Consider the following 72089-nt stretch of genomic DNA (forward strand, 5'->3'; position numbering starts at 1 on the left):
ATATTGATTTGTAACATGTTGGCACCACTGTAGTAATGGCTTACATCTACCACAAGATAATTGAGAGGCAGTTTATTCCTAAGTGAAAGTGAGATAAAGCTGCTCGACATTTACCAATGAGGCAGGATATGCCAATAAGCAATACCAGTGGAATAGCTAATAGTAAATCCACTCCCTCCTGTATGTGGTGTGCACACCTCTAAAGATCTTCCAAGATGTGTACAAAATCCTTGATGATCAGGACCTGTAAGAGTCTAACCTTTACTGAAAGCAAGTGACCATCTTCAATAGCCAGTTCTGTAGTGACACTGAGTGCATCAACTCATTCATAGCAGACACTCAATGTTTGCAATATGCTAATAATTTCTGCCTATGTTAGGCTTGAATTGTGAATTGCAAGCAAAATAATTTTCCTGGATTACTCTTTACTCTTTACTAGCTTACTTTGCTGTAAATAATGGTTTTCTGACATTGGATTTGCTTCTGTCCTTTTTGCCTTTCCACCTGTGGATATAGAATATATTTGGTGAGATCCAAAACCATTATTCATGGAAGCACTGAAAGGCTTTGTTTGTGGTGAGTAAAGCTAGAGATCTCACTTCAGGTGCCTGGGCACAGCAATCATGAGGTCTGGGCACTGATGTAATGACTGCAGAAACATCAGCAGCGTTGATGGCTTCTGATCAGACCTTCCAGGTTTGCACACATAGTAATGACCTCACCACCAACAATTTTGCTCTGTGTGGTAGAGAGAAACATCCCTCAGAAGCAGCGTTCATTCCTACTGCACCCATTACAGCCAACACCCACTCCCACAGTGGAGACATGAGCAGGTCCAGACCCTCCAGCTGCTGGACCAAGCCACAGCAACATGTGGGACTATTGGGAATAGCCAGGCTGTGGCTCCATAAGACGTCAGTGTTTTCCTGCCTGGAGGCACATTCAACGCAATGAGGACTAGCAAAGGAAATACAGGTTTGAGGCAGATGGCAGCCTCCCTGGGTTGTACTGATGACCTTGTAGGGTAACCTGATGAAGTCACCAGGCTGGTTGTACCTCTGTTATTTCTGTCCAGCCAAGAATATCCTCTTCAATGCAGATTAATAGAAGGATGCTGTAATCCAGTATAGATTAATTTCCTTTCACTAACTAGATTGTGCGCACTATCCATAAAGCTAACCATGTTCGAAGCTTCATAACATTTTACAAAAAGGAGCCATCAATTTGTTGTGTGCTTTCCATTTAAAAATAAAGAGCTGCCTATGAGAAAAACCCTGTGATCTTTATATGTAACAATCTTCATTTTTTCCAATAGTCTTCTCTTTCTCCTATAAGAAAGATACAATGCAGCACAGCTGTACGACCTTGTTATCCCAGTGGCAGATGGGATAAAGGGCTTAAAACCTGGTCCTATTTCTCACAGTGCTTCTTCCAAATAAAAGGCTTGAGGAAGGAGTGAAAACTACACCCTTCTTTGCTTTCCTGAATGAGCCAAAGAATAGAACCCATGTCAGTGTATCTTCTGATCTCTGGTTAAAGGGTGAACTTTCCATCTGTGCCCCTTGCCCCCACCCAGGGAAGGGAAGCCCTGTTTCCACTAAATGCTGAGGAGAGGTGATGAGCGTTTTGTTTCCCTGTGGGCTTTGTTGAAGGTCACTGCTGTGTGACGCTGCAGGAGCAGGAGCATCTCCCCTTCCCTGTGCTGCTGAGTGAGTAATTGACTTCACTAATTCCAGGCTTTTCACACTCTGGCAGATATCATACGTTTAGCTGTGAGCTTTACTAGTCTCAAGTGGCTCTTCTCACACAAAAGATCTGGAATTGCAGTACCTTTAAACTGCTACTTTCTTTTTCTACTCCTAGAGGAATGTGAGATGTAGCCAGATGCAGAGCTGCCTGGTGTTCCTTGGTAAGGGACCTGCCTTGACCATAGGCCCCACACTGGAGATGCAGAGCTGACCTCCGCAGACATCATCCTACAACATCACTTCCAAATTATACAGCATACAAAAGCCCCTCCAACCTGTCAGATTCACAGAAATCTTTGGAGTCCAAACTGCAAGCCAGCAGCACGATGAAAGGATCTGTGATGGCATCTCCCATTGCATCTGCTTGCTTCCAGTGCCTCTAGTACTTCATTGATGTACCACACAGGGCCTTACCTGCAAGCATTCGTGGCAAATCAAATGGAATTATCTCAGAGGCTGTATGGAAATATAGTGTTTCACAAGCCCCAAAGAATATGCCTGAAACACAGGAATATTCTTAATAAAATGGACAGATAGAAAAGTAATCACATCAGTACAATCCATTTACCCCTCCTCTGTATTTATTAAATGTCAGTCCCTCAAAGAAAACATCAAATGATTCTTATTACTCAGTACTGTTACTGCAGTAAATGGGCATTCCTAAAAACATCTAACACCCAATGCTCTATCTTAAAAAACACCACAACATCAGAATTCTTGGGCCTAAATTTGCCTCTTTGCCATGAATATAAGACAAAATAAACTGGACGACTGGGTATTTGTTCAGAAACAAATTTTTGAAAGAAACATAAACAAGTAAAATATTTTGCAAGCCTAGATGCCGTTGACTGATTAGATAGACAAGATTTCTACCTGGAAAAAAAAATGCAAAACAGCTTTGCCTTTCTATGCCAAATAAGAGCTGAAAAAAATCACCACATGACTACAGAAAGCTTTCATTTTCCAGAAATGGGGGGAAATGTTAAAGCAGCTAAATTATCCCAGTAGACTTTGAAAGATACCTATATTTACCCTGCTGGGAGCTAATCCCAGCTCTCTCAGCAGCTTCCCACCTCTGTTAATATAAAGCAGATATACAATCAGATCCAGTGTCACACACTACCCACAGATGCTTCTTCTCAGGTCCAACGTCTGAACCTCTATTAGGAAATCATTTTATGATATCAAGGCACTCATTCTCACCTATGCTGGGCATCGCACATCCCTGACAGAAAAGCAGCAAGGATTTTCAGGTGTATACTGCTGATGAGATCACGCCTATTAACAAGCAGGCAGCTCTCTAATGTGTGTTAGTAAGTAAAGTAACTCCACAACCCACTTTGTTAATGGGGTGGTAGAACAGGAGCAGGTTGCCCAGAGAGGTGGTAAATGCCCCATCCCTGGACACATTCCAGGCCAGGCTGGACGGAGCTCCAAGCAACCTGATCTAGTTGCAGATGTCCCTGCTCATTGCAGGGGGGGTAGACTAGATGACCTTTGAAGGTCCCTTTCAACCCAAACTATTCTATGATTCTGTGAAGAGAATGGAGAGCTCTTCTGCTTGAGGCAAAGATGGGTGAAAAGAGGCAAAGGCATCTCTGCTTGCAGATGTGGGAGCTGTGCCAAGGGCAGGGGGAAGCTGTCCTGTCCTGCCTGGGGCAGGAAATTAAAATAGGGAAGGATTGACAGTGCTGGAGCCATGGTGGAGCAACAGGCAGGCAGGGAAGCTGCTCTCCCACTGAGCTCTCCTCTGCGCCCCCATCCCTCTGCTGCCGAGCACAGCTTTCGCAGACAATTCCTATTACCACTTGGTGATTTATGGCCATCTCTCTCTCTCAGATGAACCAAAACACATGTCTCTTCTGATGGACGGTGTTCTGCAAAGCATGGGGTTTTACAATACAGCTGCTATGTATTATCCCCCACAAAGCAAATGTGGGAGTATTTATATGGTTTTTTAATGCAACAAATATATTTTCCCAGATGCTTTTGACTGAACATGTTGCTAATGGGAGTGTGTTCATCTTTCCGGAATAAAATGCCTTCAGAAAAGAGAGAAAATATTAAAAGCTCAAGAATCAAAGGTGATTTTTTTAAAGTAAAACAAGCTTTCAGCTTCATCTGTGATTTTTTCTTCTCACAACTGCTCTAAAATCTACATTACAATATTGCTTATTAGCTCCTTCTTAAACATGGCATTACCCAGAGGAAATGGGTTGTATTAGCTGTGGTAGAGTCAGCATAGTAATGGAAAACAAGCAAGGCCATACCATGTGACAAGGCATTTTGTATGCTAACAGTTGAATATGAGCCCTGCTGATGGTCTGAAAGTTAAATCAAATATTAAACAACACAAATTCTAACACTTGGGTATCTAATTAAAACTTTGCTGTATTTATTGCAAAGGTTATATGAGCATCCTCCTTAAATGTCCATAAGGCCATTACCATTTGTACAGCTTGTTTACTGAGAATTGTTAATAGATGCCAGGAAATCAGAGCATTTGTTCTAAAATGCATCTCCTTATAATGCTTTCTTAAATCAGAATTAAACAGATTATTAGGATCCATCCCTGGATATACAACCTGACGCTTGTTCCTATTGATTCTCAGTCTCCCTGAAATGAAGGAAGCATATTTCATTGTGAATAATAAGATATCTCAAAGAATTTTAGCATCACCAAGTATATCTTAACCACTTTGGAGTAAATGCTTTCTTGACAGTCCATTTTAGAAATGGGCCGCTTTCACTTTTCTATGTGATCTAACAATTACAGCTTGTCAATATTTTTGTGATCCTCAGTCACTTGAACCTTCCTACCACAATCACCAGGTTAGTTTTCTTGATTGAGAAACGCTCATGATACTATGTGCTAAAGAATAGCTTTAACACAGTTGGCAATTCCCATTATTAACACATCTTTACTGACTAAGAAGTTTTCTTTGCTTGTATTTTGTCATGTCTGTTATCAACATGCAGACTGCTTCTCCCATGATTCACAACTCTACATTTATCACAGAACTGAATCTAAAGGATGCTCACTCCTGCTCTTGCACTCAGCCAGGTAAATCCCGCTTCCACAATTTATTTTTCCTGGTGAAATGAGGCTACTCCTACACAACTTCTTTTGAGATCTGTAATACTTTCAAAGCTTAGAAATTACATCTAGAATAACAAAACCTACCTACTAAATATAAATCAGTAGCTTTCTTTGAAATGTATATATGCGCTAATAAGAAATTTTCTCAAGCATTTAGTAGAAAGTACAGTACATATGTATGTATGGTATTTTATGGTGGGTAACAAAAAATTTTAATTAGGAAAAAAGCTTGAAATTTCTCAAGTTTCAAGTTAATTTTCTTATGATTAACTTGTCTATTAGGCCATATTGCAATAAATTCTAGGCTCTACTGAAAACAACTAAATTCAGTAGAGAAATGTCCTGGTTTTGTTAAAAACAAGACCAGATTCTCTTTTAGTGAATTTTTCTTTCAGCTAAGTTCTTCTTAGTAACTGCACTTTTCTGAAGTTGGATACATGTTTTGGTAGACATAGCAATGGTATGCAAGGTCGCTGATAAGAATGCTCTTTGCATATTTGCAAGGAGGAGCGAACTGAACAGGTGACTAAAACTGAACAACTAAGTATTTCATCTCATCCACATGATAGTTCATATAAAAGTGGGAGATCACAAGGGTCTAGTTCCTCTTCAACTATGGACGGCATCTAGGGAGGACCCTGTGAGTTGTCCCTGCAATCTGAGGCCTAGTGACAGCTCCTGCATCCTTGAATCCAGTTCTGGTTTGCTGTAGAATCCAACCCAGGACTTCTAGGTGCCTGCCCTGCAGCTGCTGGAGCAGTGCTGAGCTACCAGGAAAATTCAAGATTGGTTTTGTATATTTTGTATTATTTTCTCTATTTTATTAGTAGCATTAGTAAAACATTTTAACTTCTTTCTAACTTGCATTTCTCTTTTCCTCCTATCGCCTCTCCTTAGTGGGAAGGGGAGGGGCTCAGAGGGAGAGGGGGTTAACAAAGCATCTGCCACAGTTTATAGTCACCCTGCAGTCAAACTTTGACAAGAAATTATATAAATCTTTCATTTTTAGCTGTATATAGTCAGATACATAAAATGAGGGGGAAAAAAAAAAAAAAAAAGAGAGAAAAAAAGGGGCAGGGCAGGAAAAATAATTAAAATTGTAAACCAACGCAAGTCATACAGGTATTCAATACAGCTGCAAAAGGACAAGCACCATTCTGACAACTGTTAAAACAAGATTACAGACTCTGAGATATTGAAGTAATCCACCTGACAGACCCAGCTCTGATGATAGTAACCTTACTGGAATACTGCATTTTCTGTGTAGGTGTGATGCTTAGGGACATGATTTAGTGATGGACTTGGCAGTGTTAGGTTAACAGTTGGATTTTAAGATCTTAAAAGTCTTTTCCAACCTAAACTATTCATGATTCTATGATTTTGCATCAGGCACAAAATTTTGCGGAGGATAAGAACTCATCGAAGACAGAAAAGCAGAGCATGACCAAAGGCTGTAAGACTTTACCTATGAGGAAAACAAGCATAACTTAAAATAATTATAAAAGAAGATTTCAATGACCACTTTACAGTAAATAAAAAGTTGTCTTAGGAAGGAAGAACCTCCTCTTCACTGGTGGGCAATAATGTGCTTAAATAATAATAAAAATTAAGATTATGGTTATACACTAGGGTGCAGATAACAGAGATAAGCCCTGGAATAAATTGTTTAGAGAGGTTGACAAATCACAGGTAGATCTTTGGGCAGATGTTGTCCAAATATTTTTTTCAGAGGAAAACTAGTTATAATTAACACTGCCTTCCAGTAGGGCATGGAATGCAAGGCCACATTTTTGCTATATGTTCTTGATTTAAAACATAAGCATAATATTTATTAGTTGCAATGGGTGTTTGGTTTGTACTAAGATGGTTTCCTGAACTGACCAAAACCTTGGAAGTGTAAATAAATTTTGAAATCTATGGATGCCAGGCATTCAATATCAAAAGGCATTTTTGAACTATGACTAATGAATGCAGTTTTCAAGTGGCACTAAAGGAATTAGGTGATCAGCTGCTACTAAATTTGACCAGATCCGTGTATTGAAACTCCTCTAAAAAAAAAATGACCTAAGAGGTACTCGAACCCATTTGAAAATTTTTTGTTAACATAAAATGCCCACCAATTCAGAAGCCAAAGGTTAAACCAGAATGGAAAACAGATTAAATGTCATCTTGAGGTGCCTTCTTGTAAATATACCTTTACAAATAGGAATACACTATAATCTTTGTATGGTTGCACCTACTGCAGGCTGCTTGCTCCTCATACCTTCATGTGATGCAGGAAAGTTCACATTTCCCAGGCTGTGTTCATATCTTTAACAGAGATAGGGCTTAGTCTCCAAGCTTTATTTTGGTATCTTCACCATCACTAAACTGTGTACAAAGAACACAAACTTCAGGTGATGTATGTTGACAGAGTACCATGAATGCCACAGAAACATGGTAATTCAGAGCAGTGGGAGATCTAGTCTAAAACTGTAATTAAATGAGGAAAAAGGGTTCTGCTCAGATTTGCAAATCTTGCATAGAGGAATAGGATTACTATTTTTGTTTACTGTTTTAGTAGTGTATAGACACGGATAAAAGTCCTTCTATGAGCAAATATATTTGATAAGAATAATCTCTTGATTAATGTCTCCCCTACAAATTTGTTTGCATCTCAAATTTTGATAATGGTGTGTACATAATAATTTGTGTTACTGCCAGAGCCTCTGTTCGCTCAATTGATCGTCTTGGTATTGTTTTTCTGTCTGCTCATCTATACAAGTGAAATTATCTTGCCCTTTCTCTTTTCTGCCTCTTTTATCAGATCATTTAACAATGAGCTATATTTTCCATGTAGCCCTTTCAAAAGAGACAAAAAGGAGAAAGCTATAGAGGAGGGGCAGAAAACTGGAAAGTCAGCATCAGATCCATATGAAGTAATTTCCTTGCTAACAGTGATTTCGTTTCCAAAAATCTTTTTTGTTTTTTCATAGTTACATGCATTTCATTGTTTCTATGGGGTCATACTTCAGTGATTCATTGCCACAATTTGGCTTTATTTCAGTATGGAAATGCTGAGATTGTATGTCTCTTTGTGATGAGGAGGGGGGTAGAAATCTGTGTTTTTATTGCAATTGCCATTAAAATGCAATGAAAATTGCAAAAAGAGATTAAAACATTCAACTCCCATTTCTCTGATCTTTTTCAAAAAATATTTATTACAGTAGTATTGCCACCTTATTCCTGAATAACCAAAACTGTATGTAGTAGACTGCAAGGAGGGTCTGCTTGAACTTTGCTACTGGGTCTGAGCTGGATTGTAGCCCAGACCACATGCCTGCTGAGTGGACATTCATAGTTCGGTGTCACCTCCATACACCTCAAGGTTGGGGTGCTGGGACCAGTAGTTGCTGATTACCCCTCCTACTGACCAAGAGAACAAGTAAAAGATTGGCATGTAACTCACACCAACTACCCAGGCCTGTTATTTCTGCTCTTAGTCTGGCCCAATAGCATTTGGAAGCAAAGCCAGAGCATAAGTGGAAGGGTGCCTGTTGTCTGAGGAAGGGTTCCTTCCTTTCACTGGGTCCCTCAGTGGCATCCGTGTCTCTGTCATGACCCAAGGCAGCTTGCATGCTCACAGTCTGAGACTTAAGTGAGTTCCACAGGCTTAAACAAATAAGTATTCATTTCCCTGAGTGGTAATGAGTTTGTCCATAAATTAGTTATGACACTAAATTGTAAAAGATAACTGAACAACACATTGTGCTATGGGTAGTATTTAGGAAAACCACAAATAAACAGCCAACCTCCCCCCCCCCTTTTTTTTTTAACACATCTGTATTTAGGAAAACTGTAAATAAACAACTGATTTATTTTTCTCAATACATCTGTCACCTATACAACAAACTGGTATAGAGCAGCATAATATCATTTTACTTCATCAAACCAGTTTTTAGTGTTGCCAGCCCTGGCACACAAAATAAGAATATTTCTGTGGTCTGTGACTCTTCCCTCTGTGTGTGTGGACTAGGAATAAATACAGTGAGGAACAAAGTGGAAGGGGAAATGGCCCCTCAGCATAGGCTGGCTATTGAAGAGTGGGATGCAGTCTAGACATAAAATAAGATTGTCACAGTTTCCCCTGAAGCAATGTAGAAGCGGGGAACCAAAATGTGGCCATTGCTTTTCCTTGATCTGCTGTTATTACAGCACAACTATACCAAATGAGATGAAATGACATCGTTAGAAGGAGAGGAGAGGAGAGGAGAGGAGAGGAGAGGAGAGGAGAGGAGAGAGAGGAGAGGAGAGGAGAGGAGAGGAGAGGAGAGGAGAGGAGAGGAGAGGAGAGGAGAGGAGAGGAGAGGAGAGGAGAGGAGAGGAGAGGAGAGGAGAGGAGAGGAGAGGAGAGGAGAGGAGAGGAGAGGAGAGGAGAGGAGAGGAGAGGAGAGGAGAGGAGAGGAGAGGAGAGGAGAGGAGAGGAGAGGAGAGGAGAGGAGAGGAGAGGAGAGGAGAGGAGAGGAGAGGAGAGGAGAGGAGAGGAGAGGAGAGGAGAGGAGAGGAGAGGAGAGGAGAGGAGAGGAGAGGAGAGGAGAGGAGAGGAGAGGAGAGGAGAGGAGAGGAGAGGAGAGGAGAGGAGAGGAGAGGAGAGGAGAGGGAGAGGGAGAGGGAGAGGGAGAGGGAGAGGCTGCTCCATGATCCCTGACATCTCTGTTGGGTCTAAATTGTGTGGTAAGAACTGTGAAGATCCTCTAGGTAAAAGACAAGAAATGCTACAGCAACTTCCTTATGATAAAGAGGTAATACTTTTCCAGTATTAAAAGTGGGGTTTATGTATAGATCAAGTAGAACAATGGGCTTCTTTCATTTGGAAAAAAAAAAAAACCAATCAACACTTTTCGTACTTTGGGTCATTATCAGATTCCCAGTTTTAAGCATATCATAGACATTAGGAAAACATCTAGCACTGTGGCACTATAAATGAGTGTTCCTGACTTTGGTAACCATGGCAAAATCTACTCATTGCAACACATGATTCAGTCCTTTCTACACAAAGTAATTTGTTTGTATTGGGTTTACATAGCAAGGTTTTGGTAGCACAGAGGAGCAATCAAAATCTGATGGCATCAGAAAAGTTTATGATTGCATCAGAGAAACTGCCCTCTTGTCAGAGGAGAAGCTGAAAGTTATGGCAATTGCATGGCCTCATTTCTGGCATATAAGTAGTTTAGTCAAAAGCTTTGAAATGTGGGATGAGAACCTCATCTTAATCTGCTGAGATAAATTCTCATTCGCTAATTTGGATGGAGAGGGGCAGAGAGGAGGGTGAAAAGGAATGCATACCATAGAACTTGTGTCAGTGAATGGAGATGCCTACAGAAAGAGTTAAATAATCTAAAATTTCCCAGAGTGTGAGACAGAGAGAGCTCAGTAGATGCTCTGGTCCATCTCTAGAGCAAAGTGTCTGTCTTCCTTGGCTGTATACATAGCCTAGGGAAAACACAACTTTTGTCTGAAGTAGCTCTATCAGATGCCTAAAATTGGGCAGCGTATTTTCAGCCTTCATCTACCATCTCTATCATTCATCCACTTCAATGGATGAGTTTAGAGCATCCTTCCGATTTCCTGAAGCAGAACTGTTGCTTCAGGCTGTCTGTAGAATCAAAAGGACAATACTGCATTAATTTTTTCTGCTTTTGATTTTCATTGGACTAAAAGGAAGAAGAGGTTTCATTCAAAGCAGATGCTGAATCCAAAAGAGGTAGTTTTAAATACTCTTCCTATAATCACCTCTATCCTGTAACTATTTTTTCTGTATTTTTCTGTATCAGTAGTACATACGTAAAAAAAAAAAAAAAAAAAAAAGTGGTTGAATTGAGGCATATTTTCCAGCTCTCAATGTCTTTTGATTAATTTCACTTATTTAGATAGAAATTTTAATGGGAAAGATGTCTAAAAATCAAATGAACTAGTGAAGTATAACCAGCATCCAAGACAGTGAGGTGAATGTAAAGCTAAATTAGTTATGGTCTCATATGTAATACTTTTGTCAGTGGCTTATATTTAAGGTATAAAATACATACAGAGGAAGTTTAATGTGCAGCTGCTTGTGGGCTTTTGCCATTAGGTTGTATTTCAATATGAGTGGAAGTATTTGAACAAGCCAGATACTATCTGTCATCTGATGGCACATCCTGCAGGCAAGTGTGAGGTTGTGTGGGGCTTCCCAGAAGCCTCCACACTCCCAGGTACTTACTTCTTCAAAAGACATCGGCACTTCTGGATTCTTGCCCAGTTGCTTGCATACTACTTGGTGTCAGTGTCGAGGGCATCCCTCTGGATAAAAACAACATCTGCAGCAGATGTGTCTACATCTGAAGCAGTTACCCCCATGTCCCTTTTGAAGCACTGGAAGGAGTCAGGGTGCAGTTTGTCTTGTCCTTAGCAAATGTCTTCAATTATTCAGGTGACCTGCACTGTTCACTTCAGATGATCATAATACTTCACTGACCATAGAGTCTGGAGTGACTTCATTTGAAGATGTCTGTGATATTGGTATCTGAAGTTAGAAAAGAAGGCTTCTTTTATTTTTAAGATTGTCACAGATGAGTCACAGACATTATCTTCTGCCACCACAGTACCTGGGTTTGATACAGGCTTTCAACTCATCTAATAGAAAGTTTAATTATTTCCCAAGTAATTCTTGGATTGGAATAATGGAATATTAATGCCATTGACAGGATTTTGGGTTGTTTTTAAATAAATGCAGTGTAACATACCACATATGCCTTGACATTTCAGTTGTGTGGTAGCCCAGCCAACCTCCCAGTGAAAATGTCCAGTGTTATTCTTCTCCACAGGAAGGGAGGAGGAGAACAAAATATTCTGTTAATTTGACTCATGTTATTGTCTGATGTTGCTCAGGAGACATTGCCATTCGGCTGCCTAGTAGCTATCTAGTCCATAATAATGTAATAGTTGTTAACTAACAAGTAGAGGGGTGCTGTGCTTTAACCCAAGCTAGCAATTTAAGTACGATAGCTGCTCACTCACTACCGCCCCCTCGCACCCCTAAATAGGGGAGAGAATTGAAAGGAGAGGGAGAAACTTGTGGATTCAGATAAACACATTTTAATAAAATAACAAAATAACACTAATATACTACCACTAATAATAATATATATAAAATGGAAATAGAATGTAGAATATAAGATACTCAGTGCAATTCCTCACAAATTCTGTCTGCATCAAGCAGCCAGTTCCAGGCAACAGGCAGCAGCACCTGGTCCTGAACAGCCAAATCCCAGAGAGATAGGACAGAAATAGGCAGAAAGACCCAGAGGCCTCTGCAAAACAGCAGGATGGCAAAAGGCCAAAATAAAGTAAGTCCCAAACAGAACTCACCTGGCTCCATCCAAACTACATGACTCGCCAGAAGATCCCAACTGTCCTTAAATATGAAGCATGATGCTAATGGGATGGAATATTCTTACTGATCAGTCTGGATATCAGTTAAGCTCTGCCTCATCTATGCCCCCCTTCCTCACTGCCTCACACCTGTGGGTAGAGCTCAGAGGCCTTGGTTCTTAGATAAGAGCAATTAAAAACATTTACTCTATCCCGGGGTGTTATCTTCTTGTTCTCAAACTAAATCCAAACAATGACCGTGTTATCTATGAAAAAGGAAGGTTTCTAACTGCATGGAGAAAATTGGCTTGTTTTCAGTCAAACAGGGGGACATAACTGTGGCAGAATGCAAACCCCACTCTCTCCCCCTCCCTTCTTCGATATGGAAGGAGTAGACATATCTCCCTCTCTCTCTGCTGTTTGAGGCTAACAGCTTCTTTTGTTTGGCCTCAGAGCACCCTGGCCAGGGCCATTAGGAGAAGGGAGTGCCGAGGCGCCAGGGAGCCGCTGGGCGCCCGCGGCCATCGTGGGGGTGCAGAGAGGCTTCCAGAATACCTGCGGTCAGATCTGATCAGGCTATAAATAAAAAATGGGACTCTCGTTGAGACTCAGCCCTCTTGTCGCAGATCTCTTGGAGCACGAGCTGCTGCCGAGAGCCCTCCCAGGATGGAGACTCCACTTGCCTTGCTGCCACATGTATTGCGAGTGTATTATAAATTTACCCTCGCAGAATCATGAGTGTACACTTTCCATACTCCCTACGAGTACGTGTATCCTTTTAAAATAATCCCACACCGTATTCAGGCAAGTGTGTACTCTTCCCAGACTCAGGGATGGCTCCAGCATTATTTTGGTGATGCCATGTGTATGCACACTATGGACCTCCTGAATTATTAGTTGCTGCCCCTTAATAATTTTCCTCAACTGATATCCGAACCTGTATTCAAGTCACGTTTGGAGTGCTAAAACCCTGTTATTAACCAGTTTAATAAAAGTTGTTTTGGACCCTGTTGTCCCTTAAACTAACCTCGGGGTGCCTCCGTGATAATAACTAATAGTACTTGCTCAGACCATTTATTTTCAAAGATGGCTCCCTATCACATTTTAAGAGTATCTGCAATATGCCAGACATTCTATAATAAGCAAAGGAAAATATAGTCCACCGTTCAAAGAGCTAACAGTGTCAAAATAGTTTATTCAGCTGGTAAAGCACAATTTACTCAATTTTCCACCACAGCCTGTATTCTGAGGTCTTAAAGCACAGCAGAACTTCACATAGTGTCATCTTTCTCTCCTCGCCCACAACACAGGGGTTATTGGGGTAACTGAAGCTGACCTGTGGTGCTGGAGATGGGCTCAGCTTCTGCCCAAGGTGCCGCCCCTCACCGCGGCCTCTGTCCATGGTGCTGATCACCTCGAGTGCCTACTGGGTCGTGCTGCATTACGGAGCGGCAACAGGCGGGGCGAGGTGGGGGGGAAGTAAAAAATATCGCTTTTCTGGAAAGTCAGTGAAATTTCGGGGTTTAACAATGTCTAAAATAAAAAATATATATATAAAATATAGTTATATTATAAATATAGAAATTAATAATTAATATGATAGCACAAATAATATCATAATTTCTTGTACCAGTTTGTATGACTTGGAATTACAGCACAAAATGCATTTACAAATTAGAAAAATAAGTTGTCAAGAAAATTCATAAACGAAGATGAATATGTGATTTCGGTATTCTTCCATATGCTAATGCTTTTGATTACGCTAAGCAGAGAGGGAAAGATTGCACATGGTGTGGATTTGGGGGATGTCATATCACAGAATCACAGAATGCTAGGGATTTGGAAGGGACCTCGAAAGATCATTTAGTCCGATCCCCCTGCTGGAGCAGGAACACCTAGATGAGGTTACACAGGAAAGCATCCAGGTGAGTTTTGAATGTCTCCAGAGAAGGAGACTTCACAACTCCCCTGGGCAGCCTGTTCCAGTGCTCTGACACCCTCATGGTGAAGAAGTTTCTTCTCATATTTAAGTGGAACCTCCTGTGTTCCAGTTTGCACCCATTGCCCCTTGTCCTATCGTTGGTTGTCACTGAGAAGAGCCTGGCTTCGTCCTCATGACATCCTCCTACTTACAAACTTATAGTCTCCTCCAAGACAAAGAGACCCAGCTCCCTCAGCCTTTCCTCATAAGGGACAGAGGGTGGACTCAGTCATCCTTGTGGGTCTCTTCCAACTCAGAACAAATATACACAAATGAATTTTAGAGGAGTATGTAACCATAAAGCATATTTATTGAAGGACTAAGATTCAGGAGGTAAGTGAGAAGGGCTACTGAGTTTCAGAAAACCTTCTGATTTGTTGAGATAAGTTTCAGGAATTTTGTACATAAAAGCCTTCTTTTTATATTGTTTTAAAGTTACTTCAGCTTTGCTATCTTCTACTAAAGCACACAAGGTCTTTTTTCTTGTTCTCATTACATATAACAACGACAGGATGGATAGCCTGTATACCACAGAGCATGTAATAAATAATTAATCTCTTTGAAACATTGCTTTCATGAAAAGTCACATACAAATATGATGTTTACTTGTAATTTGTTTAAGTTATAAAAACAGTAGCTGAAAGGGTGACTTTCCAATAAATCTGCTAGAGTACTGGGTAGTGGAGCTTAGCTTCTTTTCTTTTCTTATTATTTAATTTTTCACCTCAGCTTATTTATGAGCCCTTTCCAAAATCCTGCTCCAAAGCACATTTTTAGCAAATTCCCCAAGTGAAATGCATCTATGGAATTGTCACCAGGTTCATTTCAATTTTTAATATCACTTTTCCCAGCTTCAAGTTCGATGAACAACAAATCATAGAAAAATACCAGCTTTCATGCTATTTGCATTTGCCTCCCACATGTAAAAACACTAGTACCTTAAGGATTAGTTCGCAAATGTGAACTCAGTTCTTTATATTTTTTTCATAAATACAGCAATGAAGTAATTATTTTTATTTAAAACTGAATTAATCAAAACTACCAAAGAAAGTTGTTCTGACAGTGTCAGTTCCACCACTGCTTTAGTATTTTAAACTAAGTATTTAGTGCTTCTGACACATCTACAATCAAGATAACAATGCTATGCAAGCTTCCTTCTTTCTTGTTCTGCTATGCCACAGATCTGCAGGAACCACAGATTTTTAAAGGTCACCTGCGCCATTCCTTGAGTACATTAAGATTAGCAATAACAGCAATTATGACTATGAAGTGTGCTTTTTGGCACACAGAGAACCCAGAATGCCTTGCAAACAACACCAAAAGCCCAAAAAAGATAAGTAGCTGTAGGTACCAAGTTTTCTGGTCAACATTCGCCATTCCAATCCCAAAGTCTTCTTCCAAAACACTTCTTGCTGTGATCATATGTTCTTTTATCAACTATCCCTGTTTCACAAACTGGAATACTTTGTCATTTACACTCTACTTTGCAGATCAAGACTCCAGTAAAAAAATCTATAGAATTTTGAGACTCAATTTTATTTCTCTAATTCACCTTTTTTTTTTTTATGCGCTGATTCAATTTTCACTGGAGTCAGTTAGAGTAATTCTTCCAGGCACTAAAGCAGTCCCCTTGAATTGGGATTATGCACTTGTTGATACATGGAAGCTACATCAGGACATCATTCAGAATTTTATCAATACGGATTTGTGTGCTGAATGCTTTCTGACTGCATTTAAAGTAGTAACACTTAGATCAGAGAAATGCAGACATAAACAGTGCTTTTTGGATTAAAGCTTTCTCACAAGAAAGAGGACCTAAGACATTGTTGTCCACAGTTAAAAACTTTTCACTAAAGATGTTTTTTGGTTTTCACTTGTCAGTTTCAAGACACCTTTAGATAAGGAGGTTCTGATTAAAAGTAGTTTGTTAGCCTGGTAGTGGAGTCACTGAAATCTACAGGATTAGTCTAATTAGCAATGAATTATCCATAGGAAGACCTGAAATGCCGAAGGCACAGCCCAGTTACTAAATAGTGGCAATGGACACCAAAATACAGAAACAATGTTTATTTTATATAGATTTCATCATAGATATGGTAAACAAGATATTTGTATGTAAGCAGCAAGGGATGAAATAAATGACAGGTGAACAAACACAGAAGAAAAAGCTATGTTTTGTATCAAATATCTCTGTGTACAAAGGCCTACATGATGCCCAGGCAGTGTCTGAGTTTTACTGAAGCCCTGAAGAGAAGATAAATATTTTTATATCATATCTTTAAAAATGCCAAATTTGTTGTGTTAGTCCAGTAGTCTTCTCATTCTGTTCCAAACCATTTGAAATTACTGTATGATTTCAAAGAGAAGACTTTTCTTTTTAAGTCAGAGGTGCTTTTGTAATTCTATTCATTTAAATCAACTTGTTCTAAACCAAGCAGAAATACTGCAGTATAATAGTTTGACCAAGCATTATGATACTCTCTTAGACATCATTTATGAATGTGCATTAGTAAATTACACAGAATCACAGAATCACAGAATCGACTGGGTTGGAAAAGACCTCAGAGATCATCGAGTCCAACCTTTGGTCCAACTCTAGTCCGTTTATTAGATCATGGCACTAAGTGCCATGTCCAATCTCAGTTTAAAAACCTCCAGGGACGGCGAGTCCACCACCTCCCTGGGCAGGACATTCCAATGCCTGACCACTCTCTCTGTAAAGAATTTCTTTCTAATATCCAGCCTAAATTTCCCCTGGCAGAGTTTAAGCCCCTGCCCCCTTGTCCTATTGCTAACTGCCTGGGAGAAGAGACCAATCCCCACCTGGCTATAACTTCCCTTCAGGTAGTTATAGAGGGTGATGAGGTCACCTCTAAGCCTCCTCTTCTCTAGACTAAACAACCCCAGCTCCCTCAGCGTCTCCCCATAGGTCTTATGCTCAAGTCCCTTCACCAGTCTTGTTGCTCTTCTCTGGACCCGCTCCAGCACTTCAATGTCTTTCCTGAACTGAGGGGCCCAGAACTGAACACAATACTCCAGGTGTGGCCTCACCAATGCAGAGTACAGGGGAAGGATCACTTCCCTTGTCCTGCTGACCACGCTATTTTTGATACAGGACAGGATACCATTGGCCTTCTTGGCCACCTGGGCACACTGATGGCTCATGTTGAGCTTCCTGTCAATTAGTACCCCCAGGTCCCTTTCTGTCTGACTGCTCTCCAGCCACTCTGCGCCCAGCCTGTAGCGCTGCAGGGGGTTGTTGTGACCAAAGTGCAGCACCCGGCACTTGGCCTTATTGAACTTCATCCCATTGGAATCAGCCCATTTTTCCAGTCTGTCCAGATCCCTCTGCAGAGCCCTCCTGCCTTCCAGCAGGTTGACACTCCCTCCCAACTTGGTGTCATCAGCAAATTTGCTGATGAGGGTCTCAATCCCTTCATCTAAATCGTCAATAAAGATGTTAAATAGGACTGGACCCAACACCCACCCCTGGGGAACACCACTAGATGCAGCCCCATTCACCAGCACTCTCTGGGCCCGGCCCTCCAGCCAGTTCTTAACCCAGCGTAGAGTACACTTGTCCAAGCCATGGGCTACCAGCTTTTGCAGGAGTATATTATGGGAGACAGTGTCAAAGGCCTTGCTGAAGTCCAGATAGACCACATCCACGGCTTTCCCCTCATCCACCAGGTGAGTTACCTGATCATAAAAGGAGATCAGGTTGGTCAGACAGGACCTGCCTCTCCTAAACCCATGCTGGCTGGGTCTGATCCCTTGTCCATCCTGAAGGTGCTGTGTGATTCCATTCAGGATGATCTGCTCCATAACCCTGCCAGGCACTGAGGTCAGGCTGACAGGCCTGTAGTTGCCAGGGTCAGCTTTGCAGCCCTTTTTGTGGACTGGGGTAACATTGGCCAATTTCCAATCATATGGGACCTCCCCAGTGAGCCAGGACTGTTGGAAGATGATGGAGAGAGGCTTGGCAAGTTCTTCTGCTAGCTCCCTCATCACCCTAGGATGGATCCCATCTGGTCCCATTGACTTGTGAGGATCCAGATGGCTCAGTAAATCACCAACTATTAATGCAATACAAACCAATGTACTTCTCCTGTGAAGTCTGAGGTCACTCAGCAGTCATAAAACAATAACTTGTGACTAAAATGGACTGTCCTGTTGAAACTATATAGCGTTTCAGGCCAGAAGTATTGGTTTCATGAACCTTGTCATTAAATGTGCAAGTTTTCCAATGTGATGATTTTACATAAATTCAGGACACCTTTAGAGAGATTTAACTACTGTAGAGCTTGCAGTTAAACAGCATCTGTATAAACTCCTATATATATAACCCTCCACACTCATTTCCTTCACATTCCTCCAGAAATATATCTACTGTGATATTCTTTTCCCATAGCAATTGTGAACCCTGTTTACAAATTCCTGGTAGTAGTTGTGCTTAAAAAAATCATCTCCTCAGTTTACTTGATGAGAAGAATTACTTCAAAGGGGACAAAATCAGAATCTTTTTGCTTTCTGTTTTCATTTTGGTTGCAAATACTGCTTTAAATTATCTGGCTCAACAGTAGTGAAATGATACATTTTCCATTTTTTATTTAGACAGATGATTTAATTTGAAAAGACCAAATTATATTTCTCATAGATGACTTATAAATTAGATCACAGAATTCAGAAAACAGCTCTGAATTGTGCCCTGATGGCTGTAGGTAACTCGTTGTCTGCTGAGAACCTGACACTTTTTTTTTTTTAGTATAAGTGGCTTTTACAATAAGGATCACTATTTTGGTTCTCCTCTGTTCACCTATGCACTTTGTTTTGTGTATGCTTTTTAAGACATCAGTCAGTATATACTTTAATTTTCCTGAAAGAATGGAGCAGTGAAACAAGTGGACTGATATGGATGTTTGAAGATATTCTGGGTAACTTTAAAGATATAATAAACTTCAAACCTCTGGAGAAGAAAGGTCTCATGTTTACTCCAAAAGCTTTAGAAGTGTGAACAAATATGAAGATATCATGATATAATGGGTCGCTGCCTGTCAACGACTAACCATCTACATATGCCTCACCTTCATTATAAAACAAAACATGCTAGCTCAAATCACATTTTCTGTGTCTTTCACAACAAGCTAAGCAGGTATAGACTTTAACTGGATTTCTGTAACTAATATACAGGAGATCTGCAAATTGTGCTGGCAAGGGTTCCATTAAAAACTAATTTAAAGACGATACATGTTTTTTCTCTCTGAATATTTTGAAATTGCTGACACTATTTTCAACTTCTTCACTGCTACAGACCATGCACATAGCAACAGATTAAATCATTGCCCAGATAGGGTCATCTGACTTATGCTGTGCGGATATTTCAGCTACATTGCTCAAAAGCTACTGCTGTTTTTCCAGGGGCTGGGGGGTGTTGTTTCATTTTGTTCATTTATTTATTTATTTATTTATTTATTTATTTAAATAAATAAATAAATAAATAAATAAATAAATAAATAAATGTAATTCTAATCCGAAAATCATCACAGAATCCAGTCAACACTTCAATCAATATTTTCGGATTTTCCCTCAAGAAGTCATTGATTCTTTAGCCAAAATGTAAGGACATGAGTGAAGAGAAATTGAGTCCAAAAAGCCCCATGTTTTGATATATTAGTCTACTCAGTGCTACCAGTTAATGATAGAGATACCTGGAAGGCCAGTTTTTCGTATTGCCTTCATTAGATATTTCCAAGGAAAATCCCATGGTTAAATCTCACTGGGGTATTCTTCAATATTTTTGTCAGTTCCTACTTGGTCAAAATTATGCACTCAAAATGATCAGAAAGTTTATTTAAACATATCTATAGTAAGAACGTAAACACCTTACCTATTAGTAATAGTGGCATTGAAAGTTTATACAGTATCTTTGGATCATAGTTAACAGAATACAATTTCTGTGTGGTTTCATTTCTTAGGAGAAGCTGATATCCATGGATCTATATAAGGAATATTGCTCATGTGAAGTTCATAATGAGAAAGAATCAGTCATCAGATTTCCTCCAAAGACTGAAGTCCTATCACAGCAAAGATTGCAAGTACATGAAGCTGAGTTGTTGGGTTTTTTTTCAGTGAAGGTACAGAAGAACTTTTTTCTAAATTCTCCTAAACTGCATTTGTAAAGATTGCATCCATGCTATCACCAAAACAAAAACAAAACAAAACAAATAAACAAACAAAAAACCCAAACACAACATACACAAACACAAAACCTTCCTAAATTGAAATATGAAAAGTTCTTGAAAACCTTTTTCAATTCCCACTGTTTTGGTGGTTTTTTGTTTTTTTGTTTTTTTTCAAGACAGCAAGAGAAAATTGGCTAGTAAATAACGGACAATTTGAATTGAGACAGATTAATGTAAAGCCCTCATGACTGGCATTGCAGGACAAAGTAGCAGAATTTAAACAACTGGAGGTGTCTTAAATTCATCTGCTAGTCTTTTCATCTGAAATAATTTTTCTTCTTGTATCCCTTTCACTTCAAAGTCAAATTCAGGACTACATGCCATCTTCAGCATGGGTTAAGAATATTCATATAGGCAGTAACTAGCTCCAAAAGTGTTTCAGAAACCATCGTCTTTTTCTCTCTCTTTGCTCCAGGCTCTCTCTTTGCTGTGATATGGCACTTGATTGCCTCCAAGGTTTGCAAACAGATCTGTGGCCCACTTCTGCATCACTTCACACCACATAACTTTATGACTTTATTTGCTGGGGTAGAGCTTTGGTACCCTCCTTTCACCACACTCCTCTTTCCAGCTTTGAGTTACATTGGGATTTTTGTTTTCCAAGACAATGTGAGGTACTAATGTGGTTTCAAGATCATGATTCCCATGTAGGCATACTCCTTGCCTGCTTGGGTATGTGATTGGTCACTGACACACTATAAGTTGTCGTACAACACAAATTATAAATGGCAGAAGTGCTAGCCTAGCTGAGGGTGTTCCTACGCCAACTGTCCACCAGTTCAAAGGCCTTTTGCTGTAAGCTTGATAAATAGTAGGTCTCCAATCAGACAGATTTATTGCTCAGGGATAGATTTCTCCAGAAATCCAATAAGTATTTCAATCAGCTTGATCTTGTTTAGTTCAAGGCACACCAAAGAAAGGTGGATCCTTGGTTTGTCTTTTCTCCTCTCTTGGTCCTAACTTACCATCTTTTTCAAAAATCAAAAGCAGAATGATAAGCATTACTTCCAAGTACCTTGCCAAATGGCTATTTTTTATTATATCCTGTATTAAGAATCACTAATTTAAATTATAGTTTTATTTTGTTACCATACTTTTCTTTTGCTTACTCCTCCTGTTGTTCAGTGATGCTGACCAACAATGCACAAAAACGTAAAGGAAAGCATGCAGTTTCTGCATCAAGGTCTTCACTTTACAATATGTTTGTATAGCACTTGTTGCAATGGAGCATTGATATGACTGGCTTCTGGGAATGACTGGCAATATCAATATTAGATTATGATAATAATACACAAATTCTTCACTTGTTTCGTTTTAATCATATGATCAATACAGTTCAGATATACCAGTTCACCATAAGATCCAATTCACTCTTATGTACACCCAAGTAAAACAGGAATAGCACAATACAGCTGATGTAAGAGAATGAAAAAAGTAGACACATTCTATTTTCTCTTTCAGTCCCTTAATTTCAAATTTTTAATTAAAGCTTTCTTACAACAGTTGTTGAAAAACTAGTTCAGTTCAGGTTGCCTGGAATTTCGCACAGTAAAAGCCTTACTTTTAATTGCATACAACTTTGTCAGGCATCGGCCTACCAGCTGAAACTTTTCATGCCAGATGTCCAACTTAGATTGAATATTGATTTTATTTTCTTCAGCATTTCAACTAAAACAATATTAGTTGCTTCTGAGATTTGCATAAGCATTGAATAAAGCAGCAACAGAAATTTACTGGAGCTATATTTTAAACATACAAATCTGTAAAAAAAAAAAAAAAAAGTTACCCCTTCTCTTAGTGTGTTTGTGTTCTAAAGATAAAATTGTCTATATTTGTGAAGCACTGACACTCTACACTGCATAAACACCTGGAGAAAATCACCAGTTTTGTTTTCATTGCAAACTTTGAATGAAGTGTAATGTGTAAGGTCACATGATTAATGAGGAAGATAAATAGTAATAGTAAAGATTCACTCTTATTGAAAGAGATTAGCATCTCAGGAAAAAAAGTAGTATGCTAAAGTCCATCAGAAAAGGTACATGGACTGTATTAGGATTTCACATAGAGTTTTAACTCTGCTTTTCTTATGTTACTAAGTATTAAATTTTGCGGTCTTATAATTTTTTTGTGAGTGTATATATATTATAGGCTAACAGAAAATATGTCACACAATACTAAAAAAATATGTCATGCGTAGTATTTATCACAGTAGGAAAAGAGGGCTGTTTCTCTGACATTTCATCCAGTTTACTATCAAAAATTCACATCAGTGATCTACACTCTCTGGAGTCCTGAAAGCTCAAAACTGCAACTGTATCTGTATCTTCCCACAAGGTAACTGGCTAGTGTTAATATCTTTCAAATATATTTTCCAAAAGAGTTCTCATCCACGTTTTTTTCAGAGCTACCGAGCAAATGAAGGGATAATTTCTTCGGGGACTCCATAGTTAATAAACAAACTGCAGAGGGAATCTAAGTTGGATTCTGTCTCAAAAATCACAAGCTGACCAAGAGGCCCTTTTTTAGAATATTCTACCATAAAAATTTCTGTAGTATCTGTCTCAGGAAAGCTTTTATTACAGGCCTTAAACTAAGCTGTAGTAAAAGCTTTCTTACTAAGCAAATACTTGTCAAAACCTTGGCAGGGTTTGGTGTTGGGTTTTTTTGTTTGTTTTTTGTTGGTTGGTTGGTTGTTTTCAGTTTGGTTTGGTTTTTTGCTTGCATTTTTGCTTGGTTAGTTTCGTTTTGTGTTGTTTGGGGTGCTCTTTTTTTAAGAAGCTAGTGGGTTTTAAGTAACTTTGTAATCCAATCTTATAAAATGCATAACTGCACCACACAAAATTTAAACAGAAACCTACCGGCAAATAGAATCTTACCTCAAAGGTATATTTAGCCAGATAGATATTTATTCCTTAGAGAGACATTTTTTCCTTCTATCATGACTTAAAACTGTGGTTTCTTGAATACTGTGAATTCCAGTCCTTAACATAGATAGTCACTGGGGTTAGACTTCAGCTTCTGTCCCTTCACATTTCAGACTCCTCTGAAAGACCCACTAGCAGGAAGCATTAAGAAAAAGAAACTGAGTGACCTTTTTCCAAGCAAAGTCTCAGCGACAGACACAGGCTTAAAACACAAAAATCTTTACCATTACCAAGAGGGAGTTAAAACAGCTACATGTAGGCTCAACAAATCTTTGGAAATATGGTAACATGTTTGTTTAAAAAATGAGCTTTCTGGCATGGCTGTGGTTGATGGATGCTGTTGGGGTGCAGCTGGCAGAACGCACACAGGAATCTAGGATAGCAGGGTCCTTTCCCAAAACAACTACCAGAAAACTACCTGAAATAGTACTAGTGGATGAGCACAGATGGAATGGTAAATTATTAAATCAACTAATGTTTACACCTTACCAAATTTCTTGTCTCAGTCTTTCCCAGACACACACAGGTGAAGGCAGCTTCAAAATCCAAAGCATTACTAGGTTAAGGAACACATAGCTTAAATGAACACTGCAGGAGAGAATGTATGGTTTAGCTTATTTGTGGTTAGGTAACTACAGAAGTAGATACACGTGTAAGGTAACACTTGGCCAGCGCAGTTGATTGATTGGGTGGAAGGCTGCAAACCAAGCCTGAGTATCAAGGAACCACTACTAGTCAAACAAAGCTAAGCAAATTGAAGATAAAAAATTTTCAGGATTCATTGTAATAAATTTCATTAAAATATAATTAATTTACAATTAATTAATAAATTTTCAGAAGTGAAAAAGCTCCAGTTAAATAAACAGGTGGTAATTAGTGTCACTAAGGACAGCAGTAATTTGTTGTAGTCTTCAGTGAAGAATGAAGTTGAGATTTAATCTAGGAAAGGATTTTTTTTTCACTGGGTAGCATTTTCTAAATCTGCCTAAGACAGACTTTAGATAACACTTTTGCCCAGAATCTTCTGTATTTTGTGTTGTCATGACTTCTTTCTCTGCATTAAGCTGTAGAAAACCAGACTAAAATATAAATAAAACTTCCTGTGAATTTAGTTTTGCATTCATTTTATCATTCAAGCATTTTCTATCACATTTTAACTACTGTAACTTGTTTATTTGTTCCTGATTGAGATACCTTCAACATTGTTTCCAAGGTCTCTGACTTCTACCTATTATTTATACTGTGTTTACATATGACAGAATTTCTATCTAGAAGGTGCCTTGATACTCCATTCTGTCTAGAATTTGTCTCTGTTGCCTTTTACTAGGAGGAGGTTTTCACTGCAGACTCACAAAGCAAACCTTGCATCACTAACGTCACTCAACAACCCATAAGATTGGCTGACAAAAATAGCAACATTTATAACCTTCAGTTCTTTGGCCACCTATATTTTGGCTTCTTCAGCCGAGCCCAGAGTCTTGAAAGTAGTATTAAACACGCAATTTATGAGTATGCAATCCTAATTTATTGTCCGTAATAAGTGTCTGGGGCTAACATGCTACTTGGCATAATGCACTCCTCAGTCTCTGAGTAGGCAGCCCAACACTCTCTGTTGGCCAGGCAGTTGGCAAACAGGCAGAAAAGTGCCAGCCCTTGAGTTATTCCTTGCAGTGGGCTGAGCTTTTCTAATTTGCCATTTTCCTCCTCTCTTTTTTTCTATCTCCTTCATTGTGTTTCCCCCTTGAGCCTAGGATGATACCTGTATTTTACCTTTAAAATTTGTTCTTTTACCACTCTCAATTCCATACTCCTGTGGGCTTTTTATTTCCACTTTTCTATCCTTCATGAGCCAATGGCCCATGTTACCTGCTTCTCAAGAGCTGAAAGTGACTGCTAAAGCTCAGCATGATATTTCCTTTGTAAAAACTGAGGCAAAGGCATGTGTGGGTCCTCTTTGCACATGTAGCCTTACTCTCAGCACTTAGAGGTTCATTGTCAAGCATTACTTGGAGATGGAGAACAAGAATCCTTTCACAGGAAAACCAATACAACCATAGCTGTGCAGGTGAGGTTTGCAAGAAGCACGGTAAAAAGGGAGACTCCGAAGAGCCAGCTGCCCTGCAGCCGGGAAACATGGCTGCATGTTCAGCCAGGTTTGGAAAAGAGCTGTGGGGAAAGATGGTCCTGACCAGCCTCACGCAGCCATGGGCTTGCTGCTTGCCCAGTGGTAGGCCCAAGGGTGCCAGGGAGGGCAATGAGAGCTGAGAGGTCACCTTCCCATCTCCTCAGCAATCTCCCCTTCCTCCAGCCTTCCTTTCAGCACATCTCTCTTCATCTGCTCTTTCTTTTCTTTTTCTTTCCCATTGATTTGGTGTGATCCTGCTCCTTCCTTTCTCCCACTCATTCCCTTTTGTTTTCTCACCCCAATTTTACTTCCTAACCCTGTTTCCCTGCCATGACACGACAATCACTCTCCCTTGAGTCATCCTTACTTCCCCCCAACGTCCCCTAGCACTCTGACGTCTTTCCCCCTTCCTCCCCCCAGCTCTGACGGACACGGTCCTCTCACCCCACTCAACCCTCCTCCTTTATAAAGGGATTTTCCTCTTTATAATCCACGACCCCCCCCCCGTCTCAGCAGCCTCAGCACTCGGTGCACCGCTGCCACCGCGGGGGAAGAGTCGATCCTGCCTTTGCTCCTTCCCAAGAGGGAAAACCCCGGGAGGGGTCCAAGACCCCCGCGGCTCAGCCCCGACACCGCCCCGCGGGATGGGCGGCCGTGCCCCGGGGGCTGCGGGGCATCGCGGCGGCGGCGGCGGAGCGCAGGTGGGGAGACGGGCGGCGGGAGCCGCTCCCCGACGGCGCGGGGGTGGCGGGCTGGGGCGGGCGACGGGCGGGGGGAGCCCCGCCGTGGGTGCGGGGCGGGGGTGCGCGGCAGCGCAGGGCGGCGCGGAGCCCCCGCGGAGCGCGGCTTGAGGAGCCCCCCGGTAGGTAGGGCTGGTTCCGCGCAGCGCTCCGCACAGGGCTCGGCGCGGGGCTTCCGCGGAACCGTCGGGAGCGCGGAGGGTTCTTGCTGGCGCGGCTGTGAGGGAACCATCGCGGAGCGGCGGGGAGAGGGCTGGGAGGGGGGTCCGGCAAAGGCTGGGTACGGGGCAGCCGCTGCTTGTGTCGCCCGGGAGTAGTGCATATACCCGGAAATTTCTGCCGGTCGACAGCTTTTGAGCTTTTCGTTTACTTCTCAAATTGCGAATGAGAATAGATTAGTATTTTCAACGCTGGACAATTAAATGCTGGATAAACAAAAAAGCGTGCATGTTTTAAAATATGGGAGATGATAGAAAGAGGAAAAGACTCCACATTCCAACACAATGGCTGAGAAGATGTGTCTTGCTGTTGTAGCTATTACTTATTCAGAGTTCTTATATAACTTAGAACAGTTTTGTGACTTGTCTTCTAACTAAACAGAGACTTTTATAATAGTCCACATAGACAAGATCTTCTATCCTGTTCCATCTACCACCTATTTCTTGACTAAAGAGTTCCCAGACACCAGGGACTCGGTGACACTAAAAGAATTCTGTGCTCAGTAAATGATTTCTAAGAACTGCGTAGCTTTCAGTCACATCATCCATTTCCTTTGGTAATCGCAGGCTGCAATTGCCGACTGTTGCTCCACAGGCATTTTAATTGGCATGTAAACTTAATTTTGATTACATATGAAAGAGTTGTTTCAGAAACCCAACAGGGTAGTCTCTTTAATAAGCATTTGAGTTTTCTTTGCACACTGATTCTAAAAAGCATCTTACCAGGTTTGTTAAAAGCAGACATATTATTGCATTCTCTCCAGAAGTCTTAATGAAATAGCAATCAAAGAAACAGTTGGGACTTCACCATCATGGCTTTCCATGTGGAGGGGCTGGTGGCCATAATTGTGTTCTACCTGGCTATCCTGGCGGTTGGGATATGGGCTGCTTGGAAAACCAAGAACACTGGCAGCGAAGGGGATCGCAGCGAAGCTATTATAGTCGGTGGAAGAGACATTGGCTTGCTAGTTGGTGCATTCACAATGACCGGTATGTAAAAAACACTATTCTTTTCTTTTTCTTTTTTTTTTTTTTTTTCTTCTAACCAATATATAACTTCTCAGTTTTTCACCTGAATGAAAAAGTGTAATCTGCATTTGAATAGTGCAAAATGAATAAAATATATACTTTTTTTCCCAATTGCTGCTACCACTTTTTAGTGAACAGCCAACTGTAGCTTCTGTATAAAAACAACAAATATTTTAAAATCATGCAGAATACATTATGTTTCTTATTTGTTGCTTTCCTATTCATCTGTTGATCAGACACGTTTGGGATAGAAGTATAGAATTTATGTAAATGAATAAAAAGATCTGGGTTTAAAATAACAGTTATTGTTGTTAAAGCCATGCAAATTGGTGAGTTATTTTTGTTTAATCTGAGTAAAAAAAAAAAAAAAAAGTTTATATGCAAAAAGATGGAGGGGGTGCAGCATCAATTAAGAATAAATTTCTAAAAGAAAACTGACGTAAATCCAAACTTGTAATGCCACTAATATCAGCAAACTTACCTTGTAGATTCTTATAGCTTCTTTTGCAACAGTTTGAGAAAGTAATACATTACTGTGAATAGTAGTATCAGTAGGAAAAGCCTGGGTGAAGGAAGAGTTCTTCGCTAATTTTGTAAGCAGTGCTGTTTGACTCCCAGAGCCAGTAAAACCAGGTGTCTTACCTGGATAAACAAAATATTCACAATATGGTCCAAAACCTCAAGTCTTACAGCTCTGATATGGAATCAGAACAAAAATAAATTGTAAGAAAAGTAAATTGGCCCACCGTTTCTATTTAAGCCGTTCAATTTTTAAGTATGCTTCGTTGTTTTAGGCTGGGTTTGGTGGGGCTTTTGCTTGTTGGTGGTTTTTTGTTTTTTGTGGGTTTTTTTTGGGGGGGGGAGAGGAGATTTTTTTGTTTGGTGGTTTGTTGTAGGTTTGTTTTTCGGGTTTGTTTTGTTCTGGATTGCTTTGGTTTGTTGGGGTTTTTTTTGTTGGTTTAGTTTTGTATTCTAAATGCTATTAAGGCAAAGTTCTTTCAATTGAGAAATTGTATTTTTCAGGTTATATTTATGTTTTGCCATTTTGCCCTGTTCTGGTTTCACAGGTATCTAATAAGGAAGAGAAACATAAAAACTTGGGCCAAAATGCTTTGTTCTTCAACCAAGAGAAAATTCTATCCCCTTACAGGGGCATTTTGCTCATTCAAAGACTGAATCTTTGAATATTGAGTAAAGAATATTTGTAAAAGTCAATAAAGTTTAAATAAAGGCAGATGTTCTACTTTTAGCACTTTGCTGTACTGTAGAACGTATCCATTGGCTACTGAAGCATCAGTTATTATGAGATTCTGCTCATAGCAAGAGCTGGTTTGACTGCTTTTTGCTGAATGAAATGTTTTCAAAAGCACTGAAACCAGAATCTTTTGCAGAGATGTTGCTTGCCAGAAAGTAGTAATCATTAAATTGGGGGAGCGGAGACGAAAAAAGACATTCCCTGCACAAGTGGTTATGACAAACAGCTTTGCCGGTGGAAGAAGACATAAATTCTGGTCTTATTAATCCTATTTTACAGGAATATTTTTCATAACAGCTGAAGCAGAGATGAGACTTGCACTAAGGCTTCCTATATCACAGGCAATTTCTATAGCCACCACAATTCTCACCCACAAACGCTCCTCCCGTTTCACACAACTTCTAGAGATGGCGTAGTATATCATCTCTGTGGTAGAATATCAGCCTGATCTTAAAGCCTTCATGCAGCTCAAACACTCATAGATTTTATACTATTAGGATTCACATACTTTCTCACTTCTGCCTTCCATAAATATGGCAATTAAAGCTTGAGCTGGAAAGTAAAATACATTTTTGTTTCGGAGAACTGCACCTGGCACACAAAATTTAAATGTGGGCACAATTCGACTGAGTCAAGGTACTGATCCAAGTTGTGTCTTGGTGAGGGTGATGGGGATACTTAGTTTGCAAAGCCATAAAAAATAATTGTGAATGCAAGCTGATCAAAATCAGCAATAATTTTTACTAAATGGTCACATTATTCAGGGGCATATTTGCTTTGTTAAAAATGATAGATGTAGATTTTGCACCTCCTAATCATGCCTCCAGAGATATATGGTTATTTCATCATCATCATCTTTATATTTTACAGCTTTAATTGTCTAAATACAAAGTAAAGAGCAAAGCCTACCCCATAAAAGGAAAACAATAAATATTTTTAAATCACCAGAAAGGATATTGTTCCTATGGACATGAGGTACTTTGGGTTATGAGATAAGGCTTAATCCTGCCTGCCTTGCCTGAGACAAACGGAACCATGTTCCATGGCTATTGGCTATGAAAATGGTAGCAGTTTCTAGGGCTGCTTGGTGAGGAGGATGAAAGAATTCAGTCTATACATTAAAAGAAAATTCAGAGTATAAGCATCATGATTTCATAGGGACAAAAGATTCCAGAGTAATTATAGCTGATTTTCTAAATGCCATTGAAAAACCTCAAAGCAAATGCACTATCTATGAATAATGGCTATGGACATGTTTGGATATATCCTGAAGAAGCAGCTGTATTAACAAGCTGCTGAAGCACCTAAACACAAAGCCTGTTGAAAGCTGAGTGTGTCTGCAGTTATCAAAATAGAAAGAGTGAGAAGCTTGAATTGTGGATGGATCATAACAGTTCGTATTAAAATGAGCTAACATAGTACCATATTAGACAAGCTTTTAATCTCTGTATCATTTTAACATCATTATAGTTAAAATGTTGCATTAAATATTATAATTCCTTAATTTTGGGGTGAAATTCTTAAGAAGTAGTCTCTGCAACAAACCTGAGGTTATTCTGATTTTGGTGGCTGGGTTTAAGCCCCAAAGGAAATATTTGAGATGTTATAATCAAATGCTTACAAACACAACCAAAACGGTAATCATCTATTGGTGTCTTTTTTTTCATTTTAGTTGTATGGAGCGACATATCCTTCCACAAGAAGACAAAAACAAACAAACAAACAAAAACTACCTAGAAACAAACAAACAAACAAACAAACAAACAAATAAATAAACTGAAATATTACAAAATTCTATTTTTTTTAATCCTTAGGTCAGGATTTTCATTTTACAGAACTTGATGAGTTGAATCAATAAATTACGTTGAGGCATCATTCACAAAGAAATGCCAACAACTCTGATTTTCCAATATATATCAATATATAAAAAGAAATCTGATATTAATTTCTGTGTTTCTCACATGAACTAGGAGCAGAATTGCTTTCCATATCCTCAGTATTTGTCTGATCATGTTTTAGGGTGCATGTTTTAAATGGAAGTTGGTATTTGCTGCATTTTTTTGGTCCTTCAGATGGCAGGCAAAGAGAGGATTAAAATAGATTACCACATGAGTGTTTCTATAGAATATTAAATTTTATATTCCTTTTGACTGATTTAGAAAAAAAAATAATAATAATTTCACCAAAAGAGGTATTAAACTAACTTTAAATTGTGGCTTAGCAAACTGAGGATCAGAAAATTGATACCTAAGGTTGAAATCCCATTCTACCATATCCCATTATTTATTTTCTAACGTATTTACTCATGTCAGTGTACATGCTGACTATCAATTTACCCACTCAGAAAAAGCCATATAACATTTCCATAGAGATCTGGAGTCCTTGGCAGATGTTCCAGAACAGTCATGAGCACACAAAAATTCTTCAGCAGTTATTTTCCGACCCCCAATCCAGAAATCAAGAGATTTAGTTGAAAATAAGTGTTAAATCCTTCATACCAACTTACCCAGCAATACTAGTCCATAGGGCATTGCTCCCCTTCAGCCAGGGCAGGGAAATGATCCCTGCAGTCTCACACAGAAGTGAAGTGAGCTGGGCCCCTTCAGAAAAAATAAGAGTTAGGTACAGCATCCAAGTGCCCCTTGGAGAACAGCTGCCACCTCAGTAGCAACACCAGGCAAACTGATGCTGGACGTTGATCTTCCTTGCATCATGGGTGCAGCAATGTTGCACATCTGTCCTTGACTATGCAATATTATTCCCCATCTGGAAGTGGATGTCATTCATGCAGTACTCATGCTCATGCTTTTTCCAGGGAAGTAGACAAACATAATTCCATTTATAAATATTTACTTTTGTTACTGCATACGGGTGCATACAACTTATTCCCTAAGTCTATGCTGCTTGAGAAACAATAGGCAGCTCACATCCCAGGTAGTCATGGACTCAACAGTCAATGGCTCAATGTCCAGATGGAGATCAGAGGCGAGTGGTGTCCTTCAGGGCTCCGTATTTGGTCCAGTATTATTTAACATCTTCATTGGGAAAATGGACAGTAGGATTGAGTGCACCCTCAGCAAGTTTGTAGGTTACACCAAGATCAGTGGTGTGGTTGATACTCTAGAGAAGGGCCTATTTGTGTAACTACTCCTACGTTTATACAGCCCTAAAATTACATTTGGCCCTTTGAAGGCAACTGTGAGGCTGATGTACCCCACCCCACCCCCTGGTGAAAGTGAGTTTGACATCCCTGCTCTAGAAGAAAAGGCCATTCAGAGGGGCCTTGACAGGCTAGAGAAGTGGGCCTGTGCAAAACTCATGAAGTTCAACTGTGAACGTCATGAAGTTCAACAAGGCCAGCTGTAAGGTCCTGCACCTGGATCAAGGCAATCCCAAACATGGATACAGGCTGGGCAATGAGTGGATTGAGAGCATCCCTGCAGAAAAGGTCTTGAGGGTACTGGTGGATGAAAAGCTATATATGAGCTGGTAATGTGCACTTGCAGCCCAGAAAGCCATCCATATCCTGGGCTGCATCAAAAGGAGCGTGGCCAGCAGGTCAACAGAGGTGATTCTGCCCCTCTACTCTGCTCTGATGAGACTCCACCTGGAGTACTGTGTGCAGCTCTGGAGTCCCCAACATAAGAAGGATATGGAGTAGGGCCATGAATATTATGACGGGCTGGAGCACCACTTGTATGAGGACAAGCCAAGAGAGTTGGGGTTCTTCAGCCTGGACAAGACAAGGCTCTGGGCAGACCTTATGGCAGCCTTCCAGTACTTAAAGGGGGCCTACAGGAAAGATGGGGAAGAATTCTTTATCAGAGAGTGTGGTGATAGGACAAGGGGTGACACTTTTAAACTGAAAGAGGGTATATTTAGATTAGATATAAAGAAATTCTGCACCATGAGAGCGGTGAGGCACTGAACGAGGTTGCCCAGAAAAGTTGTGGATGCCCCATCCACGGAAGTGTTCGATGCCAGGTTGGATGGGGTTTTGAGCAACCTGGCGTAGTGGAAGATGCCCATGCCCATGGGAGGGGGGTTGGAACTAGATGATCTTTAAGGTCCCTTCCAACCCAAACCATTCTATCATTTTATGATTCTAGGGCTCTGGTAACCAAAGCATCATATTCCCACCTACCTTATTTCACACTGTCAAGAGGCATGACAACCCAAATATCTGACAATTTTTTATGTAGATTCTGTATCCCTGCTCTTCTCACCATGGATCAGTGTTCACCCATCTTCTCCATGTGGTCCCATATGGACCTCACTCACCTCTCTTCTTGTCTCTGTAGCGCACAATAGATCTTGGTACACAAAAGCCTACCAATAACAGGATTCTTTCTGTCACTTCTTTTGTTGCAGACTTTCTTTGTATGCACATCCCTCATACAAGCCCATTATATTATTTCCAGCAACAGAATAGTCCATTTCTGTGCTTCAAAATGCTGAAAGTGGGACAATTGTAATGCCCTGGTTGCCAAAGATCTTTGAGTCTAAAGACATGGTGTAATTTAACATCAAGTTAAAAAAGTACCCTCTGGCAGCATTTGAGAGATGTCACAGTTTAGTGGAAAAGACTGGTCATTTAGATTTTAATGAAATTTCTTTAGGAATTTTAATTAAATTTTATTCATTTCTCTAATTGTTTGTCTTAAACACAAAATCAAGTTTGCTTGTATGATGGTGGATACTGGGAAAATCCCGAAGAATGCTTGAGTAAAATAAATTTCTTACAACTGTGAATTTTTACACAGAAAGCCTGAAATACTCTTATATGAGAAGGGAAAGGATTCTGAGGCAAATAAAAATTACATTACAAAAATCTAGTAATTGTAATTATCTGCCTGTCCTCATTCAAACTACAGATTCAGATTCACAAAATTTACTCATTATACAGTAGAGAAAATCAAGAACTTTTTGCATGGAATCTGCAAACAGGAACATATAATCTTCTTTACGTAATTTGTTATGAAATATTTTTGCCAATTTAATCACAGTGCATATCTGTGTTGGAAATTTCCTTTCATACATACCGTAGGGCCCCAATTCTCAAAAGTAGGGACTTCCCTTCAAGGCAGAGAATCAGTTCATTGAGGATCTGAGGTTGATATGTTAAAAATACTGCTGGTTTTTAGAGAGATAAAATCAGAAATAATATAGGTAGCACAATTCACTTCTGGAATATGTCTTCAGGAAGTACAAAAATCAATGAGTCAAAGTTTAGAACTTAAAGAGCAACACAAAACATGCACAGCCCTATATGAAAATATGGCATTTAGGGAAGTCAGAGTTTACTAAATGTGTTTAGTGTAGCCACAATTTAAAATTTAACAAGGTTTTAACAGATTTTTTTTTTTTCCTGATGGCCCTAGGAAATGATGTGTTCTTTAGACTCTTGTCTAATTTAAATGCTTTCAGTTCTCCTGGCTGGGATGACTTGATCACTGTATGTTTACTGTTCTTCAAATCCCCCCTTACACCTGTCCGTTTGGACTAACACAAGGAAAATCATCATGGTTAATGAGTTGATGTGCTTCATTCATTGTAAACAAGTAGTCGGGGACTCAACCCTCACATCTTCACTGACTATACAGGCGCTTAGACACTTTGAGGACTGTCTCAGTCCATCTGACTTCTTTTTTCATATACTCAGCTTGAAAATTTTTCAAATTAGGACTATATTTTATAGAAAGATGCTGTATCTGGCACTTGTATAGTACACATAATAAAAAATAGCAATATTACAAGTGATTACAATTTCATTCTACAATGAGGGAGGTTTTCTTTGTGTACATTAAAGACTTCTTCCATCTCTTCTTTTTCAGCCACGTGGGTTGGAGGAGGTTACATCAATGGGACAGCAGAAGCTGTGTATGTCCCAGGCTATGGTCTAGCTTGGGCTCAGGCACCTATTGGATATTCCCTTAGTCTGGCTTTAGGTAAGCAAAGAACTAAAGCTCATAGCCTTTCATTTTAAACAGTTCTGATGACAAGTCCGTCATTTTAAATGAAACAACTAGAGTCTGATAAAAGGATTAAAAAAAATAAAAATAGTGTCATATCTTAAGTCTCCTAAATGCCTTGGCGAGACCTATTTGGTTATTACAACATATGGAGGTAACAATAAGAAAGGTTTTGTTGTGGGATTTTTTTTTTAATTATATATTCAGCTTTTCTATAATTACCTATATGATCTGCAACGTTATAGTATCAGGGGACCTATAAATCTTGTAATTCAAGAGTGGCAAATGTCCTTTCAAGTTAAGAAAGTGCTTACACCTGACAGATCTTCACCAAGAGTCTAAATAACTTGTCTAATTTTGTGTAGGACGTCTGTGAGAGAACCAGTCTATTTTCTTAAAATTGGACCAAACATCCTCTTAAACGTGATACAAAACTCCAAATCACATGTCGAAGTGCAAACACAAAATCTTGCTATATGCAGGGCCAGAGTGTAAAATACAGACAGCATTCTAATTTTTAATGCTGTGGCCTCTCATTCCTGAAATGTGGTCTCAGAACTTCCTTACTTTTCTTAAAAATAATAGCAACAAAAAAATACTCACTGTGTCTCAACAACATGGAGCAGCTTGCAACAAAAGTGTTGCCTTGTGAGTCATGATGTATACACCACAAAGTTGTCAGCTACAACTTTGTAAACCGATCTTGTCCCTAAGGCAACTGCTGATGCAACTGTTTAAAGAGGATGCTGTTACCAAAAAGATACATGTTTTTCATCTTTCATTAATGTGACTGGTGTATTAGCCTTTCTAATTATAGTTGACTTCTCAGTCTAATTTGAGTATTTCTTGTGCTCCTCCCTCCTAGTCTGCTCTTTGTTTCCTCTGGTTGCTTATCCAGGTCTTCTTGCCCCTTTCATTTTTACCCTATACAACTTGATTGCCTTCCTGACTCTTGTTTTCCCCTCAGAAATGCTTTCATATGGCCTGTCCTGGTTCCCTTTCTTCACAGGTAGAAACATTCCCGATTGTAGATATGCCTGGCATGTGCAAGCCAGCTCCAGTTCCAGTCATAGTTCCCACCCATGAGGGCAGCTCTATTTCTCTTAAGGAAAACAATAACAGTAGATGTCTGCCCAGAGATCCGTTGATGTCATTATGAGGTCATGAGGGTCATCATCCATTGATGTCATTAAGCAGTCATTAGGATCCTAGCCACAATCATCTTCCTAACTCTCAGCCTCTGTAGAATTGACACAAATTAATAATAGCCCAGAAGAGGTTCAGTTAGCCTCTCCCCTCATTTCCAGCTGTTTTTTGATATTCAGACTTTTTTTCCTGGAAATGATCATGGCCAGTGCAGAGAAAATAAGCCTGTATCATGTGACCATATATCTCTCTGCAGAGCACAGAGGGGAAAGCATTTCTGTAGGAATGATGTGTACGTGAAGCTTTGGGGGGAGAAGTTGTTGATCCTTCTTTAAAAAAAGAAAAAAAATCAAAATTTTAAAAACAAGGCTGGCAGAAACATTACTGCTTCGGATCAGAAGATTATAAGATTTATATAATTGCCCTGTTAGGTCAACATTGTGATGCATACCATTTTTCATAATTTTTCAAGCAATTTAGTTTTACAGGTTAGAACATCTCCTATTTCCTTTGACACATGCTTTAAAGTCCTAAAATATTATACTACAAGTGACTCTTTTTTTCTTCTTTTAGCTGTCTTTTGTAATGATGATATAACTAGTAGAATAGGAGCAGGATCCATGACAAATCCAAGAATAGTAAAAAAATGCTGGAGAGTTTCTGCATCCAACCAACCTGCCTAAAGACAGTGTTAACATAAGCAAAATAAATCAATTGTGACTGGTAAACTGGGGGCTTCTGTTCAGGGAACTTAATGAAATAAAGAAATATGAGTGATACAGAGCAATATGTAGAAGTGTGGAAAATCTTCTGTACAATACAATGAATATATTACATATCTTGGGATGAAGAACCTAATTTAGAGTTGCCAAATACTGCACAGGAGATTTCATTGGGAACTGACTGGTTTTCCAGGATTTTTTTGGTCACACCTTATACATTGCATTTCAGCAGTTTTGCTGTCATAGAAATCTATGTAGTTATAGTCATGTATGAGTTTCAATGACACAGGTTTCTGTACTAGGGCTCTTGCAGCTTTCCTGAGATATGCCCTTGTTTTTCCACAGCCAGAAATTATTTGAGGACTCTATATTAGAAAGGTGAGGCATTTGCACATTTATGTACATATCCAGCCCATATGCCAGACAGGCAGAGCAGAATTGTGATATATCAAAATTCCTGAACATGCATAAGTGAAATAAGTGTATGACAGATGTTCTGGGAGCCTGACACCTGCAAAGCCCAGAAGGCATCTGACCCACCCTGCATGTGCAGTAAGGCTGATTTAAGTATACATAATAAATTTGAATTGTTCTGAAAGAAACAGATTTGCTGTGTGTGCACCACACCATGTGTGAACTCGTATTTTTGATCCAGGAATTCCAGACAGTTTTACTTTTAGAGCAGGACCATGTGAAAATGCACACTGGATTCTGCTCTAAGAATGAACAGGATTAGATAGAAAAGCCACTCCCTTAGCCTGATCCAAAATTAGACAAACCTTTGACAGCATCTGTAATAGTAGATTAAGTAAACTCAACCAGACAAAATAAGACCAACTTATTTTTCATTATCAGACCATAGACATTAATGTGGATGTGTTTATGTAACTCTGTAGACAGACATATGGTAAGAGTTCTTAGAAAATATTTTAACTGTATTTATGTTTTTAAAGAAATCAAGCAGCAATAATTGTATTTTTGTACCCTTAACTAACAATTAATGTTTTACCCCTCAATGGCAATGCATTTCTCCACTGCAGCTGGTGTCTCACGCTACTTTTCCTTGCAGGTGGCCTTTTTTTTGCAAAACCCATGCGATCCAAAGGCTATGTGACAATGCTAGACCCTTTTCAGCAGCTTTATGGAAAAAGAATGGGAGGACTACTGTTTATTCCAGCTTTAATGGGAGAAATGTTTTGGGCTGCTGCCATCTTCTCTGCCTTAGGTAAGGAAAAAGCAGTATAAATATTAATTTATCACAGGTGAAAGTTTTGAGAAAATCAGAAATGCATTACAATTCTGGCTCAAATGCTAAATATCCTAGCCAAATGATTCAGACTGTGACAGTTCTCAGACACATGCTAACTAGAAATTAAACCTGGTAACCGTACCCCATTAATTATTTTGGTAATAGAAAGACACACAAGGTATCTATTCATTTTCAGGTACCTTTAAGTTGTCCCTTTTCAAGGGGCATTAAAAGATCTAGCAAAAAAAAAATCCATTAATTGTGAGGGTAAAAAGAGTAATTGCAAGTGTCCCTTTTATGTTGAGGCTGACCCAGCTTCTCTTTTCCACTATTGAGATCACAGAAGCCAGTCAAGATTTTCCTTAAAGATAAGAAATATTATTGCCAGTGCATCTAAACAAAATAATCCTTAGCATATAGGAGACCTAGATATACAGAACTTTTAATAGAACTTAGAAGTAAAACAGATGCTGATCAATAAATGGAAGTATTATTCAATTCTAAATGGCTTTCTACTCAACAAAATGAAGAAAATACTTAGGATTCAAAAAAGGATTCAGAGAATTAGTGGAACTGTGACTCAATAGAAAATCACCCAACTACTCATCCAGTCTGGAAAAAAAAAACGGTTTCCAGGGTTTTTAATTGTATTTCAGGCCTGAATTTAGCAATCCCTTGAAGAATGGAGAAAGCCCTTGAGTTGAAGCACCAGTGGTTGACTTTTACCAGCTAATCATACTCATAGTGCACATGCATGTGGTAATGCTTTCGAGCCCAAGCTATTTTAAACAGAAAATAAACTTTGAAGGTACTCTCCAACTGTGCTCTGATGAACTGCAAAGCAATGGGGAGCTTGTTTACTGCAATTTCATCACAAAACCCTTAAAGAACTAAGAACAAACTTCATGCTGAGGTGATAGGAGTTGAATAACTTGAAGAACACTCTGAGTACTTGGAATATACTTTCTTTTCAATTGAGGACAAGCTAATCTATGATATTTCAAAGCAAGTGGTGTGAATACCTTTCTGGTAGGTTTATATTAACAGCTGACAGTTAAAGACTGCGAATGACCATAAAAGTCATTGAGGGTTTTGATTTTAACTGTTCTGTGAATAAACCAGTTGTATTATAACTCCTAATTTACACACCTGTGCTCACTGATGAATATTTAATCTCAGTACTCTTCACTTCTTGATTCCTAGTGATTTCTTGCTTGGCAGGGTTATAGAAGGGAAAGACAGGGCTTCCAGCTTGTGAAAGGAGTCTGAGCTTGTAATCCTTAAGCACGTGAACTTTGAAGGCTCACTGTACAACAGAAAGCTACCTGACAGTTCCCAGCAGCATTTATATACCACACGTCATGTTGTCATCTGCTGCCAGAACTTTTTAACCTATGCGGTCAAGAAAATCCACATCTACAATACCTGCGAGGACTAAAAGTTATTGCAACATGTTGCATTTAAATTATCCTGATTAGAAAGAGAGGATTTCTTTAAACATGGTTTTGAAACATTGACATTGATGAAATAGCTAATACATCTAAGGGAGAAGTATAACCATCTTGATAGCTGCTGGAAGGGCAGTGCAGGAGGGCACAAGCAATTCTAGAGGTTTCTTGAGTTCGCAGTCAGCAACTTCCTGAAAAAAATGATCAGAGAGCTGATGAAGAGAGGTTGTGTTGAACCTGTTACTTACAAACAAGGAAGAACTAGTTAAGGGCTGTGAATGTCAGGGGCAAAAGCAGGAACAGGTGACCTGGAAGGAATACAGAGACACTGTCCAAGCACATTGAGATGGATTTAGAAAAGCCAAGGTCCACCTGGATTTGAATCTGGCCATAAAGGGAAGCAAGAAAGGCTTCTACAAGTACATAAACTTGGAAAAATGTAGACTACTGTTGAATCAGACAGGTGACCTGGTGGTAAAGGGTATGGGAAAGACTGAGGTACTCAGTGCCTTCTCTGCTTCATTCTCTGCTGGTAAGACCGGCCTTCAGGAAAACCAGGACCCCTGAGAACTCCAGGAAAGTCCAGGGCAAGGAAAGCTTGGTGGAGGAGGATCAGGTTAAAAAATATTTATATAGATTGGACAGATACAATTTCATGGGATGCATCCCACAAGTGCTGTGGGAGCTGGCTGAAAGCATTCCAAGGACACTCTCAGTAATCTTCTGAAGACTATGGTGATGTTCCTGAAGACTCAAAGAAAAAATAAATCACTCCCATCTTCAAGAAAGGGGAAGAAGGAACAAAAGGCTGGTCAACCTCACCTCAATCCCTGGGAAGGCAATGGAGCAAATGTTTCTGGAAACTATTTCCAAACAAGTGAAGGTCAAGAAGGGGATTAGGAGTAGTCAGCACAGATTTACGGGAAGGAAATAATTCCTGACCAGCCTGACATCTTCCATGATTACCTGACTGACTTGGTTCATGAAGAGAGAGCAAGGCATGTTGTGGATTTCAGAAAAGGCCTTTTACACTGTGTTCCGTAATATCCTCACAGACAAACAGATGACATAGACTAGGTAAGTTAACAGTGAGGAGGATGGAAAACTGTCTGAACTGCTGGGGTCAAAGGGCTGTGACAAGCAGCATGGAAGCCACCAGGTGTCCAGTAACCAGCTGTGTACCCCAGTGGTCAATACTGAGTCTGTATTGTGTAACATCTTCATTAATGACCTGACTGATGGGACCAAATGCACCTTCAGCTAGTTTGCAGAAAATAAATACTGTGAGGAGTTGCTGATAGACAGATGGTTGCATTGCCATTCAGAAGGACATCAACAAGCTGCAGAAATGGAACAACAGGAACTTCATGAAGTTCAACAAGCGGAAATACAAAGTCTTGCACCTAGGCAGGTACAACCTATTGTACCAGTACAGACTGGTGGCTCAGCAGCTGGAAAGCACATTTGCAGAAAAAGAGCTGGAAATCTTAGAAGGCAATGAAGCTGACCATGACTCAGCAATGTGCCCTTTTGGCAGAAAGCAAATAGCATACTGGGTTGCATTAGAAGGACCCTTGCCAGCAGGTTGAGAGAAGGGAACCTTCCCCTCTACTTAGCACTGGTGAGACACATTTGAAGTGCTGGATCCAGTGTTCCCCAATACAAGAGACATGGACATACTGCAGAGAGTCCAGTGAAGAGCCACAAAGACTATTAAGGGACTGGGATATCTGGCCTATAACAGCCAGGTGAGAGAGCTAGAACTGTTCAGTACGAAGAAGAGAAGGCCCAGGGGTTCTTATCCATGTGTATAAATACCTGATTTGGCAGTGAGGGAAGTGGAATAAATAAGATGGAGCCAGACTTACCTCTGTGCTGCCCAGTGACAGGACAAGAGGCAATGGCCACAAACAGAACTACAGGAAATTCCATGTAAATTAAGAAAAAACTTTTTTATTTACAGTGAGAGAGGTCAAACACTGGCACAAGTTGCCCAAAGAAGTTGTGGAGTCTCCACCCTTGCAAATATTCAAGACCCAGCTGAACATAATCCTGAGCAACCAGCTCCATCTGAGACTGCTTGAGTGGGGACCTGGACTAGAAATCTCTAGAGGTGTCTTTCAGTCACAACAACTCTTTTATTCTATGACCTGTTTTGTGGAGACTGACTGGTCAGCTCAACGTTGTGTTTTGTTTTCTACAAATGAAATCTGCTTGATGGTGCTTGGAAAAGTTCTTGGTTTTTAGGTTGACAATGAAGGATAGATTCCCCAGTTTGCAAAGAAACCCACCTTTGTCCCACGTAAACAATTCAAGGGCATTTTAGAAAGATCAGTGGACAATTGTCCCTACAGGAGATGCCTTCTCTACCTCTACAATTCCTTCCTTGGTCAAAAGAGATTAGCTCAGAACATAAGTGAGATGCTAAAGGGTTTGATATGCTTCAGCAGACCTTCCCTAGGCACAGAATTTACTGCTATTATACAGTTGTTCCTTTGTGGCTACAACTCACCCAGGGATGCTTCAGCTGTCTGTTTGTGGCTGCTTTTCTCCAGACAGAACAAGAGACCATAGTGCTTCCAGAGCTTGAGAAATGCAAGGAAAGGCTGTTGGGACCCTTCCCTCCTCCATTTTGTAAGAAGCTGCAAAATGACAGATGCTAAACTTAGACAAACAGGAACCTTCCTTTTTCCACTCCCTTCAAAGGTGGAGAAGGGATTTGCAGAAGATAGAGGGTGGACTACCTTCAGGCTGCTGCTGTCAGACCAGCACCCATATATACAACTTAACAAAGGTGAGCCTTCTCATCAGACATACTGTGACATACACTAACACACAGTGCTTTGTTTTTCCCCATAGGTGCCACTATAAGTGTGATCATTGACATTAATGTCAATATTTCAGTCATCATTTCTGCCCTGATTGCAACTATGTACACGCTTGTGGGTGGGCTTTATTCTGTGGCCTACACCGATGTAGTTCAGCTCTTCTGCATCTTTCTGGGACTGGTAAGTTTGGCTTTTTCTCCCTTATTTGTTGATGTTTTTTCCCTGAGCATTATGATGATTACTGAGACCTATTGACCAGCTTCAGTTTTGGACCTGTCTCTTCACTGAAAGTGCAGAGAAAGAATGTTTCCACTCACAGACCACTGACTTTAAAGAGTCTGCATTTACATCAATGTATAGCTCATATAGACAACAATGCTGATCTAGAGGCCTGATTCTTTGGCTTTTTTCCAACCAGTCTGATAGTGCAGACACTATTGCAATTTTCCTGGCACAGGCACTGGAAGGAGGCATCAGATGTTGGAAGCTGTCATTAAAGCAGTCCAGAAATGCCGGCATTGGACTTGCAGAGCTGACACTCTCCTGCTTCTCTTTTCTGTAACTGTCACCTCCTGCTTTAAATCACCTTTTTGGTTTTTCCCTCATTTCCCTCCACCGTCCTTGGAGACCATAGCCGAGGAAGTCTCACCAGGTGAACTTTCTGTTTGAATATGGTCGTATAAATATCCCTTCATCAGCCATCAATTATATGCTAGTGGGCAGCCTTTTCTCTTATTTACTTCTGTTCTTTAAGCTCTACTCTGAAAAACATCAATGCAACAGGGCTCAGATGACAGGAGTACAATCAAAGAAGCTGCTGTCTTTGTTTGCCAGTGGCAGTAATAGATGGCCACAGGTGTGCAGAGATCTGAGACAGGCTGAAATAAATTGGTTGACTCAAATGAAGGAACTGAATGGCACCTTGGGGACTCAGCGTTGTTTCTCTACTTTCACCAGAGTTTGTGTGCAGCTCTCGGGAAATTGCTTCAGCCAGAGCCCACACAGGTGGTCACTAACAAACTGTCACTGTGTGGCATCCTACCGTGAGGCCTACGGCCTTATTTGCAGAAGTGCTAAGCATTCCCTGATGTAACTGACTTCATGGGAATGGTGCTAAATACCCTGAAAAAGCAAATCCAAGTTCCAGCTGGCCACCCCAAATGAGAAGTTTTTTTCCAGATATTCTTCTCTCATACTTTTGTTCTTCACCTGCATAGTGGGAACAATACTGTCTCCTTCCCTAACATGAATGTTAATATTTGCGAACCATTCAGTTTCTACAGATGGTGTGCATTACAGAAATTCCCAAAACTGTAGATAAATCAAAATACATAAATGCTTTTTCAATGAGAACAACTCATGCACTCCTAAAGACCCTGATCCCATGGGACTAACAACATGTCATCCTGTATTGAAAGCAGCATGAACCTGCCAGGGAGGGGAAAGAAAATGAAAGCTGTATATCAGTCTTCTAAATGTTTGGATCCATAGCTTTAATAGTGTTCTTTTCATTCAAGTTGGGCTCTTTATATAATTTCACATTTAAAGTAAACAGCATTAATGTCATGTAGATGAAACCTTATTCATAACCTCAAGAGTTATCAGCAGGATCAGAAGCCTCAGGCAGAATCTAAATGGTCATGCTCTAGCTGATGCAGTTTTAGATTATATGGGATGCTTTCACTGTGCATGTCAGAGCAGATGTCACAGGCTCAGGTATCCCAGCTTCCTCTGCAGACTCTGGAGCAGTTTGTATTCCCATTGACAAGGAGCTTTACTGCTCACTCCTCTGATGTCCATTCCTCTCCTGCTGCTTACCCAAGAGCAGATGCTTGTTCTAATCACTTCTGTTACCTACCCTGGCTCCTCAATTCAGCCACACATTCTTCCTCAGGCTTCCAAAATCTCTACCCCAGCCATTCCATACGCTTCCCTGGTTTTCTTCTTACAATCCCATGTAGTCTCTCTCCTTCCCTCCTCACTCTCCTGTACCCCCATGTGCAGTTCTCAGCTCTTTGTCTTTATCTTGCCCCATGAGTCTTTTCCTGATCCTGCACTGTATTCCCACTATTTACTGACTCTTCATCTCAGCTGTATTATTAATTACCCTTTCTAAATTCTTTGCCACCATGTAGAAGTCCTTTTTTTTTCTTTTTCTGGTTTCTAATCCAATCTGGTTTCCAAATGAGGTCCAGGTTCTTCTAGCTACTGCTACTGCTAACTCCACCACTAAGCTTCAAGTTCCAACATAAAGTTCTGGTTTCTGCTTCACTTCCACAAGCTTTGGTTTTATTCACTCTATTCAAAACAGTGAAATTCCTACTCCTGTGTGAAAGGGCTCAACAGAGAAATTGAGTGAGAGGAGAAAATTTGGATCTATGTCTATGTTAGCAAGTTAAATAGTGCCAAGGTAAAAACCAGGATCATCTGTAGTGCTTAATTGTTAACACAGTCCCAGCACTGTTTTTGCACATACCAACATGTATTTTCTCAGATAATTCCTAGGAACAGTTGAGGGCTGTATTTTTTGACAAGGAAAATAGTCTAGATGTATGGATGCAAACCATGACACATCAGTGAACTGCAGTGCCAGAGAAAGTGTTTTGACTTGTCTTATTTACTAATGTAGAAGTAGTCCTTGAGACCACAAAGAACTAGGTTACAGTAAGGAACTGGTCTGGATTACAAAAGCTCATAATGCATTTGCAATACAGTGCCTATTAAATTCCAGGCTGTGACTTTCAGGCTGCAGGTGGACCTTTAGAAATTTGCTCTACTGAAAATCTCAGCTGAGTATGTGCAAACTACAGCTCTTCAGAAGCTCATCACTTAGACATGTTTGAGATTTGAGATTCATAAACAAGAATAAAAATATCCATTTGACATCCTTGTTCCCCATGAATTTCTCAACAAGAAGAATATTAACATGCATTAGTTTTGACAGAATGTTTTTTTTTGCTTCAAAATATCTTGCAAACAGCTGAAATGTTTTGGTGATCTTTCCCAGAAAATCCCAAGCAAACAGCAAGAAGGGAATCTTTGTGCCTAAGTGTTTAAATCGGCAAAGTTCAATATGTAACTGAGAACAGAATAATATGGTAAACAGCCTCAATAATAGGCAGTGCAGCAAAACATAGCAATAATTCATATATTCCTCATACATTATTGCAATAATTATGCAACAAAGTAGAGGAAGGTGTTTGATTTCTCCCCTCCTTGCTCCGGTTACCCCATACAGTGAAAAGTGTTTAGTTGGATTGTAGTGATGTGCATGTTTTGTATGTCATTGGAGCCTTAAAGTTGCCATGCTTGTGATGGTCTATTCCATATAGCACAAAGGCTGGTTTTCATCTCAGTAGGAGCTACCAAGGTTCTCCTCATAGAGACTTGGTGCATTACACCATTGCAAAATGAGTGGGCAAGTAAATGCACAAAAAGTCAGTTGATTAAAGAAACAAACCTTCTGTCCGAAACTGTCTCAACAATTTTTTTGGCCTAGATCAAAAACAGAGAGACTGAAAGTAGTCAAGAGCCCAGAGTGGAACTGACCTCAAAGTAGAAAAGTGCCGTAACACTGGAATACTGGGTGTTCTGGAGCAAGAGACACGCAGGTTCAACAACAGCACCCCTCTTTTGTCATGATATATTTTTGTGTTGGATTAAAAACAAATTCCTGAACTTTTAGGTGTGTTTGTGATGTCTTGTGCCTATATACTGGCAAATTCTGGTGCTATTGCAAACTAGTTTATATGTAGATGTTTCTTTACAGTGTGGTCCAGGAAGGGGTGTAAGGAATATATATGGAGTTTAGGAAAAATAAAATGAAGATGCATAAATGTTTCTTTCCTGCTGATTTTACAGTTTACACTGATTAATCCTCTGCTCATACACTCTCCAGAACCGAGGTAAGCTATCCACTACCAATCCCTCTGGATTTTGGGTATGTTCCACCAGTATAGAACCTGACTTTTCCACAAGTCAGCTCAGCAACTTGGCTTTTGATAGGTAGCATACAAGAAGACAAACAGATCAATGTTATTATTGAAAATTCACAGGTTTAGAATGCCTTCTTTAGACCTGAACAAAGTGTTATTCTTCGGTTACAGTGGGTCAGTGTACCCTTTGCGATGTCCCATCCTGCAGTGACAGACATTGGGCTCACAGCTGTGCACCAGGTGTACCAAGCACCTTGGCTTGGGTCTATCAACTCACTTGACATTTACACGTGGCTGGACAATTTCCTTTTACTGGTAAGTGATGGCTTGTATGAACGAATGAAGCATTTAAGCACTCATACTGTATTACTGTGACAGCTGAAAATAATAGAGGGTCTAGTTAAGAGTTTCCAAAAAACTGAAAATTTTTACGGTCTTGACTGCTGCTCAATAATTCTGCATATTTGAATGATTTCAGTGAAATATCAGTAGAATATTGTAGTGTAGCTGTCAAAGTCACATTGCCAGGAATGCTATTTAAATATCATCAGGCTGAAAGAGTTGACTCATGCTAAAATTAATTAAAAGTATGCAGTTAATACATAACTGATGTCATTCTTGGCAGAAGAATTTATATGTTGCAGAAGGCAATAAATATGTTACACAAATCATTAAATATGCCTTAGGTATAGATGATGTAGAAAAAGGTTTGCAGAGATGGATGGATGAATGAATTCATACATGCATACATGCCAGAATGAACTGAGGGCTTTTGTTATTTAATATCCATGTATTACACATGGGATTGGTGGTTATTAAGTACTTTCCATTAGAAGATCGAGCAACACATGCTAACATTTTTCCTTCTCAGTGTCCCTGAGCAACTCTACACTGTTTTTACTACCATGTTGCACTTAGAGATTATTTTCTGGGTTTCGTTCATTTGTTTGTTTTTAAATCTCAACCAAAAATCTTCAGAGTATTCTGATAATTGGGGTACTAAAATATATTTTTTTTATCCAGCTTAAATTTTTTTAGAGATTCTCAGAGAGCCAAAGTATGGCATTAGTTCAAGTGGCTGTATTCTGTCTGATAAGCCTGAAGGTTTCATCTCTGTTGATGACCAAAGGAAACCTCTGATGTTGCCAAATCATCACACACTTCCTTTTCATCTTGTTTGTTTCATTACAGCTCAAGGAATTTACATATGCTTGGAAAGTTTTGTTAAAGGAACTTTCTTAAAGCTGCAAAGGAAAGCAGTCATAAATAGCAAGTCAAAATCAGAGTTGCCTGTGAAATATTCATTTGATCTCTGTGTGCGCATGAAACAAGTATGAAACACCTGTATACATGCTATTTGGTCCCAATTTCTCCTGCTTCATTTAGAGTGTAGAACTGAACTGTGCACATTAAGTGAGCAATTGGCTTTGTTTTATTTCCATACTGTTTAGTCATAGACACTTATTTACTTAGTGGAGACTATTCAAATCCTGCTCTCAAGACAGAATTATTAGTACTTGGTTTTTCAACTGTTGATAATACTCTTCCATGCCGTATTTTGCAAACATAATTTTAAGTCTAAACAGGATCTTCACTGTTATATACCCAAAAGAAAAAAAAAAAAAAAAAAAAAAAGGAGAAGGCTTGCCAACAGAAAGCTTTCTTTTACTACTTTGTCTTTAATTTCTACTGGCATCATGTTTGCTTGAGACAGTGGGAGAATAACTTTTCAGATTCTTGAGTTCAACGTATACAAAATATGTTGCCTTGTTTTGATGGCCACACGCATTCATAAAGGAAGATAAAATCTTACTTTCAAATCCGGTCAGAGTCTAATCTAATTTTGGCAGGGGGAGGGTACTCCAAATATGAAACATGACAATAGTGTTTTATAACCTTTTTCAGGCTTTATGTAGCACATAACTGTTTTAAGGCTATTTATGTAGCACATAATACTTAGGGATTACAGAGACTATGTAAGTCAAAATGCTGTTGCTAATTGTACAAAGAAATAACTTGGCTAAAAGAATGGGATTTAAGTGGAATTACCAAGGTTTAACATCACTTGTGAGAATGAAAGCTAGTTATTACTGACTCACTGATATTCAATAAATAAATGAAAGAACATGGCATTCAAGTGATGTTTCTACACGCTCTCTATAGGCGATAGCAAAAAATCCATAGTTATCCCCCAGTGACAGGATGCTGCCCGTTGTGTTTACAGACATTAGGAGGAATCCCGTGGCAAGCGTATTTCCAGCGAGTTCTTTCCTCATCTTCTGCCACATACGCCCAGGTTCTGTCATTTCTGGCTTCTTTTGGCTGTCTTGTGATGGCTCTTCCTGCAATACTTATTGGTGCAATTGGAGCATCTACAGGTAAATGGTTAAAAATTTGAAGTACAATAAATGTAAAATGAATAGTACAATAAAAAGCATGAAAAACATACAAAGCTTAAGTTAGATATAATCTATTCAGGTGGTGTAATTAATCACCTCATGTCTTCTTCAAGAGGAAACTACACTGAAAAATAATATTATAGTACGTTTCTCCTAGGGAAATTGGTCCTACTCCAACAGCTGAAACTAACTCCTTTTGCATGTTCAAGGTATCTACAGATATAATATTTCTATTTAGTGTCTGAGTTAGATTCTAGTACTTTTATTTGGTCCTAAAAGTAATAACTACAAAATAACTCTGTATGTATGGTAGTCATTTATCACAAATTTCTTATCCTGACCAAAATGTCCTTGTCAAGTTCTTTGTCCTAGTGAGGGTGATCCCCATCACAGTGACCATGTACCTAGACTGTTAGAAATGTACTGCTAGGCAAGTTTGACACACAGCTTTGAGTTCCGAGTCTGCAATCCAAGAGAACAGTTAAACACATCACAAACAAATGTGGAACCAAGACTTGTTTTATTGAGGAAAACAACATTTATGAGCAATGCAAAGTTTAATATGAAAACTTCCTACTGGATAACCATAGGCTGTGATTAGACTTAGCTTAGAGATAAGAAAAATGCTAAGCAGAATTAAGTCTGTCTAAGAGAGACCAGTGGGACAATGGCCCTCTGGAATCCCTTGGGTCCAGCCCCAGCAACAGTTTGGTCATTGAACGTGAATGAAAATATGGCAATATGAATAGCTCACTGCACGTGAAGTCAGGAGATACTGAACCTGATGACTACTAGTGTTACTAATATCATACCGGTGTCCGTATTGCAGCCTGGAACCAGACTGAGTATGGTGTCCCTGACCCCATGACTAAAAAAGAAGCAGATATGATTTTACCGATCGTGCTCCAGTACCTTTGCCCAGTCTATATCTCGTTCTTTGGCCTCGGCGCTGTATCTGCTGCTGTGATGTCATCAGCTGATTCTTCAATTTTATCAGCAAGTTCTATGTTTGCTCGGAACATTTACCAGCTTTCCTTCCGGCAAAATGTGAGATCATATTTTCATCTTTACTTTTAGAGAAAATTTTAGGTGAGACCTTAACTAGGTGATGCATAGACTGTAATTTCATAATGAAACACCTCTTTCACCTTCCTGCCTATGACTAGAGAAAGTATAGCATTTTGTTCCTAACAGTATATTGAATAAACTGAACTTCATAAAAACATCTGTGATTGTGACTGACAACAGAGGTGAAAACGCTAGCTCAGGGAAGGCAGCTTTCAAGAGTTCTCATGGCTATGCAGTTTATCCAAATAGCTCCTAATTACTGCTGCAACCATAAGTTTTGCTTAAATCCTTAATAAAATAAGACCTCTTTCTGAATTATTCATTTATTAGCTAATCATTTGACAGCAGAATGGGCTAGTGAGTTGGAGATTTTCTTAGGAAATGGAGGAGAAATTCTGACACCGACAGTTTCTTTCTGGTTAATTCATATTGTGCTTATATTTAAAAGTTATTTCTAACACTTTGCCACTGTTTTTTCTTTGACACATCAAACTTTTCTGCCTGCTCAAAGATTAAGGACTGTGGGAATGGTAACCATAACTCTTTAGGTTTTTTCTCTGCTCTTGAGATGGAGATAGAGATATTTGTTTGTAAATATTATTAAATGTCATGGAAAATCTGCTTTTACAATGCAATATCTTATATACGCCATGTTCATACATGTAGGCATACATATATTGCCATGAAAAAAAATACCACCTAACACTGCCCTTATTTTTTGCAGGCTTCAGACAGGGAAATTGTTTGGGTAATGAGGATCACTGTTTTTCTGTTTGGAGCATCAGCAACAGCAATGGCACTACTGGCTTCGTCCGTGTACGGCCTGTGGTACCTCAGCTCTGATCTTGTTTATATCATCATATTCCCCCAGCTCCTGTGTGTGTTATTCATTAAAGGGACCAACACTTATGGTGCCATTGCAGGATATTTATTTGGCCTTGTTCTCAGAATAACTGGAGGAGAACCGTACCTCTACCTTCAGCCCTTGATCTACTATCCTGGCTGCTATCCAGATGAAAATAACATCTATGTCCAGCGATTCCCATTTAAAACACTTGCTATGCTTACCTCTTTCTTTACTAACATTATAGTCTCCTACTTAGCCAAATACTTATTTGAGAGTGGGACCTTGCCACCAAAGCTGGACTTCCTTGATGCTGTTGTTGCCAGGTACAGTAGAGAACACATGGACAAAGCAACTCTTGTAAAAAGTGACAATATTGTGTTAAACGAACTTGCACCTGTGAATCCACGGCACAGTCTAACTTTGAGTTCAACTTTCACAAATAAGGAAGCCTTCAATTATGTCGATTCAAGTCCTGAGCTGTCCAACACTGAAGATGATAATTAAAAAATCCGGTAGCCTACAGCAAAGCAGTGAGAAGCGGCATACTCTACAAAGAATAATAAGAGGCGTTTTATCAGAAGAAAAGCAAGAACTGGGAATAAAATGCCACTGCACAATTCTTTAAATTGTGTCTCGGAACAGGAACATCTCATGGGAGAAACTCTTTTCTGTTATTATCTAACATGTTGGATTAAATCATAGAGTGTTTACCAAAAGTACACTCAGATCCCACTCTTTCCACCCAGAATGATATCCTGTCTAATTAAAAAAAAAAATATATTTATATAACTGAAAATATAGGTAGCAAAAAAAAATTCAACAGTTATTTAGCTAGGACTTCATATGATGAGATTATGATGCAGTCACTCTGAAATACTGTGAGTGAACATTTTATTGACACTAAGTGAAAATATATTGTCACAGCTATAAGTGATTTATTGCTAAAGAGTTAGTTGCTTGAGCAAAGACAGATAGATAACTTCCCTGGGGTTCCGGTAATATTTTTCCTCATAAAGAAATTAAAAGAATACAAATCCAGTATTTTACTATTTGTGTAAGACAGTAAAATGCACAAATAGTAATAAATTCCTTATAGGAGTGCTAAACATATATTAATTTTAAAAATTTTAAATGGAGTCACCAGTTTAGAATGATGTTATATCTAATGCAAGACAACCTTAAGCAAGTTATGTTTCTATAGATGTTCTGTTTTGTTTTTTTTTTCTGTGTTTAGCAGCTGTCACCAATGGAGGATAACAACATTTTTAAAGCAATAATTGGAGTTTAAACTTATCTTGTGAAAAATGACAGAACTCTTAAAAACTAAATAGAACTTTTCAATGTTGAGAAAAGCAGTCTTATCTTGACTTATCATCAAAATGGATACTGAGGAAAGCAGTCTGACACCAAGCAACTGCAGCAATGGAATGAATATTAAAAAGTAAGGAGAGTCAAGAAGGCTTGAAAAAACAGATGGTTTTCCATCGGGAGAATTGACACTTTTCACTTAATCAAAAAAGTATTCTCAAAGACATCAAAAAGTCTTTTGGGTTGGACTTGCTGGGATTACTTTGGAAAGTGTAGTTTTTCCATGGAAAATCACATCTTCTCAAAAATCTGATTTCCTGTGGGAAAAACAGGTGTTCCAGACAACTTCCCACATCCATAATTGTCTACCTCCAAAAGCAGCAGCAGCTTGGAGGGGGAACTGAAAAGAAAGCCGAGTCCACAAGAGCAGTGAAAGTCACAGCATTGTCTTCCACTAAATGCTGGACTCCTTGAACTGCTTGAACTCCTGGAGACATTCCAGGCCAGGATGGACAGGGCTCTGAGCAACCTGATCAAGTTGCAGATGTCCCTGCTCTTTGCAGGGGCTTGGACTAGATGGCCTTTGAACTTAAACTATGGCCCTTCCAACCTAAACTATTCTATGATTCTATGATTCCTTCATTAACAGCCGTCCTCCTGGGTTGTCACGGTGACTCTGTGGAGCACCAGCAGCGACCAGGCGCAGACCAGACTTCACTCATGACTGACAACACTGGTCAGAAGCAGCAAAGCAGGGAGATGAGGCCTCTTCTGACTTTGCACTGGCCAGCAGGGAATACGCAATGACATTTCCATTTGCCCACAGCCAAGATGATTGTGTCTGTCCCCATTGGTACGTGCCTTTCACTGTGGGAGATCTAATAGCTAGATTTCTGTACAATTTTAAGAGTTATGCTCTGATAATTCTTTTTAGTATGTACACATGACACTAAATGTTCAACTGAAATCCAGATATCCTTTTGCTGGTCACTGGTGAAACTTCTTATTTAATCTTCATAGCACAGGGAGCTATTCTGGAGGAGATGTAAGAGTAGGTTTTGCTGCTAAAGGAAGAAGCCATCAACTTGTATGTTCAATGATGACATGAACTCTCACAAGGTTGAATCCTTAGATATGTTTTTGCTCCTTTTGTGGAGTTTTAACAGCATATATATATTTTATACATAGAAAATGTTAATTTTAGAGATGTTGATTTTTTTTTTCTCCATAAACTGAATTTAAAAATAATACTGCATCTCAGTTCTGAATATGTATTGTGAACTGTGGTACTACTGTGCTAACAAATATTGAGTGTGCTCTGGGTGGAAGGAATCAAAATCACCATCTGCACTAAAAACCCAGCCAATATAGCAAAGAAATTAAAAATTCCTGCCGGGTGAGTGAATGAGCCACTGATGAAATTCAGGGTGCTGAGGATCTCACAAACACAGCAGTATTTATTCCCTCATGAACTATGGAAAAGACAAGAGGAAAGAGATTGTGTGGAAGAAAGTGAAGGGAGAACAGAGCCACTACTGAATAATTATCCATTTCTGGCCCAAATACACTAGCCTGGATCCATTCTTATGAAGAAGTATCGAGCCACAGTTTTGCCCTCTTAAATAGTCAATGCCTTACGCCGCAGTTCCAAAGTTAAGGGATCCTATTTCACAGTCACCTGTAGATCTTCCTGAAAATTTTCTCTTACTTCAGTTTTGTCTAGGAATTGGTAGGATTTCACTACGAGAAGCTGCGTAGTTGCCAGATACTTTGAACACAGCAGTGTTTCTGTGTTATTGCAAAATTCCCAGTAGTGGAAGGAGAAGGAAAACAGAAGGGGATTCAGCTGGAATAATTTTAAAAATTTTGATTGAAAAATATAAATATTTCCTTTTCCCTTGTATTCCCTTGTTGCCATAAAAACATAAAGGCTTTTAAATGGTCAAAATTAAAAAGTTGAGTGAAAAATTCAAATGCCTTAGTCAAAAAATTTCAAGCCAAACGCTTTCAAATTATTAAAATTATCAGAATATTTTATATTGTTTACCCTATCAAATAGTTTTTGTGAAATCACTGTGATTTCACAAAGTGTTACTGTTTAGATGGAACTATGCCTTCTCTGATGGAAAATGGTTCCAACAAAGTTTTCCAGTCTTCTCTGCAGAGACTGAAAGGTTATTGTACTTTCAGAACTAGCACACCATGGAAGCTTTATCATGCAAAGGAGAGAAGTGTCACTGGATACTGTTCGTCATCTGGCTGTAACTCTGCCTTCCACGTACCAAGTCTCTGTGTGTCTTTGTGTGAGTCCAACAAAAGTGGTTGCAGTGGTGGGCTGCCTAGTGGACAGGACAACTCCAAAAGCAAAACTAAACACTAAACAGCCCCATATAAAGTCTGCTTACAAGTTTTCTTGCCTTAGTTGAGCCATCCTACCACTAAATTTCTACAAAGTTGTTCATATAGCCAAAGGCCATATCCATGATTGATAGATGGGGAAAATAAATAGATAGATAGATAGATAGATAGATAGATAGATAGATAGATAGATAGATAGATAATATATACAAACAATTGACTTCCACAAGCAAAATGCCGAGAGGATGTGATTCTTCAAGGAGACTTTCATGGCAATCATCAGATGCTCCTTCCCCACTTTTGCAATTTGCAGACAGTAGTACTTTCTTTGCAGTAAATTGGATCTACAATCAGTGAAGCAAACAGCTCGTTTTCAGACACTGAGGATATTGTTTCTGAGACTAAAATTTCTAGATAAAATATCCATATCACAATCATACATTTTATTTTCATATTCATATTCTTAACATTTGTGAATAACACTTATTTGACAGGGCTTTTTACCTCCTTTGCATGAGATATGTTCATAAAATCAATGTTAATAACATAGCTGAGATGTCAAAAAAAGTTACGATTCCATCTATATTCGTCCATATGGGATGTTATATGTATTATAAATAAAACACACTTTTGTGAACCTGAACTGAATGTAAACATGAAGTGAATCAAATAAAGTAAAAGATTTAGCCTTTTATTTTCATATAGTACAACAACTTAGGATTTCAGATATGAATACTGTAGGAAAAAAACTGTTATTCATTTTTCGTTCTGCCCTTCAAGTGTATTTGGTCAAGTACCATGTGCAATTAGACAGTAAGTTATTGTAAGTCTACTGTTAATAAGGGCAGTATTTGTGGCTGTTGTTTAAGAAAAAAAAAAAAAGGTATATTTTTGTCTGTGTCAGAAATGTTATATTAAGACTATACCTAATGAAGCAGATAGGAAGCATAATATAGATATCTATGTTTTAACTTCATTTGTATTGTATTCGATATTGCCCATGCAATTCAGGAAAATATGATCTGGTTTGTCCATCCATTAAAAATAAAGACATTTATTTTATTATCACTCAGCATCATCTGAAGTTTTGCGTCATGGGCACAGCCCTGCAGGATTGAGGTGGCCCTGACAAAGTGGGAGCTGGCCCTCACCCAGGGGATCAGCAGGGCCACCATGGCTACAGCTCTGCCCCAAAACCTGGCTCCCAGGTTGGAAACAGAGCTCTCATTTCAGTCATCTCCTCCTTGTCCTCACAGCCACAAAGAAGAGCAGAAGCCCCTGAGCTCCAGGTCAGTCTACATGCAGTGGGACTCCTTCCTGCAGACCCCTTGCCAGGGACCTTTCTCTTGGAGGTCTCATAGAGGGACAGGGGCTGTGGTTTGGGCTGAAGAGTTGGCAAGGAGTGCAAAAAGTGCTACAGAAGCAGGAATGCACATTCCTAGAGACTGCAGCTGGGTTCCACCTTTCATGTGAGCAGACTGGAGCAAGGGTTTGATGGTCTTTCCCTTTGTAGTGGGACATAAAGTCATTCTGGGCATTGCATGTGTTATAAATACAATTATTTAGAAATCAAAATTTTGGCTAACTTAGAATTAAATCTGTGCTTTTATCCTCCTATTAAGAGCTTGACCTAATGTCCATTGAAGTCAAAGGAAAGACAAATGAGTGACTATCTAAATACTACTATTACGACACATGCCAAATAAACAGTGTATTTATCCCCCCAGAGGCTTTGCAAAAAATATGTGGGCAGTACTGACCATTCATGGATAGGGAAAATAAGGCACACAGAGTTATTTTCCAGGTTGGAGGTTGGAGCCATGAATATGATCACATCAGACAAATAGCTGAGGAATTAGTCCTAGGAGAGGGACTTCAGGGCATTTAACCTTTAGGAAACATTCACAGAAAGAGCATAGTTCTCAGCAAAGGGTTTGCACCTGACTGCTGGAGCATTGACCTTCTGTGACAGAGACTACAAAAACAGATAAAGGAAAACATCAACCTAGGTTGCAAGGAATTTGTTGTGATTGTGAGAGACATACGCTATCTCCACAATTTGTGTTAATAAATAGCAGGTGAAAAGCAATGTAAATGAGGCTGTAGTCAGGAATAAGGCTATGCTAGAGAATAAGGTAGTGGACAGTGGGAGGGAAAAAATAAAGTACTTCTGTGGATGAAAGAATTGGTCAGGTTAGGTATATTTAATTGGTTTAGGAAACATTGGGAGGTCAGAAGGAAAAGATGAAGTTGGAAACTAACACAGGAAGTCTGGGTAATGAGGTGGAAGAACTAGAACTATCAAAGCAAGATGTGAAAACGCCTCATACAGAGTAGACAAAAGATGATAGAATAGCTCTCAGGATGGAAAAGGATTTGAAAAGATCATTTGCTGAGGTTATATACTTGGTCATATAGACCTAAATAATTTAACTTCAATGTGGACAGACACAATTTTAATAGTCTTAGTGAAAGAAATACTACTTCAAACTGCATGATCATGTGAACATTTGAAATTTGGCAGAAATTTGGGAAAAATAGTATGTTGCATTGGCAGAAAATTAGTCCTATAGGTAATAGATTTCTTCCTCAAGCAGTCAACACACAGAAAAGAAGGGATGCTATTTCACCTTTGAATTTAGTGCATAAATACAGCATTACAAAATATCTGGTGATAGAAAATAACCTTGTATTGAAAGTTGAGAGTGATTATATTGTCCTCATATACAAAGAGCAACAAGAGAAGATATTTAAGCTGAAAAGACATTAATTAAAAGACAAGCAAGTATACAATACTGTAGAATAGTTTGGAATGGGAATTAGAGGCAAAATTCTCATCACATGATTTGATTTCTGAAATAGCTGAAATATTGTAAACAAAAAGCAGAAGTAGTGCTAAGATAAATCCTGTGAATCAAACAGCAACGATGGTCAAGTCCTGGGTGTGTCATAGTCCTACATCCCATATTGCTCCTGATACTAATATACATCACCCTAGGAGTCCAAGCACACTTGAAATAAGTTTCAGTGTCATCTTTCAATGTAGAGTTGCATTAGTAAATCACTTCTTAGCCACTTGTTAATTCTTCCAAGTAAGTGTTTTCTGTGGTTATGACTGAAGCACTAAAATTAATTTACTTATTTGGAAATGGAACAAGGCCATTTTTTTGCCAAGCAACTAATGAATTTTACTGCAAGCAAAAGGAATTGACTATATCCTGCCAATTTACTAATGGAATATAATTATTATCTATCTATTAATAAGAGAGATTAGAGTGTTGCACTGCACTATGTTACTCAGCAGTTCATATCCATAAAGCACTGGACACAATTTTCAGAAGGGTTTAAAGGGAAAGATGCTCCCAAAACTAATGGGTCACTGAGACCATGTCATTCACAGAACGGGGCAGTTTCACTTCTCTGGCTTCTTGTGAATTCAGCATGATAAGACAGAGATTATCTTTGACTAGTGACATTTTGACAACAGAGATATCCACTTTACGTTAGCTATGCCAATAATCACTCCTTTGAGGTTGGGCAGGAGCATGGCCATGGTGAGAGGAATTAAAAGGTACCTGTGACCCACCAGCCACTGGGTCTTGTCTCTGTCTTTCCCTCCTTTAGTACCTGTGTTGTTCTGATCCATGGTCAAGCACAGTGATTAAGTCTGTCCTCAGCACTGCAGTGGGTTGTCTCAGTATGAACTTGCATATAGCCTACATATCAACAGTTGGTCCATAATGAGAGAAAGACATCTTTAAAAGATCATATCATCTCACAAAATCACAAAAAAACACCAGTGAGGTTCTGCTTCATTCAATTTCATGCTATACTGAGCAGTCTCACAAGCTATCCTTTTAATAAATTTTAAGGTAACCTTTTTTTTCTGTCCTATATACCATCACCTTTGACATACAGAGTATCTTATTTGCCTTCCTCCACAGTAAGGTTTTCCCACTCTAGTGATGATCAACAGCTACTGTTGTCATGGCACGAAGTGCAAGACTAGTTTCTAAGCATGCAGAACAATATAAGTAGTTAGTAATAAAAAAAGATTTCTAGCTTCTATAGTTTGTTCCCAACACACAAAGATGAGATGACAGAAATATGACAGAGAAGTAGACTGAATACCAGAGGTAATATAATTTTTTGGGGCTAGTAAACCAGAGAGTTATGTGAACTTCATTATTCTATGTGACTGTGAAAAAATACTACGCTCCAGCAAAGCAGTGAACTAATAAGTTCTGCTTCATTCTTCTTTCCTGCTCATCAGGAAAGTAATAATTGAAGATATGATGTTATCTACTCTGCAGGATGTTGTTAAATGTACACTTTAAATACACTCTCAAAGCCTACTAATTGTGGATTAGTGACAAACTTCAGTAACTAGAAGTAAAACAGTCAATCTGAAAAGGACAGCTTCTATTCCTTAATCTTTAAGGTAGGCTATGAAAAAGAATTATTCCATACGTGTAAAGCTACACAGAACATGGAGTTCTGCTTTACAGTAACGGGACAGAAAATAACAATGGATCATCGTTCAAATGGGCGATTGTTTTACACCAAATATTGTCAAGACAACTGCCAATACAAATGCAAATGTCTGGAAAGTCATCTTATACAGCCTCTGAATTGTAGCCATGAGACCATGAACATCCTTCCTGGTAATACGCATGTGAAACGTGCTGTCGAGCAGGGTCACCTGTCCATGTGGAGGCAGAAGTTGTAGAAACACTTATCTCAGGAGACAAGGAAAGAAAGAGTTGAACCCAAGGAGTTAAAACTCTAGTCATCCAGAGATGTTGTAGTGATTAATGCCAAAGGCTGACTGATATTCCTCTACTGCATAAATTACTATGAAATTTGCACAATGTCTCATATTTGTTCATGCACTTACTACAGCAGCTATCCATGTAATGAGTCCATGTTGAGGAGCAAGCACAGGTACACAATATTAGGTTTGAAAAAGAACTTTTCATTTTCCATCAGCCTAAATTCCATTTTTCTACTTCTGGTGAAGTGTCCTGAAGGATTTCACGTGATCAAAATTCTTTATAACATAATGGAAATGTCTTTTTAGCAGCATAACATAATACTTGAATAAGAAAATAAATAAGATACATTTTCATAAGGAGCTTATTTGCCTGCTAAAAAGGAAAGATGGAGCCCTCGTTCCTGAACAGGACCTCTCACAGGATTTCAATGCTCACATTTTAGAGGGATCTCATTTTTAAAAGGAGTTGAATGTTAGCTCCTCGAATACTAAATCTGCTTAAGCTACTTCAAAGCAAAAATACAAACTTAAGAAAATCTGGGCTGTACAAACAGTTCAGTCTTATGCCCAGTGAACTGACTACAATGTATGCTTAACTCATCTTGCATGAATGCTTGCATCAAAACTTGGGATACTCAGCACTGTTTTTTTATAATTTTCATTCATAAGCAGTTTCTATTCAGATACACTACGAGAAAAATACATGCATCACTGGCAAGGCAAAAACAAAAATGAGATAAGTCTTGTAGCTCATATGTTCAGAAAGAAAGGCTTTGTCTGAGGGACTTCTTATGTCATTCCCTTTTACTTAACTTAGTAAAGCATTTACAGTTGCATCTCTCACCCATTTTCTTCTCAACATCTCCTGTAGATTTATGTTGCTTTCCAACAACCGAAGGAATACCGAAAAGGTTTTTAATGAGACTAGAGAAACGGTGAGTAAACTGATTTATTTCACAACATTGTCATTTAAAAATAGGCACACAAAAAATGCAGAGGTCTCATAGCAATTACAGTCACTGCAGTCATGAGTGAAAATGTCAGAGAAAATGGGCATTTGGCAATATGACACTGAATGGCAATATCAGGACAATGTTGTGTGTTTCCATTACTCAGTTCAGCAATGAAGGCTAATGGTCCTGTCTCTGCTGTCACTGAATGCCGGAGTGGTCCTGGAAACAAATAGAGGGTATGCAATTAAATAGGCACAAACTGTAGCTGAATATTCAAAAATAAAAGTCACATTAGTAATAGATTCTTGTTAATCACTCAGTAAGCCATTGTGACAGATGTAATAAATGCAGAATATCTGATTTCCCAGCCTATTTGAAATGCATGGTCTGGGATGGTTTACAGTCATGCAGAACACTGTAGGGTAAATAACACCTGCTCCAAGAGCAAACAAAAAGTGCGGTGCCTTAATTAACAATATATACTTGTACACCTTGAGTGAAGAGGTAATAGTGATAGCCACTAATACTAAGATAACTTTGATTTCTAAATCAAGGCATTTCTGACAAATGAAGACAGGAATTGTTACATTTCATATGCTTGTCCTACACTCCATCTCCCCTATGCAGTAGCCAGCAGCGGCCTATATATAAATATTTTGTATTGACAGGTACTCAACTTCTAGATAGGTAGTGAAGTCTTCATAATTGATGGTCATTAAGGCATCAAGAAATGGCTTTTCTTAAATGCAGGTCCACTGGGTCACATATATGTAGCTGGAACTGAGGACGTGTGACAAGGAAGAGAAGAATAGGACTCAGCTGATGTCACATCTGATGCACTAGAAGATGCATTAGAGCAGGCTGCAGCAGGCCTTGGATGCATACAACTTCTTTCAGCCCTTCACATTGCTTCTGTCCCACCTCTGTCCTCCTAAGCTGTCACTAAGGACAGAAGACAACAAAAGGGTATGAATCACATATATTTGTTCTGCCACAGTGAAGACTTGCACTAGGCTATTGTTCTAGTAGGTTTTTTTTCTTATTTCTACAGTTTATGTAAATTTTATGTTGATTTTTACAATTATGACAAAGGTCAAATGGCTGCAGTTTCTCTGTGCTGAAGAACAACACAAATATGTAGGCAGTCATAGTCCCTGTTTTTCCAAGTAATTCACATATACCCAAAGAACAGAATGTAAGTAAGGGATAAAATGACTGGACAAGGGCAAACATTCATACAAACAAGCTAAGCACACAACTCCTGATCTTCAGCTTATGCTTTTGCTTTTCAAAATAAAATTATAAACACCAGTTTAGCCTACATGCATCTCAAGTGTCCTGTCTTCTATACCTACCAGGAGCTGTGGGACCCAGAAGGGAATGTCATTGTCTGCAGTACCACAGAACACAACAGCTGGCAGACCCATCCAAAATTGTCTTCTTGGGCATCTTAGACCACCTTTGATGCTTTTACAAAATGGATGTTTGATGCTACTATTCTAGTTCAGGGCAGCTGTACAAGCAGCAGGAGCAGGAGCTGGTGAAGGTGTGGGCACACAAAGAAATGGACCAGACCCTTCAAGCTGTTGGTCACTTGTTGCCTGGCCAGAAGTAAGGCACCACATCTCTCTTTGCTTTCACTCTTCCTCATCATGTCTGTATTGTTTTGAATTACGCTGTCTAAGATAAAATCTCTCCCTATGTGTCTGCAATATGCCTAAGGAGGCCTAAATTTATCCAGAATACTGATAAACTGTTGTAAAATAAATAATAAATACATCCCTAGCCACCTTCTTCAACAGCCATCTCCCCAGTACAATACTATTAGAAATATTAATTCAAAAGCTGCTGTTCTTTGGCTCTCATTTGTTCTGAGTAATGTCTGGCAGGTTTTTATATAACGCTGTGAATGCAATGCCCTGTTAACAATTCAACATGTAAAAGAATTTCCTGTAGTAGCGGATTTATAAAACTGTCATGTTGCTGTGCAAAGACACCCTTTTCCAGTCAAATGCTGTATTTGGCACAGTATTTATCACTAAATTAGCAATAGCTAATTCGTTATGATAATATTTTTGTTTAAAGAGGCATTTAACTTCATATGAGCTGCCTACCCTTTTCCAATATTCCTGTATTTGATAGGGAAATTAGAACATCTTAAAGGCTTATAAATTCAGTTCTCTGTGTCAATGCCTGAAATTATCCCTTCTTTAATGAAGTGTGTATCCTGCTGAATTAGCAGGAAATGAACTTTGTAGTTGTTTCTTTCTCCGGTCGGTTTTTAAGGTCTTTGTTATTGTTTTTGTAATTTATCTGTGCTATCGTTATCTAAGACATAGGGTTTTACTGTGTACACCTGATCTGGCAGATATTTGAGTTCAATTGCTGGCACTTTCAGAATAAAAAAAGTCCTGTCTTTCAAATACTGAAATGTCTCTTTGAAGCCAATTATTAAAGAAACCCTGGAGTAACATCGTATGTCCTAGACAGCCTGTCAAACATATACTGCCAGTATCACACCTTAATACTAATCCTGTGTTAGAAAACAACAATTCCTTGGATTTCATAGTGCATAACTTTAATGTTAATTGGATTTTTCATATATACGTAAGTAATTTTCTGAAGGGCTTTATACTGTAAGCTCTTTAAACCAGGACTTATGTTTATACATGTCTCCTGTTCTTGGCCAAGTATTGAAAAATAAATCACATGGTTCCTAGAATATTTAACCAACTGGCTAAGTTTAAATGCCTTCTCTTTGTAGACCTTGGCTTGAGTTTTGCAGATGGATGGCAATATTATGTCTAGAACACTGAAGCAGTTCTAAGAGCAGTGCAGAGAGAATAGTAAGTGAATTTTATGCATACTTGTAAACATATAAGTACATATATGGGGTAAGAACTTAATTAGAACAATTAGTAATTGTATATATATTTTAAGACGTTTTTAAAATACTTGAAACATGGAATCTTTTAAATATATTGACTTATCATAACAGAACAAAATAATTTCATTTCTAGCCTTCTTACACCACAGCTCCGAGTCTTGTAGATTTTTTAAATTATCTAAAGAGCAATAAGTGCAAGTATGTGAAATATCAGAAGGACATTCATAACAATTACCAGTAATTCAACAGTAAATACACTGTGTGTAAATATACATACAATTAAAACATTTTATTTCATTGTTGCAATATCCCCTTCATTCAAAATTATATGGATGATATGCAGATATTCTTCTTAGAGCAAAAGCTCTTAGAGCAAAAGCTTAGAGCAAAAGTTCCCAGAGAGGGTTTTTTTGTCTTTACTCTCCAAAACCCAACTGAAGAAGAAATACTTTGCAAGTCAATCATTTTGTGTGGACATCAAAGTGAAATCAAGAGGGAGAGTGAAGTGTAAATCACCACTATCAATTTTGACCTTCTTGCAGTCAAAATCTACAAAGCAAGGTCAATGCAAGAGGAAATGAAAATCTTTAGATGCTGAAGGTCCTACTGCCAATAAGTAAAATTCCCAGACGCATATTCGTCCCTTTCCACTATATACTTGATATGATTGACATATTACATTGTTGCCACCATGAAGGGTTTTGAGGAGGGTTAGTCTAGTTTCTGCAGGGCTTTTGTCTGACCACACTAATATTAACCAGCTCTGCCAAACCCTAACATGTCAGGCAGGTCTACGTTAAGCTTGTTTCTGCAAAACAATTCCAGAATAATTCTGAGCAAATCAGTGGTACTTGAAATAGGCCAGAAGGAAATAAAACCAATTCAGCGATATTATGTTTAATGAAAATGGGAATGTCTATTTGGATAAAGCACTGAGGAAAGTGAAGCTGTGTTACTGCTCTGGAGCTGCCCTGCAGTGAATGGGTCACGAGGATGGAGGCTTTCAGGGTTAAGGCCTGTCATGACACAGGTATCATATCACTCTGTATCCTTATTAAGTCCTCAATTATAAAAGTACTGTAATGTCAGTATTTATGTAGGACAACAAAAGAAATGTAAGATCAGATCAGATCACATTCATATAACAAAGTATTAATAAATCATGAGAGAAAAAAACAGAGGTGTCATATCCACTTGAGCTTTTCCCAGCCTACAACTTCCAGTATATTTTAAAGTACTTTTTCTTCTTTTATCAAAAGAAAAATCATTCAATGCTGCTAAAATTTTTCTATTTGCTAAGCTTGGTTTTCCAAGATATATTGAGCTATGACAGCTTCTCAGCAGACACCACAAATGGATTGTTAGCTCATGTTGGAAGGATATTTAGTGTCTGATTTTTTTAAGGCACTAGCAAGACCCTAAGAGTTGCTGAGACAATGCTCAGATATCAGTACACAGAAGAAACAAGGCAACTTATAGGTTGCCATATCCTCCATCCTACTTCACATACTCTGCCATTTAGGTAGCTTGCACAGAGGCTAACCCCAGATCTGAAAACAGGTTCTAAAATTAGACAGAGAGCAGTAAGAAGAGTACAGCTCAGTTTCAAAAAATCTACTTGTCACACGAACTAGGAAGGAATGATTTCATCAGATCACTATAGGCAGAGCTGCAAAACCAAGCTGTTAGAAAGCTTGATGAAGGAGATGCTCTGAAGCACAGCTGCAGAACTGCAAAACATGGTATTGAGGGCGTGTGGTATTGGGAATTCAGTTCTAAGATCTGGATTGTCATGTGTCATAAAGAAGTTATTATTTGTGGCATGCACTTGAGGCCTTTGTTTTCTGCAGGAGTAATCCTGCACCTTACATTTCCCCATCAGTGGATGTCACTAGATGTACCTTACTACACATTTCCTGTAGGAAGCAAAAGCAAGCAGTCTAAAACTTCAAGATGGTCATTTTGTTGCTAGCTAAGGGCTTCGTTCACACCCAGGGGAAAGTTACACTCTCACAAACTTCTTTATCACAGATCCCTGTATCTGCATTTTCTTGTGCTCTCCAAGCGTGGATATATTGCTCACGTTAAACAGCTGCTCTGTTCCAAGTCTATAAAGAGATGATTTCAAATCTCTTCTTTGTGCTTTCAGATCCTCTCATGTAAAAGTCCAGGACACGTACTGTGCTATTAATAATAGGACGATGCAATACTTCTTGTAGAAAGTTGACTTTTTATGTAAATTAGCTCTCTGTGTTTCTTAGGAAAATATATATTTTCTAGATGAAAATATCCATTTTCTAGATGAAAATATCATCTGATACAGAAGGCTGCATTAATCAGGCAGTTTAATTATCAAAAAGCAATACCATGCAACAAATATATTTAGCACTTATATGTCTTGTGCACTGGTTTAAAATGGTGGCAGAATTGTGTCCAGAACTTCTGTTGCAGCCAAAAACTACTTTGCTTTTCTCCTAAAAAGTTTCTTGCCAAACACTTGTATTGCAGACATTTTCTGATACGGTTTCTGATTTTGGTTATTTTGTTCTCATAGGTCCAATTTCCTAAGGCACTCTCCATCCCTCTTTACAACTGCTGTTCATGGGTGATCTGCACGTGCAAACACTGCATTCAGCATGCCTTTGGCTTGCAAGCAAATTTCAAAAGTGGAAAACTAAAAGAGGAGTTTTGTTAAAGCAAATAACCTGTCATGCAACTAGAAGTGTTTATATTGTTAAAAGATCTGTAATTATTTGTTTGCTTTTCAAAGCTGTTTCATTAACCATCCATTGGAAGATGCATATATTATAAAACCAAGTTATTGATACTATGCTGATAGCTGAGTGAGGACATTGCAACAATTTTTGCAGTTACAGACTTTAAATACAGAATGGCAAACAGACAAATGTCTCCCTGAGGGGCTTTTAAGAAGCAGAAGTCATAATGAGCACATCCCTTATAAAACCTGAATACCTGCCTGGGGACAGACAATGTGAATGGTAGAAGAATCACGCAGTTACGTTTCTCCTCAAGCTTAGCATCCATCTAAGCTCATCTGATGTTTGCTGTCACACAATGCAACGTGCACCAAAGCAAGACTGAGCAAGACAGAGATTACATTAACCCAAAGTGACATTTTGTTTTCTAGTCATTCCTGTAAAGGATGAGAATGCAAACTCTTCAAACAATGTAGGTTTTCTGCTTCTTTTACAGTTGTTCATCCTGTTTAGTCTTCAAGAACAAATATGGCTTTTAGAAATCTTGGTGCTTCTGCAGGACTGAAGCAAGCAGGTAGTGTTCCATTTTGTAAAATTTAATCATGCCTGGTCGAAAATACAACGTCCACTAAACCACTGACTTTTATCACCTCTCAAATCCTATAAATGCACAACATTATCATTTTGGAGATTGATTCTTCCTATGGAAGAAAACATCAAACACAGATTTATTTTCTTATCAACTTCTGGGAAGCATTTACATGACCTTAAATATATAAAACTAAAAATCTGCATGAGTGTTTCCCTCTTAAGTAACTCACTAAATGTCTGTGACAAAAACTGTTTTAACCTGGAATATTTCAGGCATCCTCAAGTTCTCCTTACAAATTGGGGGACTGGACTAGATGATCTTTCGAGGTTCCTTCCAATCCCTAACATTCTGTGATTCTGTGAAATCCAGTTATCCTCACAAATGGGATGTTTTAAAGCTTGTTCTGTGAGCATCCTTGCTAAACACCTTTCAAGGACCTGGAAATAAGTTCTTCCAAGGGCCAGTTTAGCCTGTATGACGTGAATTGGTTTTGTTTTTGTTTTAATTTCTGCTCAGCAATCCAGGGACTCGATGAGTCACTTGCTCCATGTGATGTTCAGGATGGTGCATTAAACCTGGGTAATTGTTAAATTGAGATGTGGGGGAAGGAATCTTTTTATTCAAGTAATGGGACTTGGGAAAGAGAAGAGTGTCTTCTACAGAAAACAGTGGATGGCTTCGGGCTTCAATGCGAAATCCCAGCTGTGTGTAGCCTTTAGACCAGGACAAGAAAGTGAGTTCATCCTTGCCCAAGCTGCTATGCATTAAGGAAAGAGCTGTGACTGCACAGAGCATATCTTCAAAAACACCTTTTCTGGCCAGCAGCATGGTAAAATTGTAGCCTAATTGCACATCTATCTCTTCTTCTTCTTCAGCATCACTTATTTGTGGATAACACAGCAAAGCCAGAACACACCCACAGCTCAGGATTCAGAGACAGAATCCTTTTCCTTTTTATTTTGATGCTATACATTCTCCTGCTGTCTATTGGCCTCTTACCATAGCAAAGCCCCAGTCAGGCATCTCACCACACTGCTCAGCCTCACTGTATGATACCTACCTTTCTTGGGGGCTGACAGCAGCCAAAAAAGCAGGCGTCTCCTCTCCTTGCTAAATCGCCATACAGTCAGCATCCCACAGGCACCTAGGGACAAGGAGACGGTCCCTGGCTCCCTAGGTTCATGCTAAATGATGCAGGAGCACTGTAGATGTCTAAGTTATAATTCAAAGATATGGTCAAATGTTAAAACATACCGTGGTTTTCACAATATTGCTGTAGGTTGTATGGTAGAATTTCAAACGAGGCTCTGTCTACAGAGAGAGACAAGTCAGATGTTTAAATAAATAAGTAAGAACAAGAGAACAGAAGTGCTGTTTTGCAGTAGTGCCATTGTCTCTCTTTCACCAGCTGATTTCTTTGTGACTTCTTGGATTTCCAGCAGAATTGCATGTAGGTGTTTGGGGGTTTTTTTGCTTTTTTTTTTTTTTTTTTTAATAAGCTGTCTTTCCTACTCTCTTAGCTTTCAGACTCCTTTTATGACCATTTCAATTATTCACTGCAGCTGGAGACCTGAGCTATCAATGACTAACAGCGGCAGGAGCTGATTTCACATAAACTAGCCAAAAGTCCAGCATGAGAATTAGAAGTAGTAGTTCTGCTGGAGTTCATGACCTGGAGGAGATCACTGTGGCTCTGCTACCTGTACCTATAGCTCTATAGTCATGACAGGGCTGAAGGCTGTTACTCTAGTACAGGGCAAATCAGCTGCAGCTTGTCTCCCTTCATCCTACTTAGAGCTAAATGGAATAAACCAGCACAGCAGGAGTCAATGAGCCATGACAAAACTGATCTTAACCTCCACCCCCCTGATTATGCAGCCAGGCACTAGGGCAGGAGACAAGATAATTCCTATCAGCTCCAGTAGGCTCTGTAATGCAATTTGACAAATCTAATAGATAGCTTTTATTAATGTAGCTAAATGAATTATTGCAAATGGGAGAGGTGGACATTGATCTGTGGGCATGTGTGCATTCTGCTTTTGAGGAGGGGAGATTGGCTTTAAATTCAGGCTGCTGCTGCTGCCTGAGGTAGGAAGTCGCTGCAAGGAATCAGTTCTGCAGTTTCAATATCCTCAAACCACCCATTTAACACCAATATCTATAAAGATAAATGAGAAATACAGAAGAGCACTGCAGATACAGAGCTATCAGTATTCATACTTGGACATTCAAGTGAATATTCAGGGCCAGATTTTCTTAAGTATGAATGCCTGCTTTACTTTTTTGGTGATGGAATGGGACTAACTGAGTTATGTACATGTCATCTGTTTTGTTAAATATTACAGTCCAAATGAAAGAAAAGGATACTTTGACTATGTTCCTCCATAATAGCACTTCCTATGCAGAATGCTTAAATAAGGTATTTCACAGAAGATATGGTGCAAATACACAGATAACTTCTGCAGTGAAAGCATCCAAGTCTCTCAAATCCTGCACATAAAATCAGAACCTAAAGAAACATCAATATTCCTGCCATGTTATCAGGGCTGTGACACAGGAACATCCAAGTGTCAAACCTCGATATTTCATTTGAAAATGTACTTTCTTCTGTTTACATATTCTCACAAGTTAGGTCTGAGAAAGCTAGAGGGTAGTTCATGTTCTCCTTTTCCTCGCTTGTTTGTACCCAGAGCCGAAAATCTGACTGTGCAGATGCCAAGCATACCTATGCTGGTTGAAACAGCCTGGAAGACCTTCCAGTAACGGAAAAATTAAGCAAAATAGCATAAGCAGAATAAAGACTGATTTAGCATGCAGTAGGGGAAGTCTTCTTGGAACCATGTAATGTGATGGACTTCTGGGAAAGGAGATTAAGCAACTCTTGGCTTCATATACCTATTACTTTCAAGGTAGGACTAGCAACATATCTTGCTGAGCCATTATGTTGAACATGTGAGATTCTCTCAAGTAGTTCAGCTAGGATGGTTCAACTTTCTGCATGCTGCAAACTGGAGATGTATTTTCTTTCATCTCCATCCAATAAAACATTTCCCTGTTCAGTTGTGCAAAAATATTTTTTTTATTCTTATCAAAACAGAGAGTTTTACTTTTTGTATTTCTTTTGGTTTAGTTAACTTGGCTAACAGTACCTGATTTAAAGTACTTTTGGCAATTTGTATAGTATTTATTCAAGGGGTTTTTTTTAAATCATTCTTCTAACATCACAGTGGAAGAGTGTTAGTGCAGTCTTAAAGTATGCTATGTATGAAGGCCGTGTCTCAAAAGTACTAAGGAAAAAGTGTAGCTGGGAGTGCAATATTAGCTTAGATTTCTTTTACTGAAGTTTTCTGATTTGAAAATATCTATCTAATGCATCAGCTCACTGTTATAAGGAAGTCTGACCATACATCAGAAGAGAAACCCACTCTTTCAACAGTTTTGAAAGTTCTAGACAGCAAGGGTGCACCTAAAGATCTTCCCCGGGTTTTTGCCAAATTGCCCCTTTAAAGACAGAAGTCCTGATTGCAGAGACAGGGGTATCACAGCTGTCAAGAAAGCATCACCACTCTGTGCAAACAGCCCTCTGTGACTGCTGACATTTTCTGTCAATCTACAGGTTTCAAGTAATTTCTGTAGGAAGCATAAGAAGCAGATAACTCTCTGAGAAGACAGCCTTAGTTTCTCTCTCTCTTCTTCTGCCTTTCTGTAGAAGGATATTACAGTGACCACTGAAATAAAGAAATTCTCAGGATTATAGTGGGAAAGAAATCCCAGCTTCTCAAACTGGGTCCATGAAATGAACCTTAGGGTTGTCCGGCTTCCCTCGTGTTTTGCATTTCTGATAGAAAGATAACGGTTCAGTCACCTAGACAAAGGTGCACATGCCTCTCCCGTTTTTGAGAAAAATGCATTACATTTGCAATCCCAGCTATCTTTTGCAGAATGAGTTACTGATATCTATTTGTTGATCCAATATACCGTGTTATAATACCCCAGGGGCCTTGGATTACTTCTGACTTCATCTCTGCTTTATGTTCTATAAAGATGTCTGTTCCCTCAACAACCAGTGCTAACAGACCTTCCTAAAATATTGCTGGGCAAATTGCATGGCCTTCCAAATTTAATTAACTGTTCAAGTCAGCATATCTCAAATGAGTTTCTAAAATGGACCTGGGGCAAACACTGAAGCAGATGAATGACAGTGTTGCTTACCACAGTAAGTCATCAGTGCATATAGCACAAACAATCCCTGCTCAGGCTGATGGTAAGGTAGAAATTCATTATTCCTAGGGAGGGGATGAAGGGAAAATAAGAAAAAAGAAATCTGAATGTAGCCTCCATTTCAGGAAGTCCCTATACCACAGATAAACTGGACCTGCAAGACTTCAGACACCTCTCTGATCTTTGCAGGTGCAGTGTTTTGTGGCAGTGTATCACCTGAGTTCTTCCTTGTGCTACTGAATTAAACAAAGGACTTCTGATAATATGCTGCATGGCCTGGATTTTCTTTTCTCCCAACAGCAAAAACATTATTTCAGCAGTAACTTGCATAGGAGACAGTAGTTTTGATGACTTGCTTACTTGAAGTAAAAATGCAATAACTAGCACCTAAAATTTTACTGGCTCTCAAAGCCAAGGTCAGACAGAAAGAGCCAAAGTAACTGCAGTAGCTTTATTAGCATTTTTTATTGCTCAAAGCACTAGAAACTGGGAGAGGAGAGAAACAAGAATCTGTATTTTCATTGGTTTGGAGGTTCCCTTGGGATGAAAATGTGCATGCGTCAATAAAAATCCAGCACTGAGCTCACTGCTGCACTTAGGGAGACGGCATCTGTATGGTATTATGCCACTGTGTTCATACCTCTTATTCATTTTTTTTCCTTCTGTAAATAGCATCCACCATCTTTCATTTACATTTGCCCTGTTGTTTCATGTTTTACTTTGTATAACTAATAGTTTAATAAGCCATTAAAGCATATTATTGTTATTAGTTCAGTTTCTGGTCCTGTTGGTTGTGTCTCTCCAATGGGCTTGGGAACACTTCCAACTATCTGTGCTCTGCTGCTTTTGGCCTTATTGACTCTTGTGAATCTATAAAAGCAAGACCCAGGCATGCAGCTGTCTTCCCCTCCACCACACACATTTTACACAGAGAGAAAAAAAAAATACTCAGGAGAGGCAGGTGCCATGGCATACTCTTGTCCAAGTCCCATTCTAGACAGCTGAGGACCCTGCACCCTGGCATGTACTTCAGTGCATAGCCACCCCTCAGTCATGGTGAGAAAGAGGATGTGCTCATTGCCTTTAACCCAAATACCATGTCTTCAAATAATGTGTCCTTTAATGGCTGGAGAATTTGGTTTCTATAAGAATCTGTAACCATTTCACAGTTACCCAAAGCTTTTGGAGAGCCAGCTGGTGATCTGCCAGGCCTTCCATTTTCTTTGAATCATTTCTTCTTACTGAACTGAAAGTGTCAGTTATGTCCAGTAACTCTTAGTCTCTTAGGTCTTAGCAAAACCCTTCTCAGCAATCTAAAGGATAAGTTAACATGGCACTTGATTGACTTGTCCCCCTGCCACCACAGTTCCATGATCATCATAGCCATGAGTCTCACTCCATACCAGAGCTAGTCCTCAGCCTTTAACTAAACAGGCAGTGTGGTGACCAGCAAAGCACTGGAATATTGCTGTCCAAAACGTTCAGTGGAATACAGCTGCCCGGCAGCTGGAATCCAAAGTTATCAATACAAAGTCTGTTTTATATCAAAAAAAGGAGAGTCTAACGCATTCTACTGCATGTTCTTACACAGTTTATCTGTGCATTGCACACAGAAATATATAAACACTCACATGTCTGTTGGGGCAAATATCCTTCTAGATATCTGGAACTGTGCCCATTTGCAAGTATTTTCATGGAAATTTGCAGGTGTGGTTTGAGCCTAGTGATGCTAAGGGGCTCTGGTTTCTGTTAGACACATCAAACCTGACAGGGACAGCATTTTACCATAGTACAAGAACTGTCAGGAGAAGCTGACAGTTTGTCTAAGGGCTGTTGTGTATAATTTTTGCAAAAAAATAGGCACAAGTCCAATTTAGAAGTATACATGGCTCTTCAAAGGACATGAGGCTGTTG

General features: G+C 39.2%; 1 protein-coding gene across 1 annotated transcript; it reads left to right on the forward strand.

The window, feature by feature from the left end:
- Positions 1 to 26083: 26083 nt before the first annotated feature.
- On the forward strand, positions 26084 to 50869 carry SLC5A7 (solute carrier family 5 member 7; the record flags this gene model as incomplete). Its single annotated transcript, XM_082060695.1, has 9 exons — positions 26084 to 26210; positions 27232 to 27457; positions 34586 to 34699; positions 37661 to 37816; positions 42148 to 42296; positions 46223 to 46366; positions 48276 to 48429; positions 49280 to 49497; positions 50243 to 50869. The coding sequence occupies exons 2-9, from the start codon at positions 27280 to 27282 to the stop codon at positions 50867 to 50869; spliced, it is 1740 nt and encodes a 579-aa protein (XP_081916821.1). The 5' UTR covers positions 26084 to 26210; positions 27232 to 27279.
- Positions 50870 to 72089: the final 21220 nt, after the last annotated feature.

Source organism: Streptopelia decaocto (genome assembly GCF_964273445.1).
Source record: "Streptopelia decaocto genome assembly, chromosome: 1".
Lineage (NCBI taxonomy): Eukaryota > Metazoa > Chordata > Aves > Columbiformes > Columbidae > Streptopelia > Streptopelia decaocto.